Source organism: Perissodus microlepis, chromosome 17 (genome assembly GCF_051167445.1).
Source record: "Perissodus microlepis isolate ML-2025 ecotype Zambia chromosome 17, ASM5116744v1, whole genome shotgun sequence".
NCBI lineage: Eukaryota > Metazoa > Chordata > Actinopteri > Cichliformes > Cichlidae > Perissodus > Perissodus microlepis.
The window spans coordinates 5552165-5623102 of NC_140477.1; the positions used below are offsets into that span (position 1 = coordinate 5552165).

The window sequence follows — 70938 nt, forward strand, 5'->3', positions numbered from 1 at the left end:
CTGATTTCCCATGTTGTTTGGGCGAGAACAGCACGCGTCGGCTGTGGGGGACGCCCTAGCATTTCCCGAATTTTGACATTCCATTGCCATTTGATGCGACAATTTGAAGCTTCGATCAACTTGTCACACCGCCTGACATCGAAGACCATCACCATTGGTTGGTTATCCAGGAGGCACCGCGAGGAGGTGGTGATTGGATTTTGCCTCCCTTAATATGAGCTTTAGGCTAATGCAGAGAAATGTGGGGCTATACCTAGTTTGACCTTTTTTTGTGCCAAATTGCAGGTATTTAAAAAACACTCCAGGCTCCTAGAACTTTCTAGTTACATTGTTTACATGGAAATTCCAAAAGACCAATCAATGTATGTATGTATGTGTGTGTGTGTTTGCTATGCTGGGACGCAAACACAGATTAAAAACAGCTCATCACACTGTGCCTTCATACATGAGAATGGATAAAAGATGGCGCTTCAGCAGTGCCTCCACATGAAACCATTGTTTCTTTCTTTTTTTCCCCAGATGAAATAGTAGTCTGTCTTGTTCTGCATTTGCTTCCTCAGCCTCAGAAACAGATAAGAAGGGACACTATTGCAGTAATGTCAGTCTTCAGCCAAATGGATAAACCTGGATGGCAGGCTTTTTGCTGCAGATAAGGATGTTACCACCACAGATCTGCGGGAGACAAGAGTCAGCTATCTAAAAGCCGGGGAGAATGGGGCCCTGCTGGTTTGCTCACAGCTTCACAACACGGAGACTCATGAACTGATGCTACTATTGTGTATCTAAGCGGTATCACAGTGACAACAAGCCCGAGGTATCTTTATTCCCGCCGTCTTCTGGATTAATGATAGCTTGGTATAAAATGTAGATTATTTACACATATGCTGACAGCTAATGTGAATGTGGAGACAGTTCAGATGCCTCAGACTCAAGCATGGCTTTATTTCACATACGTGCTGCCTTTTATGGATATGATTAGGCCTTTAGGTATAAAGAGTAGGGAAAAGTTTTTGGCTGGTTATGCAACCAGTTGCCATGCCAACTCACCCTAGACAGAGTGGGAAGGTGTGGTGTTTCCGACAATCACGCCCCAAATCGACGCTTTTTTCCATTTCATCGGTGCTTTGAAGCACGATGCGCCAGCAGGGAAAGCACGATTATTCGGCTAAATTCTGCGAGGGAAATTACAGCTTTGTGGCAGCAGGTGCATCTACGATTCCCCCCACTCTTGTCCCCAAGCGTAAACAGGCATGCAAACGAGTACAGGGAGGCACATATTCTACAACACACACCTGTACATAAAATATATACGCAGGCGTCAAAACAAGCTCACAGAGTCACACCTGCTCTTTGTTTTCTTGCTTGCCTGTTTCCACACACAAATCCTCCCCTTCTCCTCCATTGTTGGGAAAAACACACAAAGCACTTGGCGACACAGATCCGTACATGATCTTGTCACAATGCAGCAATCGAACAGGCGGGAGCTCCAGAAGAGGCAATTCTGCTTCTGTTTGTTTGACACGGAAAAAGAGAGGGGGGAGATAGAAGTGTTTTGGGGGTGGGGGTGGGGAGTAAATCTAACATAGGGGGGCCTCGTGGCAGAGTCCCCAGGATCAAATCCAATTCTGGCAAGATACACATTAAGCCCTGTCTATCACAACAGTGTCCTTGGAATGTGGCAGGATGGTGATCCCAGCAGTGGGGGGCTCTGTTTTCCATAAGAGCCAGGATGAACCTGCTTAAATGTGTGCAGGCACATCCAAGATCCTGCATCACCTTTTAAGGGTTCTTATTTCTAAAGGGTTTGTAACACTCTGTGAAACAACGCTTGTGACCTTAACATTTCTTCTGATGGATAAAGAAAACCAAATGCTCTATTTAGACTCTTAATACAGTGGCTACAATAGTCAACTGGCTCCTTTAAAAGCATCAATAGAGCTGAGTAGGTAGCAGCCTAATTTTAGCAGAAAGTAATGTTTTGACAGCAGGAAAGTATAACAGGCTTTACCTCATCCACAGCACGAGCAGTGACACTAACAGTGTAATCCTGCCTGCTGGTAATTTACAAATGGCTACAGCACGTAGCTCGTCCAGCAGCAGGCTTTGACTCTGAATTTTACAATACCTTCAGCACATACTGCTTCATATGCAGCAGGCACAAAATCGCAGCCGAGAAGGTCGTGTGAATATTGGCCCATAAATCCATACCGCTTTTGTTTTACTCCCTAAAAATGGATGAAAATTTCACACACAAAAACTCAGCGTTGCTGTCCATACTTTGCATAGGGTGGAAAGCTAAGAAACAACACCCAAAAAGAGCAGAGCCTGTGATGCAGCTCGTGTATTGATACCAGTGAGATTATCGAGTCGGCTTAAAGGTCAGATTCATAGTCGATTCCCTTGTTGATTCCCAATCAATATTTCTGTTTGGGAGCAGAGGAGAAAAAAAGGCAACTTTTTTTTTAATCATCTCAAAGTTCGCACACAGGGTAGGAATACGGTTGAAAAAACATATGCACATGAATCCTGGGTGCAAAAGCTCCACTGATAGATTAGGGAAAAGCTGCTTTGCGATGAGCAAGTGTCATAATGGAGTAACAGCATTGATAAAGTAGCTCAGGAGCCTGGAGGGCGTAGAATTTCAATGGATTGGATGATCTGAAAACTGTTCTCGATCCTAATCCTGACATAGCGTCTTCTTTTTTTGTTGTTTATCCCTCAAATGTTAAAACACGGATAATACATGACCCACCCTGCAACCCTACTCCCCATATAACCATCAGATGTGCCAAGAATGGCCAACAATCATTTTGTTGAATTTACAGATTCTGCCCCAGCTGAGGTGACTCTAAATAACATCACCTTCTACAACTTTTATGCAGTTTCAAAGCACGCATCCAAAATGCAAATGCACACAATACACACCGCACAAAGTCCGAGTGCTCATTCCGAATCTTATTTCACTTTCAGCTGTGAGGAAAATCACACGCTGTTTGGCTCGCAGCTTGAGTTCATTCAGGCTAGAGTGGAAGCGACAGTTAGCCTATTTACTTTTATTCTGGACTTGTGCTAATTATCTTAACTACACAAGTAATTATCTTTCACATCAAAGGGCTGTGCTCCGAGGCCTGCTGATCCCCCACCTCCCACCTTCCCTCCCCCGCAACTCACCAACCAGCCAGCCCGCCCCAGACGCGCGCCATCATCGGCACGTTTCCGGAGCCAGCTGAATCATGACATTAGCAGATAATTAGACGATCGCCTGACTGCGTTTGATGGGGGCACATGTGACGAGCAGCCGTCTGCGAGCTGAATTATTGAACGGGATTCCAGAGAGATATTATCCCCCAGATTTAACCGTAGCTATTAGATCTCAGGTGTTAAGCTGCAGCCTCAGTGAAAAGCCTGCATAGCATTTTACAGATTAGCAGTAAATAAATGACATCCCAGAGGATCGTTGATTTTTTTCTTCTTTTCTTTTTTTTACTCTCTTTGGTTTATTCCGTGCTGAGCATCTCTTTCATCTCATCCATTAGCACTGCTGTTTCTGATCACAGTCCACTCTGATCAATGAATAATGCAGCTGCTGGTTTGACTGCTGCCCAGAAGCCATGACTTAATGGCATAACCTTATGGCTAGGAATGTACGGCGCATGTTTGTGTGCGCATGCTTTCATTAGCTTCATCTTCAGCAAACAGACAATAATCAGGTCATCTGGCATCAGGCGCAAAATCCTTCATTAACAATATAACGATAATCTTTGCAGAAACATGTGACTGTGGGAGAAAATTTACATGAACTGCATTTAAATTCCTTTGAAGTTGTTTGTTTTGCTCACCTTGGAAACACTATTTCTACTTCTCCTCTGTGGTAAGAAGTAAACGCACCCCATAAATATTTATCTACCTAGGGCCCGTGCTATTCTGGCCCAGTGTTTTGAACATAGCCACTGGAGACTGGGCCTATCAGGGACCTGCTGAGAGAGACCGAGAGAGAGAGAAGGAAAGAAGCAGGGAGGGAGCGGTGGAGGATAATATTTGTGTGTGTGTGTTCCAAAATGGAAAGTGGATAGTTTGCGCAATGTTTAATGCAGGAGGATCGGGGCACAGTTCATAGTGTTTCCTTTACGAGTCACCTCACACACCTCTGAACTTTCAGTCGCAAACAAGATGATTCTCATCTGCATTTTTGAGGCTTTTGTGCTGGTTGGAGAAATATTTTTGCCACAAATTCACAGTAAAACCCAAGATTTTTAACCTCTCCGGCATGTCTGGCAATGTGATTCAAAAGAACTTTAAAACATGACTTTTGAATCTAATGTCATTTTGAGCCAACACTGAAGCATGCCTGTGCTGACATATCCATTTTGGCAGGTATTTAGAGCAGACCAGAGCACTTATTAAACATCTTCTGTTTGAAAGAACAATCACAAAGCGCAGTTTAAGAAAAGGAATCTTATCAAAGATTCCTTTAAAGGGTAAATACGCATGGAATGAAGATCTGGAAACTAAAATCCCAGCAGAGGATTGGAAATCAGCTTGTGATGGGAGCACTATGTTGGGCAGCGCATAAACGCTATAACATTTTAGGAAGCGGTCAGAGTGACATGAAAACATCTCAAAAGAAAGTCACTCCTGCTTAGTTTCACAGCTACACAAATGTGATGAAAATGAACAACAGCTATTAAACTCAAAATTAAAATTTCATGCAAAGATACAATTATTACTACTTTTGCTGGAAATTAATCAGCTACTCTTCAAAAACTGCACTCAAAGAACTGCGTGACATGGGGCATGCTAGCTGGAACCTAACCAATTTATTGGCAGACTGATGGTATTGCCCGATATTAGCCATTTGTATCAGCATTCATAACTGCTGTTAAATGAAAACCTGAAAAGCAAATAAGAAATGGGCAAAACACCCTACACAATGTTATGAGTGTTGACATTGCACTTTATTCACTAGGGGGAACATCTGCGACTGCAACACGTTTGAAACGTCCCAAACAACAACCAGCTGATTGTACATACACATAACAAATGTTAGCTACACATAACAAATATTAGAGGTTTTTTTAAATGTTTCATTTGTATGAAAGGAAAAAGGATTTTTAAGTCACCAAATATCAATTTCAAAAAAGCTTAACTAGTAGAATTTACACTGGACCTCATCTTTGCTTAGTTTTTAGAGGAGTCACAGTAGTCATGGCTGTGCTTCTCCTTTTACTAAGTAGCATCTAACCTCACAGTATCACACATGCTTTAACACGCCACATCTGGTAGTTAGCAGTGAGCACTGCCGCCCTGTCCCAGTGGTTCAAATAAAGTACAGACTCAATCTCCATAGACTCCCATGTTATGTACCCCCATGTCTTGAATTCACAGAACTGAAAAGTATGTTTGTATCCTGGGGCAAAAACAGTATGGGCATCTATAGATAGTTTACTTTTTCATAACAACTCTGAGTAAGTTGAATTCTTTTTTAATACCTCAACACCTGGATTCTGGCATGGAAGGCATGGCTGCACTGATTGACCGGTGTCCTAACATTAGCAGCTGTAGCTTCTATGTGTCTGCCGTGCCTCACCTTTGCTAAACTAGATCATTCCATTGTGCTTGTGCCAGTGGTGCCAAATGAACTATGTTGGCTTCAGCAGCTTTTACTTGATAGGCAAACATTCACCATTTCTCCCATCATTTAGAATATAAAATATAAACAACAAACAAACAACAACTTCTCACAGATCAAGTTGATTAGGGGCCTCTGTGTTATGTTCTTTACTGTTATAAAAATACTCATGGCCACCAGTGATACCTCTCAGCATTCTAGCAGATGCAGCTAATTTGTAAGTCCTCGGTGACTTCCTTCTTGAGGTCACAATCAAGGTCACAGGTCAAGTTTTCTGAAAATCACCTAGGACTTTGAGGTCAAGGTCACTGAGGTTTGAACTCGTCAGAGGTTTTTAGTAGATGCCAATCTGAAAATCCCAGGTAACAGCTTTCCCAAGTAATCATGTTCACAAGATATACAGAAAGCTTGACCTTTGAGGTCATGGTCACCGGGATTTTAAGTCATCCAAAAATTTTTGCAGATGGGCCTATGGTATGAATTTGAAAATCCTACGTTGCCTCTTTCTCCAGTTACCGTGTTCACTACTCTTTGTATCCGCGCCGCACACCTGGGTGATCACAATGCCTCATCTGCTTTTTTTTTAAAACAATTAAAGTGTGAGTGAAGTGCAGACTTAAAGCTTTACAGCCAAGGGCTAAAATCTGATATGATTAGCCAATTATCAATTAGCCATTGTTTTTTTCTTTTTCCTCTGCTTGCTTTACCTTAACTTCATGAACAAAAAACAATAAAAATATCTTCAAAGCCATAAAAAGGCAAATGCCAAATAACATCTCTGCTGTGGGTTTGCTGACAGAGAACGTGCGACACCAGCTCAGATACAAGATGCATCTGCTTGACATTCTTCCTTCTTGATCTGGTGAAAGAAGTCAAAAATGCCAGGCGCCATATTTGTCTGTGAAGGTTCTCAGTCATCCAGGTCATCGTAGTCAAAGGAGCTTGCAAAGAAAAGCGTCTGGACTTCTTTAAGTTACTTGAAGACGTTTCACCTCTCATCCCTCATCTCTCTTCTTCAGTTCTTCTTCAGGCGCCATATTCTATCCCCCCTCCCCAAAACAATCTTGGCGACAGGGTGGGAAAAGTTAGTTGCCAGGTCTGACACCTGTGTGCAACGCAGGCAATTCTTGCTGTCACTTGCTGACATGGAGCCAGGAAAAAAGGGCAAAAGAAAAAAATAAATAAAGCTGGTGGCACAAGCTCATAACAATCGGCTGCATGACTACGGGATGCACATTTACACCTACGAACTTGTGCTGTTCCTCACGCCTTCATGCAGAGGAGCACGCCTATGTGGGGAATGTGACATTTCCTCCCTGAACTCTGTTGACACTTCTGTGAGGGCCGGGTTTGGGGAGGGGAGCTTGGATTATACATCCGCAGGCCTGTTACCTGGTGAGCTCTGCAGACTTCCAGAACATCAGAGCCCTACGCCTGGATGTTATTGCCACCCGCAGCACCCCTGCCTGAACCACATCTCTAATGAGGCCTGCCTTCAACTCAGTCAAAGTCATCTGATGACACTGATGTGGGGAGATTGATATTCACGCTTGACTCGGCGTCCTCTCCACTTGACTGCCGTGTTTACCTCCCCGCGCAATTAGTATCTGGTGAAGACAGACAGACAAAAGAGAGGAGCGAGGGATGGAGTCAGACTCTGCTGTGCGACTGCATTAGCTCCAATTGTTTATGAAGATGGGAGATGTCTTTCAACAGCGGCTTGAAGGTGGCCTTCTATATCACAGGGCCATTACTAGCTCATTTAATCCCCATAAAACTGCTTTACCTCTCTGAATGTCAGGAGCCTGAAATATCAGAAACTGTATTGGCTTAAGTAAAATGCATATTTCAACAGTTTTTCTGCTAAATTTGCATCGAAGACGTGCCTCGCTTTGGCCTTTTAAGATGCACTTATGAAAAAAGAACCCACAGAGCAAAACTCCACAAGCGTGACGGTGCAGGTTCAACTCCAGCCCACACAAAGCAGTTTACATGCCCCCCCCCCTTCTCTGTGAGCTAACTTCATCGCACTATTAGCATATGAACAAATAAAACACTTAAGATAGAAATTGTCTGCCCACTCGCTGTGGAAAAAAATGAAGAATGGAGTTAAGGGTAGAGATGGACAAGGATTGGCATTAGCAGACTTTTTATCTGAGCTGTTGGAGAGAAGCGCCAAACCCATGTCTTCGAAGTGATTTAGCGTTAATTGACAGTCTTCTAATCGGCCGCATTCACCATTTGAACACAGTAATAAAAAACTGTTTGTATGCTGAATACAGATGCCTACCCGAGAGGAGAAACGACCGGGGCTGAGCAAAGCAGGTGGACACTCGGCTACGCCGGGTGTTGTCACGGCGGAGGGTGTTCGGATGTGTGTGTGTGGAGCAACAGCGCCTCCCTGTGGAAAGTGGCTGCCTTAATCAGAACTGATGCAAAACTTGCATTTTAATACAAGTAATTTAACTTTTTTTAAATAGTACTTTCGTACGTTTCATAGGTAATTATATAACTTTTATTACATTTATTTATCTTGAGCGTTACTTTTATGTTATTTTTAAGTCCCATGTGTAACTCCACCAAGCAGAGGAGATACAGTGTGGGACTTTAAAAGAGACAAAAGCTAAAACAGGTAGCTTAGGATAGAGAATTGTGACACATTAAGGACGAGTACATAAGTGCGCTTGATTTTTAACTGTTGGGGCCATAATTTGTTAGAAGGCGACGCAGTTTTTGTAGTTTTTTCCTTTGTATATCACCACAATGTATTTTAAATCAGTTAAGGCGTGAGTGAAGTGCAGACTTTAAGCTTTAATTTATACATATATACATATATATATATACACATATTTAAATTAACTGCTTAGGACAGGTATATCAAACATAAGGCCCAATTGGCCCCTGGCCCCGAATCGATTCCAAGCTGGCCTACTGGACAGGTTTGCCAAATCTGACGGCATGTGGAAAATGGATTTTGAAATTTCATCTGTATTTTTGTAGGTTTCATTTGTGGCCGTTTGTAGTACACCAAAGTAAACAATTAAATGACAGAAAGCTTCCAAAAAGGACCTTTGTTGTGGATTAATGAAAATCTTTTGCTTTATAAATACAGGACAGTCTGCACAATCTTCTGTTTCTTATATTAAGACATCTCAGGGATAATACATTAGTTAAAGTTCTTTACACTGGCAGAAGAGGCAGCTTCCAGTCCACCCCACTTACACATGGCAATTATTGATGTGGAAATTATTTCTATGGTTAAGAAAAACACAACAGCTAACATTGTGTGGGGCATTATTATGGCATGGGCATGTATGTCTGCCAGTGAAATCGGGTCACTAGTGTTTATTAATGATTTGACTGCTGGTGGAAGCAGCAGGATGAATTGTACTGCAGAAGTAGTCCCAGTTTCTCATGGCAAAGAAATGGGATATTTTTCAATGCCCAAGTTAAGCCACAATTTCAATCCACCTGACGCAGTAAAGGCCTTAAAGAACAATTCAAAGGAAGAAACGCAACATTTGGTGAGGTTCAAGATCGGAAAATGCAAAAGGATTTCATTCAACAATTAAAAACAGCCATTATGAAATTATGCTAGTCTAAGCCTCCGATGTATTAAAAGGTTGTAATTAGTTGACAGTCAATACAAATTATTGTTAATCCCTTGAATTCAAGTCTTCAAAGTCTGCACATCAATCTTTGATTTAAAATCTACTACGGTGATTCACAGACGCAAAACTACAAAGATTGTGTCTTTATTCAGCAAATTATGGATCTAACAGTATAAATGCACTCCAAGAGAGCTGAGAGCTTCATGTGGACCAGCAGTAAAACACCACTTACACACTGATGTATTAGCAACAATCTAATAACCATATCCACGATGGGCAACATTTTTCACATGCACTTTAAGTGTAACAAATAATTAATTTTGCTAGAGAGAGCATAATAAAAGGCTTGTTCGAGTAGCTTTAGATTATTAAACAGTTTAATTACCTATATGACTGTACAGTATGTACTAATATACATCCAGAAGCTGCATAAAAATTAAATTGATAAAACTTCTTGAATGCAATTTTGTACAGCAACAGAATTTTTTTTCAGTTGCAGATTAATTAGAAAAAACTGAGGCTTTAAAAAAATAAATAAATGTGCACTAGCTTAACAGTATACGTAAAGAAAAGAAAAAAAAAGGCTAAATGAGTTCTTATTTGTATGTTTTATTTTTTGCTTTACTACAAAAAACAAACAAAAAAAAAAAAAACAGTCCCAGCAACATTTTTGCATCATCTGATTAAAAAAAACAAAAACAAAAAACTACTACAGTTAAATACAAAATGAAATATACCAAAACTACCCAATGCTACCCAGAAAGAAAGAAAGAAAAACAGGCAAGAGTATAAAATAAAATATCTGGAAGTCTACAGCTACAAAAAAAAGTTAGAAAAACGTTACTTAAAAAGAAGGCAAGTATCCACCACAAAATGTGCCACTTTACCACAATCAGCTTGCACATCTTTCCTCGAATATAAAGTAATGCAAATACTTTACAATAAGTTAACGCAGGCGCATCTCCCTATGACTACAGCAAAACCAAGTAACAGTCTAATGTATCACATGGAAATACACTTTTTTTTCTCCTTTTTTGTTTTGTTTTTGGCAACAGTTTCAACACATCACACAGAGAAATCAATCTAAGACTTCTGGGTAGCAATGTTTTTGTTTTATGTTATTTTCTTGTTTTTCTTTTCTTCTTTTGGTTTCTTGAGAACATATGTTGTGTCCACAACATCACACACTGCCTGTATGAGTTTCAGAGGCTTACAAACTGTATACTATGTATTCAAATCATATAAATATATAATATATATATATATATATATATGTGTGTGTATATATATGAACAAAAATATACTAAAACTATTTGTAATACAAAATGATTTAATGCCAAATGGAAGCTTACGATAGAAACTTCAATAACTTAAAAAAAAAAATGAATAGGTTGATACTTTTCAGAAACATGACAATTTAGCCCTAATCTCCTTAATACAAAGGCTTTTGCGTTTGTTTTACTTTTTAAATTCTTGTTCACACAGCACTGGCAAAACAGCACTCCCCCTAGTGCCAAGAATGCGTCAAGTATAAATACTAAGAAAACACCTGTACAGTACTGATTCCTGTCAAACCTACAAAATAAGTTAATGTCGGCCAACTGTACACAGTATTTACATTTACAATACAAATGGAGCTGACTTGAGAATGTAAAGATAACCATAACATCAACACAGGCTTTGGCCACAAATTTGATGCCAGTGAAAAGCCTCTGTGAAAGCATGAAATGTACGATCTTGACCACTTGAGAAGTTTTGCGGCCCACTTTTAGCATGAGGACGACTGTGGCTGGATGCCAAATTAACGGTTTAAAGTTTAAGTCAGTGCGACAGTTTTAATTTTACTCTGAGTCTTGACACCACAGACTGATTTGGTAAAAGGCTACCAAAAACGTATGAAATTAATCACTGACACTTTTTTTTTTTTGCCTTGAAATGATAAAACGGCAGTCATGGGTGACTAGAGTGAGGGTGGCAAGGTGGGATGACAAAAATAGCAGTCTCTAAGCATGGAGGTGGTGAGGAGAGATCGACACATTCATTTCAGCAGCAGCCGTATCCCGTCGGGACGTGGTAGGAGTGTGTACAGACAGGAATGGATAAGGAAGAGACACCACCTGTTACAGCAGGTGCCCAGTAAACATTTCAGTCTCCTGCAGAGACAGAGGGGGTCCGGGATGGGTGTGAGGGTGAGGGTAGTCACAAGCTATTTGGTACAGGAGAGGTACAAATCTGTGTGTGTGGCAGAGAGTCAGAGTCAGTCTACGTCGCTGAGGTCGCTGACTGGCTCGTCCTGCACTATGCTCAGGTGGTTCATGGCACGGCTGAAGGCGATCTGGACAGCCTTACGGATGCTGGATGTGCGTCCTTCCATCATTTTAATCTTGTCTATGGTCTTGTCTATCCCCAGAGGAACCATCTTGGATCTAGGAAGCCATTGCCTGAAGGGGAAAGCAACACTAGTGTCACATCATTGGAAAAGCAGCTAGAGGTCAATGTTTCCTATGATTCTTGACAGGAAAATAGCACCCTGCTCACAGGAAAAAGCAAGAGAAAAGCTAAAAACACAACCTTAACATGACAACAACCATATATATTCTGGGTTTTGTTTATTTATTTTAAAGTAACTGACCACAAAAAACTCTTTAAAAAAGTTTAATATTTATGGAATACAATAAGCATCTATAATTATTTTCCCCTTCACAAACAGCTTTAATTATGACCGTTTTATCATTATTAGAAATGTTAATGTCTACACTGGCCCTGCAACATATCAGCAAATATCTTGGTATTTACTAGCATCAGTGGAGACTAAGCTAAGCTGTGTCATATCAACTTTGTGCTTGGTTTAAAAAAAAAAAAAGAAAGAAAAAGATGTGATGAACAGCTGAAAGACTAACACAGGTCAGTTCTGTCTAATATAGAAAATGTTCTTGTAAGAAAGCACAAAAAAATAAATTTTGCAATCAGTGCATCCCAAGTGTACATACAGGAAAGCTAAAAGGTTTTCTGCACGGTAACGGGAGTCATGCCAAAATAAATGTGTGTGTTTAGGAAGGTGTGAGGTTTTGCAGGGTTTTTTGTACACTATTTAAATGATCCAACTACCCACTTTACTGACTGATAAATACAGACACTGGCACTCACCAACTGCGCTTGTTGTCGAAGAAGAGGACGAGGTAGAGTTTCTCTTCTGCTTTGTACTGCATCTGTTCTCCAATGCGCAGCACGTCCAGGGGAGGCATGGGGATGGAGACCCCATTGTGCTGGCAGCCCACACGTGGCATGTGGGGGTCGATGATCTATTTGCAGTAGGGGAGGTAAAAGGGGACGTTACAAACACACACACTTATAAAACAAATGCAAAGATATAACAGAGAGATGTTTGCAATTTACACACACATGCACCTCCACTACCAGCTTGTGCCACTAAAATTTTGCTTCCTCATTTGTCCCTTCATGCAAAGCTCAAATTGCTGGTTTACAGAGAAATGCTGCCACCTAGAGCAAAAACTGAATATTTTTACAAGCAGCAATCTAGCCACGTTGCTGCTGAAAACAACAGCTGTAGTGAAAGGATTTCTTCGTCCTGTGGATAAAAGTGTCATAAATTTGCTATCAGTGTGTCCTCAGACTGGGAAGGAGGCAAGAAAATGTCAGAATAAAAAGATTACAGTCAGCGACTGTCATGCTTTCTCTCCCACAAGCACTCACCAAGGCAGGGTAGGAAGGGTATCCACTACATTTGGCCCAAACTAGCTTTAGGGGTTCCAATGCAACAGTTGCAGCACTAGCAGGCATCCAAATATTGCTGTTGCCAACCTCTATGGAAGTGGGAACAACACCAGACAAATTATGTGTGAGAGTTTAAACACACACAGAAACACATTTCAAAAAAATAAAGCCATGCTGCAAGTGCAGGGGCACCAAATCAGGGTGGGAAATTAACTTTGGGAGCCACGGTGAGAGACAGATATTAAAATTTACCAGCCACCCTCAGCTGTTAATTAACCAAAAGGGAATTTCAGATGAGGGCCGAGTCTCCAGATGCTGACTGGTTAGATGCCACGGTGGCAGCAGCGTATAAAGACTAGCCAGTCAGTGTCAAAATTCACAAGAACTTGGCTGGTAGCTGCAGTTAATTTCCAACCCTGATTTTATATGTATGTATGAATACCAGGTGTCTGCTGGTTAAATCAAGTTAAACCTCTGAGAGTGCTTTGACACACAGTAGCACAAAAACACAGTTCAGTCACATTATTTAATTTCAGAGACGTTTTGAAACGTACGGGACCAGCAGACAACTGGGAGTATACATAATGATGTTACTTACTAGTCGTACCAATTCAAACAGACTACAATACATATTTTGTTAATGTTGTTAATATAATCCCATTTTCACATATTTACACTGGATTGTCACGATACACACTGTATATTTTGGTCAAGAAGAAATTGGAGCCTTTTAACCCTTTAATACTAAGTTAATCATATTTTATGCAGGAGTTTTTTTGTGAAACTTTGGGACATCTATATCATCAGGGTAATTTTTTTTCCTGAGAAGGCTGCAAATTCACACGTTCACATATAATCAACCATGTCAACGACTCATTTTGAATGCCTTTTGAAAAAGAAAAAGAAAATCTATTGTTATTCAGTATTTTTTTTTTTGCACTTGCCTTATTAAGAAACAGTTAATAGCCAGGAAGCATGGCCGACAAGAGCAAATATAAGAAATTCCCTAAATGTAGGCTGTCAAAATAACGTGGACAGTCAACCTGCCATTGTCTGTCATATGTTTAGTTAAGGGTAATGTTTTAATCTAATAAAAACAGGAATTTTATCGCCACTTTTTCAAAACCATGCTGATTCTCATCCAATTAGTTTTTTTTGCTTTAATCCCATCTGGTTGCAATTTAACAATAAAAGCTGTCTTTAATATTTGAAATGAATACTAGGATCCCCAAACACCAGCTTCGTCAAAAATAAACTTCTCTAAAGGGATCTTAGTTTCTGCTTTCAAGGTAAATGACCTGCTCGGCATTGTTTTCAGCATTATTAATCTTTGGCTCTATTCTAAAGTGTGTCTTTTTCCCCGTCTCCCTCCCCTCACCACCAACCGTTCACAGCAGCCTGGAGCTGCCAGAGGTTTCTTCCTGTTAAAAACAAGTTTTTTTTCTTCCCACTGTCACCAAGTGCTTTGCTCACAGGGGGCAGTCTGATTCTTGGAGCTTCTTTGTATAACTTAGAGCAGAGGTTGGGGAAATCCAGGCCTCAAGGGCTATTGTCCTGCAGGTTTTAGACGTGTCCTTGATCCAACACAGCTGATTAAAATGCCTACATTACCTCCTCAACATGTCTTGAAGTTCTCCAGAGGCCTGGTAATGACCTAATCATTTGATTCAGGTGTGTTGACCCAGGGCGATATCTAAAACCTGCGGGACACCGGCCCCTGAGGACTGGAGTTCCCGGCCCCTGAGGACTGGAGTTCCCCACCCCTGACTTAGAGGATATTTATCTTACAATAAAGCACCTTGAGGTGACTATTGCTGTGATTTTGGATATATAAATAAACTAACTGATAATAACCAAGTTTAAAGACTACTCGTAAAATCTGTTTACACCCTAAAGTTGTTTAAAAAAAAAAAAAAAAAAAAAAGTTTCCTCTCTGTTGTTAACCTTGCATTTACCTCAAAAACCCAGTTTCACTATGGTTTTAATCGATTTTGTTTGCAGGACTGAGTAAGTTAATAAAGTATATTACAATTTAAAATAGTTAATATTTGTATTTCTGTGAAAGATGTCTACCCACTCCCCACACATGCATTTAAATTCTTTTGACAATCTGGTCACGTTACCAGCAGCGATTCGTGCAGCTTTTGCAAAATTCCCAGTTTCGATGCAGGCGATTAATTCGCTCTTGTCATCCACAGTGTTTCTCCGGACTAAGGCGGGTTTTCCCTTCCCACATTTTGGAAGACTGAGAATGGTGCTAAAAGCAAAACACAAGAAAAACACAACACAAAGTCAACTTTCAAAAATATCTGGTGGCACGCATGCTTTGATAATAAAGATCAGATACACAGCTGCCTAAACAGGCAAACTGCCTGCAGCAGGCCTGTGTTACATTATCTGCTGCTTCTTCATTTGTATTCAGCTGCAGATTATCGATGTGGAGGGGAACAAAATTTTTACCTGGTGTTTCCCTGCAGACTGCTACATGAGGATATGGATGACTCAGAGGCGCAGCGTCTTCGAGGCTCCACAGGTCTACTAGTTCTGCTGGTTTCTTCTACTTTTTTCTGCTCCTCGACCTGAAGAGCACCACTTGGCAGGCCTAAAAGAAGCAGAGCAGCGAATTCCAAAAATATTAGACTGAGATCTAAAGGCCACAATCAAATGACAATGATCAAGCTACAGATTGTTAAGCCATTCTCTGATTAAAGCCAACAGATAAAAAGGAGTAAACAAGGGAAGTTAATTAGGACTGACTGAGATGACTTTTATGACAACTCTCTGCATTGTTTGTGATGATAGATTAAGAGGTTGGAGGTATAGCTCAATATTAATGTAGTAATTTAATCAGAACCTTTCTATTTCTTAAATACTAGAACACAAAAGCAGAATTTACCGCATGTAAGAACGTTAAAACAAGAGACCATATGCAGAATCAATCAATGTTTATTTAAAATCTTGTGTTTTCAGAGGACTTCCTCAGTAAACTTCTCACCAGTGTCGAGTCGTTTAACTGGAGACTCGCCTGACTCTTCACGCTCTTCTTCTCCTCCCTCCTCCTCTGCATCCCTGCTGCTGCTGTGCTTCCTCTTCTTGCCATGAAGAAGAGTCTCCAGCCTGGGTATGACCACTGACAGGAAGGACTTGGAACCTAGCTGTGCGTCATCTTCATCTTGCTCCTCCTCGCCCTCTTTTCCGTCAGTCCTGTCGGACTCTTCGTCTCCGCTCCTGGGTAGCTTCTGCGGGCTGGCTGCCTTCGACTTGCGGAAGAGAACGGCGGTTCTGCGGTTAACCGCGCCTGTGGGCTCTGCGAGGGTCGACGTTGCCACCACGCTCACATCACCTTCTAACAAAGGGTCCTGGAGGCTGTTGTGTGCGTGGCCATTGAGGCATGCGGGAGAGGAGAGCAGGTCTGGTATTTCCCCATCCAGCTTGGCTCGCTTGCCATGAACCTTGTCTTCACAGTCAGGGGCGGCATCTATTGGTTTTAGGGTTGGGGGTTCGGGATCTGTGTCTGAGTGGATGAGGGGAGGAATGGTATCCGATGGCTCCAGTTTTGGAGGAAGAGACTTATCTCCTGTGGGGCAGCGAACAGTGAAACAATAAACAGTGGTGAGCTTTATCATCACACAGGGTTCTAACAGTGTAGTGGTAGCTCAGTTGCCTGCCAGGCTTAAGTGAACCACTAAGCACAGTGGATATTTTTTAAAGACCAAAGCAACTACTATTTAGTTAGCTACTGTATAGGTCTCTCTGTGTCTCTCCTCCTGGGTGCAGGACTGTTCTGGCTGAGGCACTGCACAATTACCAATTAGCATTACAGTGATGGAGAGCTGCACATGAGTCAAATACAAAATTAAACTATATATGAACCACTAGCGCTTCCCAGTGCTGCAGCCGCAGACGGGTCTAACAGTATTCCTTGTGGGAAAATGATTTTAAACATCTAAGTTTTATACATTGTATTTAATGTAAAGGAATGTTAAATTACTAACCACTGACACAATGAGTTCAACATACAGTCCTTCGTGTATAAATACTGTTTGAAGCCCATACCATCTTATAAAAAAACAAAATGTAATCCTAAAGTGTCCATGACAGAGACCTTTCACTAACAATAATTTGCTGCAGTGCCCACACTTTCTCCTTGTGTTTGCACAAATGCTGATGTTGCACATTATTATATGACCTTTTGTTTATCATACAAGTAAAACAAGCAGTGATTAGCAAAAACAGGGTGATCTTTATAAAAAAATGAACAATGAATTTTTCCTTTGCACTAGCACATTGTAATGCCATCTTTGAATTGCAAACTCTTAATTTCAATAAGTGGCTTTAAGCTTGAGGAAGCCACTGCAGTCACACTCTGTGTGTGTGTGTGTGTGTGTGTGTGTGTGTGTGTGTGTGTGTGTGTGTGTGTGTGTGTGTGTGAGATCATGTCAAAAGATGCTGGAAGGTGATGGTGGAAGGTTATTTTTCCATAGATGTGGACAATGCCACTTCCTCAGACCCATTCAGGGATGAGTTCCAAGAGGGAACACACGCATGTTTTTGGGATTTAGCAATAACACCTTTTATCTGATGCTAAAGCACAACCACCACTGACAAGTAAACCTCGAGTTGTTCCGATTTGGTTCAGTGAGTCGGAATAAAGACTTCACAAATCGCTTTGTGTATCAGAAAGCTCTTTGAACAATTCTAGTTTTAAAGTTTAGCCATCCTTTACACTGTATAGATCAAAGCTAGCGAGTTTTGTTTTTCACACATCTACAGTTTTTTTAACCACCTGTGAAACTCTTCCTGAATAAAAATGAAACAATACTGTATTTTTATACATTTTGTTTCTACAGTCAGACTCGTGGGAGTCTGCAGTAACTATTTAGTGTTTTATTTCATATTATTTATTTATCAAAATATACACTCATGGTGTGCTTAAAGCAAGGAACATTTCTGTGACTGAAATTAGAGGGGAGAGGGTGCAAAGGTCTGAGCATCTTTTTTCTCTCCTTACATTCAGGTCAGTTTTTATGCACCAATTTGTGGCTTTTCTGCTGCAGTCTTTTTGGTCACATGTTCCAAAACCCTGGACTTTAATAGCTTGTATGGGTTTCTTCGAGATTGCTGCTCATGTTCAAAGACGTTTAGCATAGTAACAAAATCCTAATCACATGTTTCAGATATGTTAGTCAAACTATTATTTTACAATTAGTGAGCAAATAAGGAAGGAACCAATCCAAGTTTGAAAAATATCACCTAATAGATAGCTTTGTTGTATTTGAATGTTTTATTATGGATACCTATGATTGTACAAAGCACATACAAATGTTATTATTAAATGAGTAGGGAATATTGGTCTCCTGTGGCTGTAAACATACATAGTTAGCCATCATCTTGCTGGATGACAGACTGCTTTTGGGACCAAAATTCAGATAAATGCAACAACACGTGTGTTTTAGTATTATAGGTAGCAGCGTATGTATCGAGCCTGCAGTTCTCCTAGGAAATGACAGGGGCCACCTACACCTTTAAGGAGTCTAATCTAGCCTCACAAAATTAAGAGGGAGGGGGACACCCACAAATAGTGTAGATACCACAATAGCTCCACTCCAATTTGCTGATAACAAAGACAGTAAGAGTCGGGTATGAAAATATTTTTCTTGTTGTCCATTTTGTTTGTTATTGAGAAATCTGCTTTGTTCCATAGGCTAGAATGTTTGCAATGCCTAACAATAGTTTTTGTTGGGTTCTTTGCAGCCAAGTGACCGTGAGCCATGTGATGTTCAATTGTCTGCCATTTCGATGAGTGTGACAGTGTAGTGACAGAGAATAAAGTGTCTGTTACACAGAGTAGTCTGGTGCATGACCATCTGGCAGCCACTGGTCGCTAGGAAAAACATGTACTCTCTGACCAAATGGGAGAAAGCCTCCTTGGGATTGTTTTGCTCACTTACAGATATCTGCATTTACCTGCCACTAGCAGGAAATATGCAGACTTGTCTGAGAACGCTTGAGAAAGTTTGACTTCAAAGTAAAAGCTGTGTCTCAGGGCTGCAGCCAACATGTGCAACTTTTACTTTGTAACTGAGTTTTCTTCCTTTCTGGTTTGTGTGACATTTTTTAGTATCTCTCAGCTAGTAGTTAGAGAATGTTTGCAGACAAAGGCACATCTTCCTACAGGTGACTGGAACAAAGCAACTACATGGAGGATGACTGTATGTTTGGGGATGTGTAAACATTCTCCAATTTTACCCAGCAGCAGACAGCATCTTCCAGGAACCCACCAACCAGTCAGGGAATGCACGTTTTACCTTTGTGGTTGCATCACATCCAATATTAATTAAACAGTCTGTCACCAACATGTCAGTGATTTAACACGAGTAATTACTACTCATTTTGATACTGATTACTACACTCCTGTATTGTAACCTCTCTACTAGAAATATATCTATTTATCTGTCCATTTATGAATTTGAAAAAGCTTCCTGGGTGGAAAAATTACCAAATTTTACTCTAAACTTGTGTTAAAAATTAATATAAAGTAGCTACTTGTTAGAAAATAATATAATAATCAAAATGCTCTAAGAGTTTTCACCTCATCAACATAGTATACAATTTACAAACATCACCATATCTGAAAGAAATGCTCACTTCCATATAAACAGAGCAGGTTTCATAATCATTCTTAAAACTAAACTGTGATATTGTGAGTTTCCCGTCCTCCCGACATGCTTTATAGAGAGAACATCATGGGACTTTCTGGTTGTGGTTAGGCTAGGTTAAGACTTAGGTCTGACCTTTGACCTGTACTCGTGATTCTCTTTACAATCGCAGAGACTGTGACGACCAGTGGGTCAAGCAGAAAACCAACTTCAAAATAAAGCAGTCACACATACCGTCATCCTCGGAGAAATGCCCATTGGGCCTCAGTCTTTCTTCCTTAGCTGTAACCAGCTCTGGGAGGGAGAGTGCTGTTGAAGACGATGCTGAAGTTGTTGGAGATGACGAGGAAGAACAGTGGTGGTGAGAGGGTAGAACTCTCTTCAGGCTCATTTCGTTGCGCACATCATTGATGGTCTTTTTCAGCAACTTGAGCCGCTTGCTGCGGGAGGGGCTGGACTTCATGGCACAGGTGAGATCAAACTTCTCAAGTAGCTGCTGCAGCTGCTTGTCCAGAGGCAGCTGCTCCCGATTAGCTGGTACTAGTAAACGGTCCACTATGAAGAGAATTAAAACAAAAAACAAACAAGGAATCATTAGAAGATATAAAGTAGTTATGGTTAATCTAACTAGTTATTCAGAGAGGCGTGCTCTTCCCTTACCATCCTCCCAAGAAAACGATGGTGGTGCTTTGACTTCCGGAGCATCTGCAAAATGCATGCCGCTCTCCGTGTCAAAGCCGATTTTCTCTGCATCTCGACGGGCCTTTCTGAGCAAGGCCCCACCCTGGTCTCGGAGTCGCACAGCAGCCCGATAGAAGTAGGTGTCCTTTGAGTTATATTTCATACAATTTTCAATAATGAGGTTAAAGTCATCCTCAAATTGATCAAAGTTGTTGTAGCCTTGGGCATCGATGCGTTTCCGCATGGTGGAAAAGTCCATCGGGTGTTTGATGTGGTCGAGATAATCAGGCACCTACGAGAAAGCATCAGAAATATGAATATTTTGTAAATTACTTTTAATAATGTTTTTTAAAAAATTAAGCAATGTTTGAACTTGGCTTTTTAAATTAAAGATTCTTGACAGCAATTCAACCATATAGAAATTCCACCCACTCAATAACAGAGTCTATTCCAAGAATCAGGAACCTACTCAAACAGATTCAAGATCAAAAGCTGCGCCCAACGTGGGGCTCGAACCCACGACCCTGAGATTAAGAGTCTCATGCTCTACCGACTGAGCTAGCCGGGCTTATGAGGAAGAGCACCCTTCACCTCGAAGGCCTCCCGACCATGCAGCAGACCATGAGCTCTTGTTACACATTCACCCTAACAGGAAGTCACATTGCTTAACACTTTTACAGGATGGGGGGTGGGGTGGAGTAATGTCTAACATGAGTCACAGAGATCAGAACATGTGACTGGAGCAAGCAGTTGAGCGCTGGTTGCTTGCGTGAAGCTTCTAACAAATGTTTGAGAAAATACAGAATAGAAAATTCTTTAGTAATTTTAAAAAGTCTTATTTTGTGTGCCAATGATTTATAGTCAAGATGTTCACAGACATAAAATGTACTTTACCAGAGTACAAAAGTGATCTAATTGACTTCCAAAATTAATTTATGTCAATGTACCATTTCTGGTACACTCATCTGACAGTCAGGAAAAGGAACTAAAGGCAAAACACAAGGGAAAGTGTAGAAATCTGAACAAATAAGCCCTCTTTATAGCCAAATTTTACAGTTCTTTAGACCAATAGTCTTCTGGCATCTTAACTCCCTCTGTTCTCTTTTTTCCCCTTCAGCTTCAACAAGTTGCAGCAGATGGCTGCCCCTCCCTGAGCCTGGTTCTGTCAGAGGTTTCTTCCTTTTAAAAAGGAGTTTTTCCTTCCCACTGTCACCAAGTGCTTGCTCATAGGGAGTTGTCAGATTGTTGTGGTTTCCCTCTGACATTGTAGGATCTTCATCCTACAATACAAAATGCCTTGAGGCAGCAGTTTTTGTGATTTCGTGCTATATAAATCCCAACCAGCACACACCTTAACTATCTATCTGTTGCCAGATATTACAGTTGTTCCTATAAGCATGTCAGCACTTTTTCTTATCCACTATTCTTCTTCAAGGAGCTGGCATAATGATACATGGCACATCCCATGTGTTATTCAGTGTTTGAATTGTATGTGTCATTAGTGAAAACACAGCAAGGAACTTGGCAGAAACAAGGCAGAGCCAGAAAGAAGCTTACAGTTTTAAACTTCTGCACAGAATAATTAACAGTACTACAGTGTGAATCAAAGTACAATCATGGATAGAATAGATGGAAAGTGTTTGAATATTTGCTGCAGATCACCTCAGTGACATCGACAGGCTGGGTGAAGATCCTGGCCTGATCTTTTGCCTGGAGCTGGTCCAAGAGGGCTCTGAGCAAAATGCTAAAGGGTGTTAACTGCATCTCTAGAAGCGTCTCCTGCAGTTTAATCTACAAGAAAACACAAAAGATAACAGTGAGCATCATCACATTTTTGTTTTGTTTGAACTTTTTCTTAAGATATTAAGACAAGCACAACTCTGTCCAACCATGCATCACTCCCCTGTCTTTACCTCTTCCCGCTTGAGCTTCTCCCTCTTGCGAATTAGTTCCAGCAGCAGTCTGGCTCTCTCTAGGTCATGTCGGAGGCGGTGCCATTCCTTCAGCTGTTCCTTAAGTGCCCTGCTTTCCTCTTCACTCTGCCTCTGGGGAACGCATGGAAATAAAAAAAAATATAAGGCACATAAAAGAACTGAACACCAGAAAATTATCAACTTGCACAAATTCTCAACAAACAAATGCAACAGCAACTTCTTTCATTTGGCACATAAGATGCCCATTTCACAGCAAACTGCTATTGATTCACACAGCATGGTCAAAAATCTCATTAACACAAGCAATAAAGTGTTGAACGAAAACATTAAATTGTAACAAAAGCATAATTTATGACTGTGCAAATAATGAGACAATATATTTGAAAACCTTGGGAAAAAGATAAATGAAGGCTACAAGTCTTGTGCGCTTAACTGACAGAGGAACAAACCGGTTGCACATTCTTCTGTGACTGCAGTCTTGTCTGAAGGCGTCTGATGAGGGGCAACCCATTCCTGGACTGCCTTTTCAGTCTCCAGTAACTGAGGACCAGTTCTACAAAGACTTTCTTCTTCTGTATTGATACTTGATTCAGAATGGTTTGTAACCTAGAGGGATGAAAATGAGGGATTTTAGAAAACCAAAGCCATTTCCCACTTAAGTAGAAGGTTGTAAAAAAAATATACCTGTGAGCAGGAAAAGTAGGCACAGTAGCAGGCGGTACAGCTTCACTTTCCACATCAGGCTCGGGCTTCTTGCTCTTACTCTTCCGTTTCTGTTTTCCTTTGGACTGTCCTTTGCCCTTGTCCCCTTTCTTACAAAGTCCATTTCTGAGTTTGGCTTCATCATACATGGCAAGAGGTCTCCTCACACACCCGTTAGGTGTGTGGGCGCCACAATAGGCCGTCTTTTTCACAGAGAAGGTGGGTTCTCCTGTTTCTGTCACCTCTTTGATCGGCTCCATCTTCATGAATAGACCAGCCTTTTGGGCACAGCTGACATGGAAGGCAGTGTAACAGTTGGCTTTGTGGCACTGGATGCAAGCACCGACCCCTTTCTCCTTGCAGAGGTAGCACGTGAGCTTCCAGCGTGCTGGAGGAATGTGGCTGATGCCGTCGATGGGCTCAATGAAGGTGGTATTGGAGAAGCCCACCTCTGGGACCCAGAGGGCACAGACTACATGGCCCCAGCGGTCATCATCAGTCTTTTTTACTGCTCCGCCCTTATTAGGGCAAAGGATGCACTCTGCTGGCTGAGTCGGCAACTGAAGGCAGTGTCTGCAGTGCCACTGACCCTCGGGAATGTAGGGTACTCCGTAACACTCTTGGTGTACGGCCACATTGCACATGTCACAAAACAGGATCGCGTTGCTGTTGTGACACTCTCCGTCCATGCAGATGCAGCAGACAGCATCATCATCGATAGGAGCTTGCCTTTCGCTCCCTTTGTCCAGACTCTCCAGGTACAATTCTTTCTCAAAGCGATCAATAAGGAACTCAAAAACATTGTGAGACACCTGACTAACCCCTTCGCTTCGTCGTTTTTCATTGACCAAATCCAGCCAGGCGTAATCTTCTTCATCCATGTCATACTCTGTTTCCTCATCTAGTTCTTCCTCCGTCTTATCTATATATTTATAAAAGGCAGATGGGCGTTTAGGAACAGCTGGAAGATTATATTCTACAGTTCGGAATTTAGGCTCTGGAAGTTTTGGGCTAGCGTGGCTACCAGCGTGGTGTCCACCTCCCTCTACATGGCCTGCGATGGCAAGTGCGGCATTCTTCTTCTCCTTGTTTTTCAGTCTCACTGACCTCAGGAGGACCTGCTGCTTCGATTTTTCCGCATTCTCCTTATTGCTGGTGCATTCCATTATCTCTTGCACCATGGGGTCATCATCCGAGATCACGTCCAGCTTGTCATATATGCTGAGCCGGTGGATGCGGCCATCGAGTTCGAACTCTACCATGCGCTGCGCCTGGGCATAGGTCAAGATCTGCTTGTTGGGCGAGGGCTTGATAGGAGACGGCGGCCTCTGCACCGCAACCCGGTGCTGCCGAGCCTTCTTCTTCATCTTGACGCTCCGTGTTGCTGTGGAGATACACCACAGGGATAGCGGTTAGACATGTGTATGGGATGCCTGGAAGCATCCCAGTTGAATTTTCAAATAAAGGTAATAACAGTTACATTAGAAAATTAGGTTATTTACCTAATCACAGTAAAATACAATAATTTCACTGCAAACTTAAAGACAGACTTAATTATCTGATACAGCTTCTTTTATGCTCAACATTGCAACGAAAATAAAGTGTAAACACGCAAATAAGATGCCTGGTAAAAATAAGTGTACCTGTTTAACTGACAAGCAACATCTTCTTATTTCTTATTCCAAGTTATGTCTTTTAAATGAGAAGGGGGGGGGGGGGGGAGTTCAACACTCTGTGGGTTAAATGTATTAGAAAGTAACAGAGTTTTGGTGACTAAGAGGGCAAAAGAAACTTACAGTTTTCACCGATGCCCCTGCCCCCCCAAAACACAGATTAGCTGTTGTAAATTAGAACATAGCAGCCAGTTTTTACGTTACAATTTTATCAATGAGCCCATGCATTTAAATGGGGGAGGGAGGCGGTTACACGGGGCAATATGGGAGCGCAGGAGTTAGCACTTACCCATTTGCTGCAGAGGTGTAACGCCTTTTTAGCAAGGACTCGCAGCCAAAGTGGCCAAGGTGCTAACAATAACATTAGCTAGCCAGCTAACTAGCAGACGGAGCTAACCGTCCGCTAAACGGAGCGAATCGCGTAAAAAACACAAAAACAAAAAAAACCAGTAGCCCTTAAAAGGCCGCACTATAGCTAGTTAAGCCTATACATATTTTTTTCTTTTTGCATTTGCACAGCATGTCCCCTTTTCGCCAACGCACCGACCACAGCATAGCAAATAAAACCCAGCACATACCTCAAATTCACGAGCAGTTTTGCTAGCCAGCAGTCCTACAAAGCAATGGCAATACGGCCTACTAAGTGGCGCTAATTCCGGGCACAATGTTCTCATCCAACGGGCGATACGGGGCTCTTTTCAGTTGCTAATAAAAGAGGAAGAGGCCGCTTTGTACCTTGAAGTTTCGATATTAAACTCTACACAAAGCACACAAGTATTTGCTGTGTGGGCCATTTACTGGCTAGAGTCACTCGTTAGCCACAGTCGAGCAGAGGCAAATAGCAGTAAGAGCAGCAGCCGCACGAACGGATCATCCCCCAACACAACAATGCGTTTCAGCAGACAACTCCCACCCGTACGCACCGGTCTACGTGTGACGCTGGAGGTCATGTCTGTGGTGAGTCGTAGATTTCACACAAAAGCCCATCTGTCACACAATCAGTGCGTTGCCTTTTGTAATAACCATACTAGCATTGCAAAGACAAAGCTGCAAACCTAACAAAGCGCGAATACGGACAGTAGCGCTATGTAAGGAAAGCTGAGACATGTCTGTTTTGACTCTGGGGGCCGTGGCTATCGAGTCATAAGAGCAGCGGATAAGAAGACTTTCAGAGTGTCATGCCTGTCTGTCATGCTCTAGCGTTATTATTTGCTCTTGTAGTAATAGAGGACAGGTTGGAGGACACAAGCAGAACAACATGCCACACCCCAGTGACCGGTCCACTGGGCCCAGACGTCTTTTTTAAGGGCAAGAACCCCCCACTCGGTTTAGCGCAGTTATAATTTGCATTGATTAAAATATTTTGCATTTACTTTTTTTTTGGACCCCAACGTGGCACTCCAGACCGTGAACGCAACACACGCGAAAAGTTATTAATTAACTGATTTATTATTTCGCAATAACAAATGGATGTGTTAGTTTTTTGTCCTGTTACACCTGCAGCATGCGTAAATTTCTAAAAAAAAATCTAATTATTTTAATTTCTGTGAAAATAGGTTATTAGGTGGTGTAAACGGGTCGACAAGTTAACTGAATATGCAAATGAAGTAATTGGATCTATCATTAGAACGGACTAGTTAAACATTTCTGTTTATAATTAGTGAAAAGTCAAAGTAAAACACCGTGTTATGCAACTTAATACTAAAATTTATTACCCCCTTCGCCATACTGGAGACCCAGTGCCCGGTGACATCATTAAAACCTGTTCCTTCCGTCCGTCGCTGTGTGGAGCTGCTTCGGCCGAACGCGAACTGCTAGCAAACCAGGAGACAAAAGCAACAAAAGTGAACCCCCCTCCGGATCAATCAAATGTGTCATATTTAACCGTTTAGGAACCGAAACCCAGTGAACAAGTCGCCGTACTCAACAGTAAGTATACCGAACTCGTATGTGTGTGTGAAAGGGGCTGAATGTGGCGAGGACGTCGCGGTGAGTCTAGGTCTGATTCGGATCCCGTGTGGTTCGTGTGTCGCCACGGCTGGGTTCTGCCTCGCCAGGTTAGCTAGTGTGTCCTGTGTGTGGCCTAGCTGGCAGCTAACCAGCTAGCAGTCATGGTGTGGTCCGAAATGTGCTGAACGTGTTCCTCGGGGTAATGCAAGGCTAATAAGATAATTGTAAATGCTGTTATTTTTTGTGATACAAATCCACGCCACACAAGTGTTGTGTCTGCGTGGTTTTTTGTCTGTTATTAGCCTTGCGGCTAAGACAGTTAGCACCAGGATAGCCACCGTGGTGTTTACTGATGATGTAGCTTAACTGCCAGTAATGTTTATTATAGAACGTATTGGCATATATTGGTGGTGCAAGTTTAATGGTAAGTGTGACTTTTTGTTCGTTAGGGGTCGAGTCGAAAGCCGGTGTGTAAATACCTATTCACAAGTTCTCTGCTAAGAGAAGATGCAGGCTAGTTAGCGTTGGCTATTTCTGCTGTCCTCTCGCATCTTCCTGACTAGCGCTTTAGCCAAACCCGGAAAACTGGTTTGCCACTGCTCAAGTAGAAAATTACTTGTTACATTTTGTTACATTTAAAAGCCCCATCTCGTAATAGTATTTCGTTTTAAAGTTGGTTGTTTTTGGACACATTTTAATGTGTGATTTATATCTAATCTAAATGTGAATTTTAGATATATTTTTCTCTTTTTTTGTTTGTTTTACTTTGTATTAGAAAGCTCATATTTAAAATAACCAGATTTACATTTGAGCGAGTACTTAAGCTAATGTTCTCAGAGCTGATGTATTTTTTTAGTTGCACACATTTGGGTGTTAACACTGAGTGAGTTTTGTAGTTAAGGAAAAATTGCTTCAGCACTGACCCTAGTTTCTTTTATTTGGTTTACACAGCATTCTCTCAGTTAGCTGGCACATAGAGGCACTATGTTATTATATGTTATTATAAATTTGGCAGTAAATATTACTGCCAAATTTTACCGAGGTAATGGAACAGAGGCATAACATTAATTTGTCATTCCTAATGGACCACATTAGACCTGACCCCATGGTCTATTATGTGTCTGCAGTTAGGTTGAATTATATATTTTTTTTTTAACACCTTTCAGAATGAAAATGCCTCCACCAATAAGGCTCAAGGGGCTCACAGGAATGATTTGAATATTGAAAGTATGAATGAATCCTATGCTATGGCTTTCCTAGTAACTGAATTTAACACTCGAGGGAGATTTTGTGCTGATGTGATAGAAAGCTACCGTTATGAAAACACCAAATGGCAGCACATATTGGACAAGACAATAATAAGAATTTTTGTTATATTTTTCCTTTAATTTTTCACTTGCTTGTTGCACCTGGGTATATAAAATTGTATTATATCAGATTATCATACTTTTATACCAAAAAAGGTTATTACATTGTAGGTTAGTACTCTCAAAAGTGTTTTTCTTGCAGTCGTACAGGTTTGTTTTTGCTGATAAACTGCTCAAAGATTTCAATACAATTTAATCTACATACTCAAGAATGTACTTGAGTAAAGTTTTAAACAGCTTGGCTGTTGTGCAGCATATTTTTAGTGGTACATAAATGTGATATGTTACTTAATACAATCAGACAAATGGTAAATGGCCTATATTTGTATAGCGCTTTACTTAGTCCCTAAGGACCCCAAAGCGCTTTACACTACATTCATTCACCCATTCACACACACATTTACACACTGGTGATGGCAAGCTACATTGTAGCCACTGACAGAGCCGAGGCTGCTGGACACTGGCGCCACCGGGCCCTCTGACCACCACCAGTAGGCAACGGGTGAAGTGTCTTGCTCAAGGACACATCGACTGAGACCGTCCGAGCCGGGGCTCAAACCGGCAACCTTCCGATTACAAGACGAACTGCCAACTCTTGAGCCACGACCGCCCCATATAAGTCAGATACGGGGCGACGATGAGGAAACTGTTCAAATCATTACATGTGTCAAAAGATTTTTATTAAGTCTTGCGCTGTGGAAGTACAGGATTTTGCAACTTGGAACAATGATCGCATGAAGCAGCAATTCAACGGAACGGTACACTTTGAGCAGTGCTCTGCTCATGAATTTCCTAGGTAGCCGAGTGCATTTAAAAGCTATGACGCAATACTTGAGCATCACAATGATCCTTAAAAGTGCAAGCTGCACCTGAATACTGCAAGACTAAGCCTCAACCCGTCTGTGTCTATTCCGACAGAATGGTTTACCCCTTACAAAATCAAAATTTCTATGTTTACTAAAACTGTGCTTGCAGAGTCAAATCAATTAGCAGTCCTTGTAAATTGTACGTGTAATGAAACCTGATTTTACAGAAGTGGTTTTGTTTTTTAATCTCTATACTTTCTTGTGGCTGTGTGTGGCTAAATGAAAGTACAATCTGCTGTTTATGGCACAACATGTTGTGTTACTGGTTTTTGGAGTCGTGTTTATTTTTAGAATACCCTTATCTGATCTATTTTCTCTCCCTTCCTATCTTTCTCTAGGTCTTGTAGGGAGGAGTGGAGCTACTCCAGTCATAAATGGAGAGGGACGAGCACGCGCTCTGTGTCCTGGACGGCAACACCCACATCCCAACACCTGCTTGAGAGCTGCTGTATCGATGACCACAGTTGAAAAAAGCGATTGCATTTGACACCGCAGACCTGACTATTCTACAGAAACGCTTGGGCTGCTGCCATGGATGGGGAGGAAGAGGTCCCACATATGGGCGAGGAAATGGTCAGTGAACCTAATGGCTCCATAGAACGCAGAAAAAGAGAGGCAAAAGGGACCTGCCTGAAAATTGAAGGGCAGGATGGCTATGTGTTCAAATCCTACAGCATTAGTCCCCGTGAAACTGCTGATGCAAAGTCACCTGCTTGCTCCTCAATAACACTGGATAAAGACTCTCTTCCTTGTTTCAACTTTTCTTCTCAGGGTGACGGACTGTTTGAGACAGACACGGCAAATAAGAGTGCTGCAGCTTCTCCCACTCTTTCAGACAAATGCCTAAACATTGACACCGAGGGAAATGGAGAGAGTGAAAAGTGTGAAAATGGCAGTGAATTGAGTGAACATGGCAAAGGGGAGATCCAGGATGCTAATGGAATGGAGGAAGAAACCCAGGATGATGACAGACTACCCTTTGGCAGCTCAGTTGGCCCTTTTGTAACTAAAGATGGCGATGACTATAGCAATTTACTAAGTGGATACACAAGCACCCTTTATGATGTCGCCATGGACGCTGTCACTCAGAGTCTTTTGTCATCTATGAGGAGTCAGACCAACCCACGGAAAAAATCTCCAGCATGGAATCATTTCTGCATATCACCACGAGACAGTACCAAAGCAATCTGTTTATACTGCATGAAAGAGTTCAGTCGGGGTAAGAACGAAAAAGACCTCAGCACGAGTTGTTTAATGAGGCACGTACGAAGGGCTCACCCCACTGTGCTTTTGCAAGACGGAGCCGACGCATCCTCAAATAATCTGACTAGCCCTCTTGCCTCATCTTTGATACCTCCCTCCCCAAATTCACCAAAAAACGGAGACTTGACAAATAGCATTGTTAGCTCTGCCTCAAAAAACACTTCACCGTCCACCTCCTCAGCTGAAAATTCAGACCTGTCATCCAAAGAAGTGTTACCCAAAGTCGAACCAAAACTAGAACCGTATGCCAATGCCGACGCTGTTTGCAGCACCCTCCCATCCTCACATTCCAATGAAAACAATGCCGAAGACATGTCAGACGGAGGGCCTGAGCGCCTTCCAGGGACCCCAAAAAGCTCTAGCTCCCGTCGCAGGTCAGCTGTATGGAAACATTTCTACCTGTCGCCTGCTGATAATTCCAAAGCAGTATGCATTCATTGCATGAATGAATTCAGTAGGGGTAAAAATGGAAAGGATCTGGGGACAAGCTGTCTTATCCGGCATATGTGGAGAGCCCACAAAGAGGTTGTAATTGAGGAGAATGGACAGGGAAATCACATTCCACCACCCTATACTAACCCGCCCTCGCTGCTGTCCCGCACTCAACTACAGGATCCACTGGAACTCAAAAAAGAATCACCCCTTCTTCCATCATCACCAGAAACCATATCAGATGAACTACCCCAAAGCATGGAGGAAAGCATGGATATAAAGGAAGAATCTGATGAGGTGATGCATCTCTCAGGGCAGGAGACCACACTCAACCTCTCCTTCAAAACTCATGGGGAGGACACACCCCTGACTTCATCACCATGTGACCTCTCTGAAGGCCCCAGCCTCAATCAGGATCATTCAGTTTTTCAGCAAAACAAAAAGATCATGAAACGGGTTAAATCAGAAGTGTGGCACCATTTCATAGTGTCACCTGTTGACCAGTTAAAAGCACTGTGCCGTTACTGTCCGTGTGTCATCAGTCGGGGGAAACGGGGCGATTTTGGTACAAGCTGCTTAATGAGACATCTAATGAGACGTCACCCAGATGTCCTCAAAAACCAAAAAAGCACAGATGATAAGGAATCTTCCCCTCATCCCTACACCAATCTCACTGCAACAGATCCAGTTTCAGCCAAAGAAACTGAGAGTCCCCTTAGTGAGAAAAAAACACAAACCCTGCCTGTTTTCAGTAAAAAGACGTCAAAACTGTGGAATCATTTTTCCATTTCGCCTGCTGACCCTACAAAGGTGGTTTGTTTGCACTGTAGCCGCACAATTAGCAGAGGCAAAAAGACTACAAACCTCGGCACAAGCTGCCTTTTCAGGCACATGCAGAGGTTTCATGGACATGTTCTTGAAAGTAACAATACTATCTCAGGTGATGTGCCGTCTGCTGAAATTCATGTTAAACAAGAGCTCATGGACACTTCTGTTTATGAAACGGAACAGAATCGTGAGAGATTTGATGAACACCACCCGGTTGCCAAAAAAATCACCAAACTTATTGCAGAAATGCTCGCACTGGATCTTCAGCCATCAGCTATGGTGGAGAATGCTGGACTGAATCGACTGCTAGAGTACCTCCAGCCTCAGTATTCTCTACCACCCTCTTCTTACTTTACCAGCACTGCCATACCAGATATGTACGAAAGGGTGAAGGAGGTTGTGTTGACCCACCTGAAAGAAGCTGAAGGTGGTGTTGTCCACTTCACAACTAGTATTTGGGTCAGTAGCCAGACAAGGGAATACCTAACCCTTACCGCCCACTGGGCGACATACGAGTCAAGTGTCAGACCCCAAGGTCAAGACTTTCACTGTTCTGCTCTCCTAAGTGTCTCACAAATAGACTCTGATCATGATATGCATGACATCCCAAAGCAGCTCGAGTATCTGTGGGATTCTTGGATCAACTCATCAGGGCTGAAAAAGGGGTTCACTGTAACAGACAACACCACCATCAAAAACACTTTGGAGGACCACGGTCACGTCACCATGCAGTGTTTTGGACACACCATCGACCTCATTGTTAGTGAAGCCATAAAGAGCCAGCGAATGGTTCAGAACCTTCTGAGTATTGCACGAAAGATCTGTGAGCGTGTGCACCGCTCAGCAAAGGCCAAGGAGAAGCTGGCTGAGCTCCAGAGGGTCCATCAGCTGCCAGAGAACCAGCTCATTCAGGACGTCCCTTCCAAATGGATGACCTCCTTTTTCATGCTGGAACGACTGGTTGAGCAAAAGAAAGCCATCGACGAGATGTCGATCGAGTGCAATTTCAGGGAAATGATCAGCTGCGATCAGTGGGAAGTAATGTTGTCAGTCTGCAATGCACTGAAACCTTTCGAAGTCGCCTGCAGGGAGATGAGCAACCGCACTGCCACTCTGGGACAAGTGATACCACTCATTCATATTCTCAACAGAAAAATAGACTTGCTGTTTGACGAGACCGTGGGAATAGACAACATGCTCAAGTCTCTAAAGGAAGCGATGGTGAGCAGGATGTCTGCAACTCTTCACGACCCTCAATACATCTGGGCAACCATGCTGGACCCACGATACAAAACGTCATTGTTCACAGAGGAAGAAGCTGAAAGATGTAAACAAGACCTGATCCGGGAGCTGGACATGTCCTGTTCTACCTCAGTTGCAGTCAAGCCTCTGCTGCACAACGGCTGCAATGAGGCCAACGTTTCATCCAGCACCGCAAATTCAAACAAGGACAACCTCTGGTCCTTGATGGCTGACATCAGGCAAAAGATAAAAAACGAGGAGAAGCCAAAGTCCTCAGAGCTGGCAGTGCTGGAGTATCTTGAGGAAGACATACTCGATCAAAGCTGTGACCCCCTTGACTACTGGAACCTGAAAAAGTTCCTATGGCCTGATCTTGCCAAAGTAGCCGCCCGCTACGTGGGTTGCCCTCCGAGCATCGTCCCAGCAGAGACACTGTTCAGCACAGCTAGTGTCAACTGTGCCCTGAATCAGCCCAGGCCTTTGCTAGAAAACATGGAGGGTCTGCTGTTCCTCAAGGTCAACCTCCCCTTGATTTATTTTCAGTACTGATCATAATTATTTTGTTGAGCATTAACTTGAAAACCCTTTATTTAAGGACCAAGTTGCATAGCTGTGAAATGGGGGGTGGGGTTCTGTCGGGCAAAATGTAAAATATCATTGAATACACTGATTTTCAATGCAAAGGCCAGATCGAGGCTTTATTGTATTCTCTGTACTACTGTTAAAACACTTTGGAGCTGTTGTGATGAAAAGTCTCAGAAGTGTATCAGGGAGGGAGGGTTTTTCTAGCTGTAGGGGTTGGTGATAATGTGTTTGCTTCTAAATCAATGTTTTTCCTTTGTCTACTCTCTCCTTGTGCCTTATCCAAAACTACTTCAGGTCAAAAACGCTGTAAATATTGTTGAAATTGCGCAGATCACGTCAGGATGCTTTTTTTTTAAATATTATGATTAAAGATAAGAGTTGTTTTCTGAATGAAAACACGGCCCCCAAAAAATAAATAAATGCTGTGACTGAAAGATATTTTAAGTTTATATTATTTAATTTCCATTGTGAATTTGTGGCTCATGGTACTGTCATTTAGAATTAGTTTTTTTTTTTTTTTTAACTTGCTGATATGTTTTTAATGAGATCATGTATAATATTGCTGTATTTTCTGAATAATGGGGTTTGTTTGGAATATACAATTTGTCTCTCAAGCACAATTTAAGTTTATGTCCAGGGGTTTAAATTATGGGTTTATTATTGAGTAAAACAATGTACTGTACATTTTTATATTAAATGACTTCTGAACCTAATTTCATAAATGTTTTAGCATTGAGACTGGAAACATGCAAATTTTAGTCATTTGTAAATAAAGGTTTTCCTTACACAATATCGTAGAGTCTTGTTCTTATCAATGAGACCGAAAAGCTGGTGTTTAGTGTGGAGCCTTAAGGCACACGAGTACAAGAATTCAATGTTTTCACTTCATTTTAAGCATCTCCAGTGTTCAGTGAACTTTATTTTTTTTTTGTTATCCTCTGAGCTAAAAAAAAATAATAATAATACAAAGATTTATTCAGAAGACAAAATAATTTCACGGAGAAAGTGTGGTAGCTCGTTTCCTTGCATGAGAGCAGATAAGATTTACAGATTCATGACTATGTTAATGCAACACTGATAATCTTTTGTAGTGGAAATGTGATACCTGGAGAGATACTTTTTATTATTCTGTAAAAGCACTGTTTTCACAGTAGTGGTCAGCAAATTTAAAGAAAAAAAATCCAACACTTGTTTAAGTCACTGTTTTGATGGCCTTTCTCTCCATCAGCACAGTTTTTCTCTCCAAGTGCACTCTGACAGGAGGGAAGTGAAACACACTGAAGGCAATGTTGCGGTAACCTTCTATGAAGGTCAGAGGCTGATGGGTGTCCTGGAGTAATTCTATGTTGGTCGCATTAGCCTCCATCAATAGGTGCGAGTACATCTGCATAGCTGGGCTCGTGGGGCTCAAGTCCTCACGTTTGTCATATCTGTTGAAAATGGGAAGTAAAGTGTTAAAAATGGTAAAAATAATATTTTAAGTTTACTTAAAAAGCTAAAATAAAAAAATAAATAAAGCTGTATTTATTTTTGTCACTTTGGTCACATTTGATAATGTAACCTGCTTCATAAGGCTTTCACAGACATGTTTATTGAGGTCCAGCATGTCTGACCTGCCTTTCCAAAGTATTTGTACTGCAGTACCTATTCTGAGATTGTAACAATTTCCCCATTTCCAAATGTTACCCATGTTATAATATTTGAAAAAAAACTAAAACTGACAATACAGATACTGAAAACTGAAGTGAGGCCAATTTTTTTCTGAATTCTAAGCTTAACTCAAAACACCCACAAAAAAAATAGAAAATTTAAAACTGTATATTTAAAAAAAAAAAAAAAAAAAAGATTGGTGGACATATTTCAGATCAAAATAAAACACCAACCTCCAGTTTTTGTTTAGTTGTAGGAAGCGTGAAACTCCAGTCTCAGCAGTGTAGGTGTCAATGTGAACAAATACATCTGAGGAAAGACAGCAACAATGAGAGTTCACTAGAAAACCACGATTCTTTATCTCCTGCATTTCTGACAGACTTTTAAATATGTAACTGTGTGAGCGCTCCCTTCAAGAAAGAAAAAAAAAAAAGCTTGATGTGATTCCAACCTGCTGAGGCTGGCAACAGCCGGTGTAGTTCCTGCATTCCTCTGCCTCCAGGGTAGTTGTGGTGAGAAACATAGAGGCAAATACCAGAGTATGCCGTGTTTGCCAACAGCTGGCCAACCACAAATGCAGAACCCAGTTTGTATATCCAGGATTTCTGGTAGTTACACAAACTAAATCACATGGAAGGAGGAAAAAACAAACAAACAAACAAACAAAACAGTAAAAAGCATGACAAACAGCTTCAGCTCTCCAAATTTCAATGTCAATTTTAAGAGAAAGGAAACTTTTTAGGATCATTCACTCTTCTTTCAATATAAGGACAGGTGCCGTACGTTTCAGCTTACATGAAAGAGCAACCACGCGCAGCCACCAAACTGAGCACGGGAAAAGTGTATATGATGAAACGCAGCTCTTTGTGGGGCAACAGTGAGTAGAGCAGAATGAAGCCCACTGTGGGCAGCAGCAGTGCTCTCATTCGCCTGTCAAGGAGGCCAAGGGGGACAAAGAACAGCGTGCAGCCCAGGGCGCGAGGTACAGCAGAGTAGAAGTACCAGAGAAATGGAGAGGTTTACTGGGGAGAACAGTCAAGGACTGCTATAACCAACCAAAAATAAACCAACAACAATGTCATAAAAATTTAATTCAGCAACATCCTTACCTGAGTTTTAACTGAGCTAGAATGCTAAAGGAGACTGGACTCATACAGGAATATTTTAACAAAGGGCATCAACATGCTGTTCATCAACACGCTTTTAAGATACCATGAAACTAAAACATTTATTAAATTAACAATTATAAACTAAGAAATCTGTTGCTGTGAAATTGTGCAATACAAATAAAATGACTGAAATATTCAGTCCAACAAGGAAAGTCATTTTTCCACAGTCAACAAAGTCAACAACTATTTCCATAAAGTGAAATGTCACATTTTCTAATACATTTCTGTGTTTTTCTTGTGGTCGTCATTTCCCCCCCATAGTTTCCCAACTATCAAACAGGATGTGCTGGAATAAATCAAAGGATATTCCCCAGTTGGAACTTTTGTTGAGAATGGTGTTGTACCACAAAACCTGGCCTTCAGGCCACAGGAGCTTCCTCCAGAAGAAGGTATCAACAGCCACTGTCAGAGCTGCAGGAGACAAAGGAAAGCAAACACAAACAGTGATCAGCATGTTTTTAATATTGTTAGACATACACTGTATTTATTATAGATGAACCACTAACCTAATGACAATATCCCAGCAGGAATAGTATATTTCAGCAGCTGCAGCAGCCCCAGCTTCCTGCTCAGGAGCGACATCAGTAACATGAGGCCCATAAAGATGCACAACTCTGACCGGAACACAATGATGACCAAAGCAGACAGGGAGATGAACCGGCCATATCTCTGAGCCATCCATGATGTGAATGCTATAAGAACTGGGCCGAGAATTTTACTCATCATTATAATGCTCGATTATTTAAGTTCCAAAAATAACAAAGAAAGAAACTAGAACTCAAATGAGAGCTGATGGGTTACCTAATGGCAGGGCGAATACATTGGGCAGTGTCCTTGTGCTGTAGAACATTAAATGAAACTGAGATGCACATATAAGGCAGAAAAGGTCTGCAACTGTGGAGCCAAACTGCCTCCTTGCTTCTCTCTGCATGTGCCACAGTGCACCGATGACACACATTCCTAGGGAAGCTCGGACTGTGCAGAAAGAACAGCACATTAAACATCTCTTTAGAGCTTTTAATTACCTTTACATCTCAGTGGTTTGGATACTAAACAACAAAACGTGAGATGGTACGCTACCTATAAGCTGTGTGTAGAACTTTGGAGCATCCAGCAGGGAAGACAGAAAAACAACAGGGGAGGAGAGCGTGGAGAGGAAGAGGGAGCCAAGGAAAGTCCGCGGCACCACACCGGGGAACTCATGATGGTCATACTGAAAAGAAAAAAAAATGGTACTTTCTAAGACTTATACAGCCACACTACCATACAGTGATTTAAAGGAGCTCAAAAACAAGAGTAGATAAAACAATCTAATCTCTCGCTTTCAATCACATCACATGACCCTAAGCAAGACCTGGAATTTACCCAGATGTCATGGATTTTTTTCTCCCTTTTTATCAGAACAAACAAGTAAACTGTCTAAAGCATCTCTGTTATGTTAAAGTCAGGACTCTCTTGGCTGTTCTAAAACATGGATTTCTTCTTTCTAATCATCCTGTAGTTGGTTTTTCATTGTCTCGACTCAGCTTCAAATCATGGAGTGATGCCCCAGTATTTTGCTGTAAATGTTTTTGACTGAATTTGGAATTTATTACTCTCTGCATGTCCAGATATCCAGACCATAAAAAAACAAAAATAAAAAGCCAAACCATGATCCTCCCTCCACCGTGCTTTACAATGTCTTCACAGCATTGTTTCACCCCCTACAATGTACAGTGCATGCTTCTTATAAAGGTAAACCTTAAGTCATTCTCACAGTTACTCTGTCATCTGTGGAAGGATACTACTGACAGCTCTGTGCCATGTAGTATAGTTCATCTTGTAGTGAACACCTAATTAAAAATGTTACAAGCTGTAAAGACTGCTGCAAATATTTTTGCTGTCTATTGGGTTCTTTTTTGTTTTTCCTTTTTGGGGGGGGTGTCTCTAAGTTTCAGGACTGCTTACTGTGCTCTTGACTTATTATTTTTCAGGACACCCTCATCACAGGGAACACAACAGTCCTGCATGTTATCAAGTTGTAATATATTGTGATAAGCAACATTGTAATAAACAATAAAATAGAACAAAAGCATTGATGCCACAACAGAACAGAATAAAGCCCAATAGATACTGATATTGAGTAATTTAAAAATTCCGATATATCAACTTATTGTTTTTCTTTCAGACACACAAAACATAATAAATGTCAGGGAAATCTGTTTATGTGTAGTTATTTATGAGTCTTTACGAAGGTAATAAGACATTTCTGTTTAAAAATGTTTTATTGTCATGACAAGATCAGCTGGTTGTTGAGTTTGTGGCATTTCAAACAGGTTTTACCGCATTTCAAACAGGTTTTACCAGGGTAGCTTCAGAGTGCCCTCTGGTGTACATGCAATGCAACATCAATACTCCGAAAGGTGATTCTCCAGTCTCTTCTTTGGATTTTTTAAATTTTAAATTTCTTATAAATCTTGATAGTGATATATCAGAGCACTACAATGAAGGCAGAAAAGAACTGCAAAACAATGTTAATGCTGAAAGCCAACACTGTAGGTCAAGTCTAGTCAGTTACAAAATTTAGTGACCCTATTATTAGTCCTCATTAGGACCACAGTTATTGGTGGACTCCATGGCATAAATTCAATAGGTCTCTCTTTGTTTGAGGCTTTGATTTTATCCCCAACCCTGGCATCAAAGCTAGTAGTTCCCAGTAGGGTCGAGTTACTCCCATGATGTGCTTATGTGTAGTGCGTTTTGCCTTAAAATAAATCAGGTTAAATAGGAACAGTATACCTATGTTCAGCCACCCTGTCCCTCAGTTTTGGTCACATTTTTTCCCATTTTTCAACAGAGCTCCTGTTATGTTCTCTTGTTTTATTGTGAATGAATGTATTTTTCTAATATTGTGACGTGAATGGGTGAGGATAAGACCACATTTATTTTTTTCTTGTAGCTATAGGTTTACGATGGAACAGTCCACACCGCAGTATAGCTGTCAAACTACTGGTGTGTATGATTTTTATAGCAAGCATCAATAGCAAGCAGAATGTTTGGGACGTAGCATTACATCAAAAGTAGGATTTAAACTGTACCCTCAGCTGTCACATTTTTTTTTTCATAATGTACTTTATATTTAACATCTTTAGGGCCGTAAGAATGATATTCTATTTTTTTAAATGACAAAAAGGGAAATTGAATATTACGAATGTTTTATTTACATCCACGGGTGCTTTCTGTGTCCACTTAGCTTATTAACACATCAAATGGCTGCATGCTTACCTTGTCAAAGTCAAGTCTGTGATACAGAAGGTCGTGTGCCGCCTGTAAGTTGAAGCTCTCCTCAACTTTAGTGAACGGGCAAATAAATAGATGCAAGAGAGCCACGGAAGCTAATAAAAACAACAGTGGTAGCCCCAAAACAGTCCTCTTTTCAGCCATGACAGCTGAAAAAAAAAGAGAAAAGGCTAGTTTTCACTTCCGGCAGTCACAGGAAGTGGACGATGCAGCTTTTACTTTGGCTAAGGCGTTGAGGGGTTTTTATTAGTAGGGCTTTTGAGAAATATTATTGAAACCTAATTTTAAAAAAATGAAAAAAAAAATTATTTTGAATTTACCTTCGAGCTTCCTGATTTTTCCACGTGGGGATGGGGGTTTTTTTTGTTTTTTTCTATTGTCCCGCGCGTGGCGACTCACGATTGGTTTTCCATTTTATTGACAGGCGGTTACAGCCAATCACCACAAGCCACAATTCGATTAAGACGCTGACGCGGAAAACTAGAACCGATTCAGGGTTTTTTTTTCCATGTAACCGGCATGTAAATACCATTTTGTCACGCTTTGCATAGATAACGCTATTTTTCATCTAATGTTAGGAACACCTCGCATAGATGTGTCCGACCACTGCAGCACTTTAACATCAGTGGAAAGCTTGCATGCTAGTGGCTGGAGCGCTCGTCTCCTGATATGAAATTGTGTGAATTGATCTGCTGAGATGCTGTCCACCGGTCCAGAGCTGCGGCTGCTGCGCCTTTTGTCTTGCTTAACTCTTGTCTTACTTTGTCAAGTTACTGACGCCAAGAAGGATTTAAAAAGCGCCTGCAACACCTGCCGGCAAATCACCGAGAACTTCAACAAGGTCAGTGAGCGTTTGCAGACCTTCTTCCTTTGTGTTGTTTTTCATTGTGTTGACGTGAACATACGTCAGTCTAATGTAAGATGCCTGGGTGCCCTTTACTCAGTGCAGGGTCCTTCCTATTTCTGGGCTCAAAAATTAAAATGTCTGCGTTGTATGTCAGGGCTTCGAGAGAACAGCAAACCAGAACTTTGGAGGAGGAAACACAGCCTGGGAGGAGAGGAAATTGTCTAAATATGAGACGAGGTGAGACAGCCAAGAGCCCAGCCTACAGGTCACCCTGCCACAGGTCCTGTGATCTGAGCTGTTTACTTTTCACCAGACCTGCAGGCTTTTGAGCTTCTGTGCTTTCCATAAAATGAAGTTGTTTTCTTTTCTTTTTCTTTGCACTTGTCTCGTCTGCTGCTTTCCTTCCACCCCAGCGAGATTCGGCTGATGGAGATCGTGGAGGGGCTGTGTGACAGCAGCAGCTTTGAGTGCAACCACATGGTTGAGGAGCACGAGGAGCATTTCGAGACTTGGTGGTTCCAGAGGTGGGTTGATGTAAATGACGTGGTTGGATTTTAAAGGGGACCTAATGAGTGATGGACACATGGTCAGGCAGGCTGGCAGATGCTGATCAGGGTTGTTTGCGTTGTTAACCTGCTGTTAAACCTCGTCTCTTCCTGCCTTGTTTTCCTGTTGCAACACAGGAAAACGAAACATCCCGATCTGCACAAGTGGTTCTGCATAGAGACCATCAAAGTGTGCTGTCCAAAGGGAACATTTGGACCCGACTGCAATGGTGAGAATTTACAGATACACCCCCCAGTGCTCCAGTTCCCCCCCCCCCCGTGTTTCATCTTAATTTCAGGGCCTCCAATGTTATTATGAAAACAGGTCGCTTGTGTCATACAAGTTTTGCATTTTTCCAATGCTGTCCCAAGTCGTCAGATCTATAAAACATCTACTTGCAAACAGTCCATTTCTAATTTGCGCCTCCTCTGTTCTCCCAACTGTCACTCAGAAATAAATGTCGGTGTGTGTGCAAGTGGCCCTAAACATGAGCTATGTCATGAGCAATGTTACACCTGACATCTTAAAGGCAGTTTAACAAAACAGTTTACGATGCATCTGTGGCACACATCTTATTATACTGACATCGCTTTAAAATGAGGCTCACTAAGATGTGAGATGAGGAGTCAGGGACAGTATAGAGTTGGGGGCCATATTTGCAACTTATCAGCCGTATTTGAACGCCTCCTTTCAAACCAAATTAACATGGACAACGACTACTTGGCAACCACCTACAGAAGTGCAACACATGAGGAAAAAGGATGTAATACAAATTTATGATTTCACACATTACCGATCTTCTCTTGGTTGTGCCACAGGACCTTTAAAGAAAGATGCTTTTATATTTAGTGAGAGTTTTTGACATAAACATTACCATTACTGAACCATAGTGTTCAAACATCAGTGGTCTCTATATTACTATGTATAGAAAAAACAGTGGCATTGAGTGTTTTTAAAAAAAAAAAAAAAAAAAATCTACCAAAAAAGATTACAGAAGCTACCGTGTACAGAAAAAGAGAGATCCCAAGAGCGAGTTGTAAAATTTGGTTTAAAAGCACAAAAATAATTTGTCTGTCTTCATTTTTAAGCCTGTGTGGGGGGTTCTGAGCGACCCTGTCACGGGAATGGTGCGTGCGATGGAGACGGGACCCGTGGGGGAAACGGGAAGTGCAGCTGCCACCACGGTTATACGGGCGAGTTCTGCGTAGACTGCATCGACGGCTACTTCAACGAAGTGAAGAATGACAGCTTTTCTCTGTGCACAGGTAAAAAAATAAATAATAAAAAACTCAGTTTACCTAAATAATAGAGTTGGGGATCACCATACATCCCACGATACGATATTATCACAATACTTAACGCACGATACGATATTATTGCAATTTTTTTAAAAATATTTTGCGATATTCAGATTCTGTACATAAAGGTAAACTTTATCGATATTCATTTTATCTAATATCAAAGTCTCACTCTCAGTCTTTCTCTCATTTCAGTCAGTTTTATTGTTGACAAACTGAACGGTTTGTATTACAGTCTAGTCCAACTTAACTGAATGCAACCATCTGGTACAATTATAGCTATTCTGAACTATGCAATTTATGAAAACTATGCAGCCCATTCAGCAACTGAAGAATTTGAAAGTAAATTAAAACAAAATATAATTTTACATTAAATAAAAAAGTTTTAAACTTAATTAAAATAAAACATGTCTTAAATTAAAATAAGTAAACTGTCATGTTTATTGCTGCCAAAAAAAAGTTAAACACATTTGGACAGTGAAGGAATGTCAGGATTCTTGCTCAGAAAAAGGAGCTGATCAACATGCTCTGACTTCAGAGCATGTTCTAGTCCACAAAAACTTTTTTGTAACAAAATATCGATTTCTGCTGTCCCTGTATCGATACATTATTAGCAAACAAAATATCACGATACTACACAGTATCGATTTTTTTCCCACCACCCCTACTAAATATGTTACCTGCTGTTGCACCAGAAACTCATCACCAACATGAACATACTGATGGAAATTTGGTCTTCACTTCTGCAGAATGTCACTTCTCTTGCAAGACCTGCACTGGAGCAACCAATCAGGACTGTGATGAGTGCAAGGAAGGCTGGGAGGAAGACGACCAGGAAACTTGTGTAGGTAAGACAACTTGTACTAGCTCTCCATGCTACATGACATTCTCTTAACAAAAGTACTCTGATAAAGAGGTCATCTGAGCTATTGTTCCAACTTTGATTATTATACCACTGGTTGGATAAACCTGCAAATCTCCGATCTTTTTGCTGTTTCATAACAATTTATTGACTACACAAATTGTTGCGAAATCAACCAATAATGGACCAGTTAGTTATATTTTAAACTCAGAACAGTACCAGACCTCGTAAATTCTTGAAAATGTTATTTTTTAAGTACATTTATGTTCATTTTAAAACTTGACGCTAGTAGCACAATTCAGAATGCTAGCACAGGTTCGTCCAATTTAGCCTCAGTTTTCTGTTCTTGGCTCAGGGCTCGCAAAATCGCTAGCCCGACGTCCCGGGGCTAGCGATTTTTCCAGTCGGGCTACCAAAATCTGTCTCTGCCCTGCCTGTCGGGCTATCATAGGAAAATATATTTCAATGCTTTTGCATTCTTTCGGAAATGTAGCTGGGTAATTATGTCATTGGCATCGGTGAGCCACTGTCAATATGTGACATATTGAAATCGTGTTTGAATTTGCGCTTGTTTTTTGCTTTCACTTTGCAATCGCGCGAACTGTTTTATAGAGAGCGACAGCACTGATTGGTGAGTGATGATAATTTGCGCACCAATTCCTCTGACATCGTCTTATCAATCGTTAGCTTACTATGCAAACATGACAAGTGAAATCTCCCGCAGCAAACTTAAACATGTGAGAGGTTGATCGCGCAGAGAATCGCTGAGCGTTATGTGAGTGCGTGTGTAAAAGCAGCAGGATATATATTTTAGTTCTGCTGAGTCAAATAAAACAGGTCAGGGTGAAGAAGTGACAGCCAACGAAAAGCTTACCACAAAACGGAAAGGTTATGACAAATCAGACTATAAGGCAAAAATAAAGTGCAGCTTTATGGTTTCATGGACAAAAGAATTTCTGTGGCTGCGATATGATGAGCTATATAACCAGGGCTGCACATAAGTGGTCCGCAGGTGCGCATTCGCTGTCAAAATAAAAAACGCGCACAAGATAAGAAGTTGCACTGCGTGTTTGCGTACATAAGATTTTCTGGAGGAGGACAGACATTTGTTTAGAACTCTTAAAGATGTCGAAGAAGCAAGCTCCTTTAAGCAATTACTTCGGTGTTCCTCCACATCCAAAGAAATGTCAGAAGGAGTCCGAACCACAAAAGAAGCACGTATTCTCGGAAAAGTGTTTGCAGGAGGTGAGCTGGCTTCAAACAAATGATGAACGCACAGAGATGTGGTGCAGAATGTGCCGTGAAAATCCCACTCTAGCGGACAAAAACAGTGCCTTTTATATGGACGCAAACGCGTGTTGCAACTTCTTATCTGGTGCGCGTCTTTTATTTTGACAGCGAATGCGCACATGCGGACCACTTATGTGCACCCGTGTAAATAACATAATGTTCTGCCGGGTGTGTTGTTGGTTTTCCCTCGATTTCTGAGTCGACAAGCGCCTTTGTTACTGGGACCAGTCATTTTAAGAAAGGCCCCCATTAGAACCCATGAGAAATGCAAGAAATGCATTATTGCTCAGTCTGCAATATCTTTCCCAGAACAAACACCAATTGCAAATAACATACTAAAAATAAACCTGAAAATCAGTTTAGAACAGCGTACTATGTTGCAAAGAGTGAACTACCACTGGCACAATTTAGCAGTCTTTGCAAACTTCAAAAAGCAAATGGCCTCGATCTTGGTTCCACTTGCCTCTTTCCCGTGACTTCAGTGGAAATTTCAAATTCAGGATCTGACACAGACTGATTCATGTTCTACACAGTTCTTACAAATTCATAGAAATTTCTGTTCAATTAGAACCAAGTATTTGAGTTGATGATTGTAATTTTTATACAATGTTGTAATTTGTGTTTAAACAATTTTTTGATTAATGTTTTGTTTCCGTTACAATATTATACTTTAATGTATAATATTGTAACGGAAACAAAACATCAATCAAAAAATTGCTCTCTTTTTTATTCGGGCTACTTAAATTTATTTTGGGCTACCAAAAACTGAAGAGTCCCTGCCCGAAGGACTACCAGGGATTTTGAAATTTTGCGAGCCCTGTGGCTGATACCCGGTGTGGTCTTCTGCTTCTCCAAGGTTTGATCTGCTGTTTATTTAGAGATGCTCTTCTGCATACCTTGGTTGTTTGTTTGAGTTAATCTTGCCTTCTTGAAGGCTTGAAGCAGTCTGAGGGGTATATTATGAAGTGAGATTAATGGCCATGTCAAGCTTAAAGTGGACTAAAAGGCTACATGTATAAAGGCCAATTTATACACCATGGAGTCCTACTTTAAAGAACTGTCATAGGTTTAACACTGTCTATTAGGCTGGATTTAAGAATTAAGAGTTTAAAATCATAACTCAGTGGAAAAATGAGACTAAAACTAAAGCGTGATGTTTCATGTCTACTTTAAAGCAGGCTGACGATCCTTCACCCGTACCTCTGCCAACCCCTGCTTGATTCGTTCCTTTATGTACATTTTCCAGTGTCTCACACACACTCTTTTGGCTGTGTACACAAATTATGGGGGGTACGCCATAATAAGTAGGTTTGGTTGAGCACAAGAATGACAACATCACAGAGCGCAAGTTTGATAACATCATGGAGAAGCTAACGGCTCTCCAACGGGAGATTGAGAGACCAGTGTTGGACTGTTAGAACTGCTTTGAAATTCATATGAGCTGTTCGCACTAAAGTAAAAAGCACCGTCACTTCATGCGGATACCCTTTCAGTGCCAGCTGTGGTCGCAAGGCTGGAGCCGAACAAAAACACCCTGATAACGACTGTGTTTAGACCGTTCTTCCCATTCCACGCAAGGCCACCTGGGTTGGCTGGAAGACTGTTTATTTAGCCTAGCAGGGCGAAGGACACTGTCTCAGCTGAGCTCTGGACACGCACACACATACATATGCACTGATATGCACACACTCATCCCCCCTCCCTTTCCAAACGCCTTCAATGCTTGTTCCCTCCTGGGGAACACGGTGGGTCTGAGCCCGCGCTGGAATGGTAGCGCTGGGCAGGATGGCTGCTGTGTTTGCCTAGGATTACTCCTCACCCCCCACCCAACCCTGTGGCTTGTCACGTGTTCCATAATGTTGTGCTGTGGACATTTATGTGCTTTTTTTTTTTTTTTTTTGTGCAGAGGTCCCCAACCCACGGACCTGTAGTGGGTCGCGAGAGGTCAGGGTGTGAAATTTACCGCTGCTATGTGTGGTGTGAAAATGAATGTTGACCTTTTGGCTGGGGTCAAAGAAAGCATGCCCAAGAACATCCAAGGGTTCGATCCGCCGGTTAGCATCCAAGTCCAGCATTTGTTTAATCAGGCTCACCAACAAATGCTGATCACTGTGGCATCCTGTTCTCATTTTCAATCAGGTCAACAAGACACTTAAGCTTTAAGTGTCGGGTTTCTTGTGGGTGAGCCCTGTCCGACATTCAAATTATTCTTTTGTTTTAAATATATTCAGCAGTGAACACTGCAGCTTTCTTCTTTTTCTCAAGGATAGCCTGGTGGCTGGCCCTGAGTGTGTATGATGAACCGGATTACCCGGGTAAAGCAGCAGCCTCGTTGCACGCTCCAAAGCTATTTAGCCCAGAGACCACGTTTCAATAATTAAATGGAATCTGAAGCATAACCTCTGGTGGCCTGTACCAAAGAGCCTGTGCACAGACACGAGGAACTACTGCAGACACATGACATGATAGGCCAAAGTCCATAACTTTGACTTTGATGGGACACTGATAGTGGTCCACAACCATTATGTTATGCAGGCAGCACGTATGATTCTCATAGAACTCATGGGATAGGTCAAACAGGTTTTATTCCAGGAGTTCATAATTTAAGAATATACATTGCTCAATGTCAAAGGAAAAAGCCGTCCCACTTTACAACATTGGAAGTGTCTGGATCCAAGCGTTTCAACTTCTCCAGGATGGAAATGTCACATTTTACCTGTTTACAAAGTTTCATGGTGGTTCTTGCTGTATTTGATAGTCACACATTGTGTTGTGGCATTTGGTTACAAAACAAAGTTGCCTTCTGTAAGGAAAGCCTCCACCAAAACAGGGCCTTGACACTGTCAGGAGAATGACTGATGTCCATTTGATCAGGTTCTCCTGGAGACGGGCACCAACTGCTCTTTGAATGGTCACAGGTGAATCTTGAGGCAGTGTAATAGTCAAACATTTTTGCTTTCACCCTCATTCTGCACCCACAATAGATAAAGCCAGAAGAAAAATGTTTTTGAACACAATTAAAATATAATGATCTATATCATATCTATGATGCATATAAGATTAATCCCACAAACTCTTTGAGGTTTACAGGCAGGGATAGCTCAGTAGGTAGAGTGGTGGCCCCATGATCGGAAGGTCGGGGGTTCGACTCCACTGAACGGCTACCCTGAGGTACCCCTGAGCAAGGTACCGTCCTTACACACTGCTCCCCGGGCGCTGCATTGGTGGCTGCCCACTGCTTCACTGGGTGAATGGGTTAAATGCAGAGGAACTATTTCCCTATGGGGACATACACACACACTTTACACTTTTACACTTACACAGAGAACGGTCTGAAACATAGAAAATGTCCAGTGAGCGGCAGTTCTCTTGATGAAAATGCCAAAGTTCAGAAGAGAATGGCCAGACTGCTTTGAGCGAGTAGAAAGGCAACAGTAACTCAAATAACCGCTTGTTATAACCAAGATATGCATAAGAGCATTTCTGAATGCACAACACATTGAAGTTTGAAGCAGATGGGCTACAGCAGCAGAAGACCACACCGTGTGCTACCCCTGTGACCTAAGAACAGGAATCTGAGTTCTCACCGGCTCACCAGAAGTTGGAAACTAGGAGTTCGGAAAGATGTTTCCTGGTCTGACAAGTCTCGATTTCTGCTGCAACATTCAGATGTTGAGGTCATAACTTGGTGTCGTAAAATGATAAGTCCTCAGAATCCACAATGTTCAGAAAACCTTGGAAAATACTGATACTGAATATGATTGCAATTTCATATTGGCACTCATGGGCTGCCCCAAACACACCCATGTGGTGACTACTGAAGACTTAGCATTATCTATTGACTGTGATGAGCATCAGTTCATCATTATTAATAGGTGGATTTAATGCTAGTTTAGTCCCTCTAAGTGTTATATAGGAAGCATTTCCTATAAACAAAACTCAGGTCGGTCAAAATGAAAACCTACGTGACAGTTTTATAAACTACCATAGATTTTGAAAGAATGATCAGCAGATGGCGCTGTGTGGTTGCCAGCCTGTTTGATGGCTCTCTGTCTGTGTTGCAGATGTAAATGAGTGTTCCAAAGACCCTGTTCCATGCAAAGAAGATCAGTACTGCCTCAACACAGAAGGTTCCTACTCTTGCAAGGGTAAGAGGTCATATGCCAAACAGTAGCTTTTGGAGCAGTGTGGAAATTTGCTTCCAGTGAACTTATCGCTGTTAGATGTTTCATATTACAATGTCTGATTGTTATCCATTTACTGACAGTTTTGTGAGACCTATCTAACTTTATTCTGTATGATTGTTCCTCAAAGCCTGTGATAAAGTGTGCTCCGGCTGCACTGGAGCCGGTCCCGATAACTGCCAGGCTTGTGCCAGTGGGTACCAAGACACAGAGGGAACCTGCACAGGTATTATTCACTATTTGAAAGATTTCTGACACTACGTTAAAGTGTCAGTCTCCACTTTGAGTTTAATACAAATGAAGCCAAAAGAAGCAGTCCTTGGAAGTAAATTCTTATTGCTTCCATGCTGGCGACCTGTCCAGGGTGGACCCTGCCTCCCGCCCTATGACATGTCATTAATGTGCATACTGTAAGCATGAGTCTCTCATCACAGTTGGATGCAGGCTTAACTTTAGATCACTTTATATTTGCATATTTACATCTTCCCTTTATGTGTCTTTAATTGTTGTAATAAGAAAGGATATTGTGAGTTCCAGACTGCTGTGGATGGACAGAACCTCTTAATTCTACCCTTGGAAAGTCTGTTTTAGTTCCCCTTAACTGATGTCACATTTGTAAGGATAATGCATTTTTGGGTTGCACCCATGAAAAACTTCTCTATACATTTTATCTATATATTCGATTTTTTTAAAATGTATTTATTTAAATCTTTGCCAGATGTGGATGAGTGTTCGCAGTCAGAGCCAGTGTGCACAAAAGAGCACCAGGAGTGTGTCAACAATCAAGGCAGCTACACGTGCATCTGCTCTGAAGGCTACGAGGAGCGAGATGGGGAGTGTGTGCAAACACAACAGCCAGGTGAGGATGAGTGTTGGCATGAGGTAGCACAATACCCATTCTAACAAGTTTTCAGTAGTAATTTAGGATGTGAGGATGTTATTTAAGCAACATGTTTACTTTGTGTGCTTCACTGACTGCAGTGTGATTAATTCTATACGTTTTCCTATGTTAGGTACAGCCGAGGAGTCGGAAGCATCTGAGGCAACCGCGAGTCCACACGGAGAGCTTTGATGTCACAAACGGGGACCAGGAAGAACAAACTGTTGACATTGCTGCACATTCGAAGCCACTCCGTCATAAAACTGTCAACCACATGCACTTAATGAAACAACGAGAGCCGAGAGGACGTCGATTTCCAGCGGAGGATGATGAACAGAGAAAAAAACAAACAAAGACCTTTTACGCTCTCACCATGCTGGGTGTTGCTTTTCTCCAGTGTGCTCAGACTTGTTGTCTTTGTCTTATATGGTTTTAAAAAGCAACGATGTTTCAATAAAGATTCATTATGTGAAGTTTATCAAAAACTGACCGATGTCATCGGAATGTGGATGCTTTCAGCTTTGGGAGTTTTTGTGTATGTTGCAGCAATCATGCATTACCACAGGATGGCAGTATAGTCTTATGAAATAAAGATGCTCCAGCTTTAAACCATCTGGACAGGACTAGACGGTGCTTCTCTTGCCCTGATATCTCATAAATATTTTGAAGCTAGGCCAGATTACAGCTGCGTATTGTCCATTATATTCAATATCAACATCATTCTTATTTCCACCAACATTAACCCTCACTTATACCACACGGCCTGATTCTACATGACGTCTGCTTGGTCTTGCAAACCCGAACCATCACCTACCCTTGATTGGCATGCTTTTTGGAAAGGCCCTTCCTCTGGCCCTGTGGGGATCAAAACACATTTTTCTAACCTAAGTCTCACCTTGCGGTAAATCTTCCCAGCTTCCTCTGTGATGATGTCAGCTGTTTTGACTGCAAGGCCCTCTAAGACATAAGAAAGGGCAAGTAAAGGCCTGTCTAATCTAGCAGTGAGGCAGCAGAGAGCCCACCTCTCTGCCTACTGTTAACTCCACCATATGGAAATGGGTTTTCTGGAGGCATAGGAATATGGAGTATATATATATATATATATATATATATATATATATATAATTGCCAAAGCAGAAAATTAGTAGAAGGAAAAAAATGAGCAAACTTGTCCTTCTTTAAAATTCATGACTTATAGCTCTAGCAAGACTGTTTTTTCTTTAGGAGAGCACCAGTATGAGTCAGCGTACTGACTAATACATGAGTCAGTGTACCTATTATTGATGCTACAACACCCATCTAGGTGAGTTTAGCTGTTATGAGATGTACACTGTATTTGTTATGATGCTTCCACCGCCGCCTCAGCCGCAGACCAGCTCAAGCGGGGATCATCATGTCGCGGCGAGCTGATGCAGAGTGACCAGGCACCATGAGTAATCACTGTAAATTCACCTGGTTTTTTTTCTCTGACGCACAGGGCTTTTCTTATTTATTGCACTCCGAGGCAGTGGCGCAGCAGAGATTTTGTGATTCACTCACAGCGCCCGTCTTATCAGGCCGCGGCACAAAGTGGGATTAATTTCACTTATCTAAGATGCACAGTCACTCTGTTTGGACTGCTGACTTTCTGGAGTCGGGGGGTATTTCTTGAAGCTGAATGCCAAAATGTGAGATAATTTTCTGCGATTATCAATGTGGTTCTTGTTGTCACAGTTTGTGAATGTTCTGTGGTTCATGCTCACTTTACTTCCCTGGAAGTTAATCATCAGTGTCTCAACAAAGTCAGAGAAGCAAGTTTCACAGGTCTGAGGCTATCTTGTATTACATCTGTAGACTCATTTCAGATTCTTAGTACACTTTCCTGCAGTAGGTTTTACATGTCATGTTAAATACTGTGCAAAAGTCTCAACCCGCTTATCATTTCTTAAAATATTTTGTTTCCAAAGAGCCAGACCTTCTTGTCACTTTAAAAGTGGCTTTGAGCAATAGCTCTCCAAAGGTGTCTGAAGGTCTTTCAAAGTTTTCTTTGTCCATTGGTTAGTTTTTCACTCATGTTCAGGAACTTCGCGCTTTTAGGGCTTTGGAAATTGAAGTGAGTGACGTTAGGTTGAGGGTCTGAGGACACCTGAGGAATGGAGAAGAAGTGTACTGGTGTGTGAGCATCATTCTTGTCTCAGGAACAAGAGTGATTTGAAAAGCTGTAGTGACTACAGAAGGTTTTGATGAGCTGTACCATGAAGACATGGGAAAGAGTTTTCCAGGTTAAGAAGAGAGGTGACGAGTTGCACTGTGTCTTTCTGGATCTGTAGTACTGTAGTGCAGGGCATTTTTGAGGACAGTGGTAAGGTGTGCAGTAGGAGTGATGGATGGATTCGAGTTGGGGGTGGGACTATATCAGGGATCGGCTTTGTAAGAGAGTGCCAGGAGGGTGGTGACTGCTTGAAGGATAGCAGATTTACAAAGACGGTAGTGAGAGCTGCTATGATGCAAGGTTTTGAGATGTTGGTCAGATTGAAAGACTGAGGTGGCAGAATTGAAGATGTTATGGTTTTAGTTAGGAGTGGGCATGACAGACAGGATGAGAAATGAGTACATCAGAGGGTCAGCTCAGGTCGAGCAATTTGGAGACAAAGTTGCAGAGACAAGGATGAGATGGTTTGGAATGAGAAGAGAGATAGTGGATATGTTGGACAAAGGATGCTGAAGATGGAGATGCCAGGCAAAGGGAAGACCACAGAGAAAGTTAATGGATGTAGTGGGATGATCTGATATCATCGTGTTGGTGTTGTTCCCAGATCATCATGAAAATGTTGTTCCAGGTTCAACATTGCAAGTGACCAATCACATTGTTGTGACGTTATTCTTTTGCGCGCCAAGCTATTCGTGCATTTATGAAATTCCAATGTTGCAAGGACAATATCAATTCTGCTTACCGTTTATTAAAGGGTTAGGGTTAGGGTCAGGGTCCGTTGATCGGCGAACAGAGGCGGTTCCTCGCAGCTTAAGTACAGTTTTTTTGTTTTACGGTGGTTTTTCTCGAAGTTGCAAAAGTCTGACGTCACAACATTCTGATTGGTCACTTGCAATGTTGATCCTGGAACAACATTTAGTATGATGATCTGGGAACAACACCAACACGATGATATCAGGTCGTGCGATGTAGTGAAGGGGGATTGGCATGATACAGGAGGATATTGGGGATAAGGTGAGGCAGATATATCGATATGGCGACCCCTAAAGGGAGCAGGTGGAAGAAGTGTCTCTAGGCACTTTATTACTAGCAACCTGTTACAAAAAATCATTGTTTTCTTGTCACTTCTTTAGTTGAATCTATGAAAAGGTTTGTACACTAGTACAGTAATAGAACATTAGTTCAGTTGATAAATCTACTGTTCACCGAAGCCTCATCAGAAATAGTTTCGGTGAAAGGGAAGAGAAACAGGGAGAAAACACTGAGGAACACTGCCTCAGTGTTACAGTGACAACAGGTCTTATGGAGTAAGACCTGTTGTCACTGCCAAATTGTCACCAGTATGTATGTAGGAGGTCCAGAGTGATGTAGAACAGTGTCTATGGCCATCTGTAAAGCACAGTGAAGGCTTGTGATAGTTTGGTACTGCAGTTCAGCCTGTGGTGTTGGGATTTGTCAAAATTGATGGAATTCTAAACACAGAAAAACACCTGATTGGCAGTGGCTTCATTTTTCAGCGTGACAATGCTGTCAAACACACTGCCAATGTGGTAAAAGCATAGAAAACCATAAAATGAACTACTATCAGTCATGGATTGGCCTCCCCAGAGCCCTGAAGTCAACATTATTGAATCAGTGTGTGATCATCTTGATGGAGAACAGAACAAAAGTCAGACAACATCAAAAAGAACTTTGAATGTCCTTCAAGAAGCCTGCTCACGACTACTTAAAGAAATGCAAAAAGAGAGTTCAGACTGTGTTGAAGAATAAAGGTGATCCTGCCTCTGATAATACATAACACTTTAGGTCTTGATGCATGCTCAATCATCCAGGTAAGTAAATCTATATCTTTTTCAGTGGGAGAAACGTTTCGTCACTCATCCAAGTGACTTCTTCAGTCTCAGCTGACTAAGCCAGACATTAAGAAGTGTGCAGAATCTCACACTCAACTTTTACCTGGTACCTGGTGGCAGGAGCACCTGTTCCAAACACTTTTTGATTGGAGCAACATTTCAGTGTTTTGCACTTGTGATCTTTCAGATACAGGCCTTCTGATCACAGGACTCGCCCACTTGTCTGCTGTTTAAATGAGGGTATTGTTTATTCCTGATGCTGGCCTCCATTGTCGTGCAGTGTAGTGAATCCCTGGTCAGTCTCCACACACACACGCAAGAAAAAAAAGAACTAAAATGTGCATCAAGATGTGTTTATGTGTCTACTCATGCATGTGGACCAATCCTCTGTGGTTGGAGGGGCACCCTGCTCAATTTTCTCTCGACTTTGTGGTGGTTTTTTCTCCTGCCAGTAAACTCAGCTGTGAAACACATGGTCCGGCTGTAGCGGGGTGACTGCGAGGACGCTGACGGGGTTACCGAGAAAGCCTAGCATCAAGCAGAGCAGGAAAATACACTGACAGTAAGCTGATGGCACCAGGATCTTCTACACTCAGAAATGCCTTTTCGTTTTCTTTTTTTGTTTTAGCCTGCCAGGACACTGTGCCCTCTATTTCCTGGCATCTCTGATTCTCCTCCTCCGGCTCATTCATCAGCGGTTAGATCGCAGGGCTGCTGTTTCTAAAAGCTATCCTTAGACAACAATCTTCATTGTTCCATTGTAAGGCAGTGGGACAGCGATAATCACAGTCCTGAGGTACACTGAGGGAAACTGCATGCTTAACTAGAAGCCAGATGTGGCACCATGTGTTTTTGTTGTCTGTTAGTGGTCTGCGCCGCCTCTGATGTGAGGCACTCCTTAAACTTGGTTCCCTCTCTGATGTGGTTGGGTTTGCCTTCCTTTTACCCAGCTGGATGCTCAGCCGCCAACAATTAAGCCTGACAAAGTGGAAACTCTGCAGGGCTGACCCAAACTGGATGCAGGACTCCTCAAGGTGCCGCTTGGTTGGTCACTTTGAGGACCCTTCAAAAGATGTTCAATGAGCCTGAGTGAAAGAAACCAGCACTCCTGCTTTAGTATGCTTCATAAAATGTAGGCTTTGGAGAGAAGTGAAAGCATCGGATAGATTACAGAGAAGCAGCTGGGGCCTAGCTATAGCTGTTTGCTTCAGGTGAAGGAGGGGGAAATTAGAAATTTGGTCTGTGTGAAACAGAGAAATAACGCACTGACTTGCAGTCTGTATGACCCTTAAAACACAAATGACCAAAAATCCAGTTTGGCAGTTTATTATAAAGTCTGTATCTGAGGCTCCAAACAGGGAAGTGTGTGCACTTTTGTAACCAAATAAAGGCTTTAGATGAGAAGCCAGATGGTTTAAAGTATATTGGTGATCTAAACTGCAATGTGAAAGACTCCTGGGATAGCTCATCTGATATGAAATATATAAATCTGAAATTAACTTAGTTTTCACTCATATGTACTTAATTGTAGGGAGCAGACTATCATATTACACAACAATACCAATCCAGCTCACAGTGATATTTAGCAGTCAGTTTAAACAGCTCCCATTTGAATATGTTTATTTGTTTCATATACTTTGGTTAATCTCCCCTTCAAGTTTGCCTTTTTTGTTCACCTTGATGATTGGATTTTCACTGTGGGCCTAAACTAGAGCCTGATGAATATATGGTTTGTAAGACCAACACCCGATATTTGTTCTTTTCCAATGTTCTAATATATTGGCCAATTTTTATTTCTAGGCATATGAACTGTAAAAATATTTACCTAACCTTTGTTTTATTGACTCATGTACACTGTGTGACTGTGCTCTGATCAGCTGCTTGGTGTGTTTGTGTTGTTCCAAATATGTGTTGTCATCAGGGAAGAACTAGACAACATCAACACTTGTAACATGGCTGAAGCGTGTTTCTTCTTTACTCTTTAAAATTTTCATTTATCAACTGTTAGAAATGCTGATATCAGTACATCAGTACATAGTTGACGTCTGTCCATAACATGAGTGTGCCGATAAATCAGTTAGACTCTAGCCTCAGCTTCTGTGTCACACTAATCGCACTGCTCATGGGAGCAATTTTGGTAAAGAATTCAAAGCATCCAAACATGAATGTGGTGCATCAGGTAAGAAACAACCTCGTCTTAATCCTCAAAATGCAATTAAAACACCCACCATTTTGAGAATGGATGACTTCCAATGAGATTCATCTTAGATGCACCAGTGCAAATGCTCAGTGGGCTTTGTAACTGCATATCCTATGCCATCCATAGCATCTACTACAACTGCCTGTTAAGAGGAGCCTGTGTGGAAGTGTAAAGTTGTGTCGTTACACAAAAACACTAAACTGGAAGACGCTAAAATGCTGATGATAAAAATGTAAAATCTGTTTAAATCAGGGAGAAAAAGTGGGAAATTACCACTAAATTTATTTTAGTGGTACGTTTGCAGCCCAGTCTGAAGATGAATGTTGAAATGTCACCCCCAAAATACTTGTGTACCAAAACGCCATCCTTTCATTTCCTGCTTTTCCAATTCAGGATTTCGGGGTTGCTGGGGCGTGTCCCAGCTCCCATAGGGAAAAAGGGGTCAACCTTGGACAGGTTATCTGTTTCTTGTAGGGTTTATACGTGTGCATGGACATGAATCATCCCATCCATCTGTACATCCATTTTTTTCCCACTTATCCAATTCTGGGGCTGGAGCCTATCCCAGCTGTCGTACAGCAAGAGGCATGGTACCCTCTGGACAGATCGCCAATCTGCTGCAGGGCACGGCCATGAATGAATCATCCCTACCATCACGAATCATCAGTTTTTGTTTTTTGTTTTTATTTTAACAGACAGCTCAGCTTTGAAGTGAATGTTTCAGTTGGCAGGATGTTTCATGTTCGTGTGGTGATGGATGTTCTTCAGACTCCTTATAGCGCTGTCACACTAGTATGAAAATGCCCTGTAATGAGGAAAGATTAGTGTTTGACTTTGAATGCATTGCAATTTTTCATATTTAGAAACCTAATTTATAAACGCAGACAGATTTCCAACATGTTACAATCAATATGAGTCAGTCTGGACAGATGAGTGCGTACCTCCTTGCAACTCAGTTGGTTGCCACCCAGGTTTCTTCTAGTTAAAATAGTATAAAACCAAGGTTGAAGAGCATGTGAATCTTTCCGCAGTTGAATATCAACCAAGTCAATATTTGTGAAGGAATTTCAGAATTTCTCTTTCAAATCTATCAGGTTCTGTCTGGTCTCCAAATGTAAGTAGTTAAAATAAATTTCTTCGAATGTAGCTGACAGCAGATTTGCAGCAGACGGCAACAGATTTGCGATTTTCACTGATTTATCACAGTTAATTGCTTTATTATCACAGATTACATATAACTGTCATTTTGACCCCATGCTCTTCTAGACTGATTCCATTCTTTCTCTGTTTTTTGCAATAAAATGCCAAAAAGACAAACAAAAGTTGGTCTGAAGACAGTAACTGACGGTGAGCGGTCAACCAATGGGACTTCAGCATTACTGGGGCCTTGCTGTCCTGGCAACCAAGAAAACATGAAATAAGTGGCAACTCTCATTTTTTAATCTAAAACGCTGTCTTTTTCTAACCCAAGCCATGTAGTTTTATTTCTTAAACCTAAACAAACAAACAATTACAAAGTAATTGGAGATGAAGTATCTGAATTTCAGGAGTGGGACCACGCCTCCAAACAAGCTCCTTCCGGTTCTCATCTATATATGTTCCCCCAGTTCTACAAGCTGTTTGCTTTCATTTACGTGCCCCACCGTCCCTCCCCTTTTCAATTCTTTACTTCTGTTTAGTACGTGGGGATCTGCCAGGCCCAAGAGCTGCCGCCAGTCCCCTTCGAGGCCTTCCCCAAACCGCAGCTCAATTCATGTCCAAGCCATTCACCTTTATCTGCTATAACCAGGGGTGCACATAAGTGGTCCACAGGTGCGCATTCGCTGCCAAAATAAAAGACGCGCACCAGATAAGAAGTTACAACGCGCGTTTGCGTACATAAGATTTTCTGGAGGAGGACAGACATTTGTTTAGAACTCTTAAAGATGTCGAAGAAGCAAGCTCCTTTAAGCAATTACTTTGGTTTTCCTCCACCTCCACAGAAATGTCAGAAGGAGTCCGAACCGCAAAAGAAGCATGTATTCTCGGAAAAGTGGTTGCAGGAGGTGAGCTGGCGTCAAACAAATGATGAACGCACAGAGATGTGGTGCAGAATATGCCGTGAAAATCCCACTCTAGCTGACAAAAACAGTGCCTTTTATATGTCTTTTATTTTGACAGCGAATGCGCACCTGCAGACCACTTATGTGCACCCCTGACTATAATGCTGTCAAAACTAAAATGAGGACTGTTAGAAATACTGTTAGTATTTCAGTTTTTTATATGAATCAAATGAAAATCTAAGTGATCAAAGGTTAGTTTTGCTTAGAATATTCAGCTGCTGATGCTAAAAGTTAATATGTAAGACATCTGGAATCAAGCACAGCTGCACAGTCTGCTGACTTCTGCGTTTTTGGACTGATAAACATGTTTTTCTTTAGCAGATTCAGTTCACTTCTGATGAAAACAAACAGGGAAACAAGATGTAAATCTGAATTATTTAGGTTGATGACTTTTTTTTTCTTTCCCCCACAACATGTGCCGATATCTGATGCATTAGCCAAGCATTCAATAACACTGCACTTTTCCTTTTATGTGTAAAAACAATACTCTACCTGGGACTGCTTGGTTCAATAAGAGAAATCCAAACATTTTTAATTATTCAGCATGTTATTTGGCTGTGTTGGTTCATCGGGCTGGGAACAGGAAGTCAGTGAGAAAATGGTCACTTTTGTATTTTTCTTTTTTTAAATGTAACCCCGGCTTCTTTTTTACCTGCTGATATAGAGTATGAGTAGTAAAAGTGACACTAGGTGTTTTGCTGTTTTCTTTTATTATAAGCACAATGATAGCACGAGTTTAGGACTCATCATTTTCTCACTACATCTCAGAGTTGCGTTTATCAGCCGAGCAGGAGGAGGATGAGGAGGAGGGGAGGGTGGGAGAAGACAGGGAGTGGAGCTGCAGTAGCAGGAACACTCTGTGCCGTGCAGAGATTTCACAGACAGGTTGAACAGACTGACACTACCCACCTTTGTTTGATCTTGAAGCCAGCGCCCATGTCTGTTTGTGTCTTTGTGCGCATGCAGGTATCTGTGTGTATTCTGCGCCTGCATATAGCAGTATGATGAGATTTGGCTTGTGTGCGTATGTGCGCAGCACCACCGTGCGACTCGGTCGTCTGGCCTCTGATCTCTCGCGCCCGTCAGGAATGAGAGGAGACAGAAGGGCGACTTTGATCTCGTTTTAAAGAGATCGCTGAGACGGAGAAGTCAAGAGAGAACGAGCACTTGAATGAATCTCCTCCCTGCAGTGTGTTGTCTCGTTTCTCACACTGACTCAAATCAAACATTCAGATTAGTGGCTGGCCAGATGTGCACGTGCGACACATTCTCGCTCCCACCTTGCCACATTCTGATGCTTGGTCTGAAACTGCTGCTTTGTTTCATTTTAAAGTGTCACTTAATATTATGTTTTTGAGGAGCAGGCAAAACAAAGCCTTAAAACACTCAATTCCTATCATGTACCAATGTTTTCTTTGCACTTCCACTCGTCACTCACTCAATTATGCATGTAGGCTATAACAATAGAAACACAGTGGTGCAGTAGCACCATAACCTCATGCCCAGAAGAGTCTGGGTTCAAATCCAGGTGTGACCATTGTTGTCTTCCACACTTCAAAGATATGCATGGGATTAGGTTATGTGATGGCTAGATTTAAGAGGGAACTCACAGTTTTGGTTCAAATATGTACTTTCACTTCATTAAAGACGAATGGCTAAAAGATAAACATGTCCTGTTTGAAGCATTCATTGGTTATCACAGTGATAACCACGGGTCTCGCTGCATCCATTTTAGATTTCCTATCAGGATTGTCCAGCATTTCTTATCTGATTAAATACTGTTGTTTTGTTACATGCCACATGATACCTTGACCCATCAGAGGTGGAAATATTGGGCACCAAAACGTTACAGTCCCAGTTTACAGACCTACAATGCACACATCAATAAGCTGGAAGAGCGGTAGTTTATCATCCAGGAGACCGCAGTGAAGAATCTAATGTTATAATGCTGTGTTTAGATCTGTTATTTTAAAAATTAAATACTTAGCATGCAAATATAGCAAATTAAAATGTAACGACATCGTGCATTTGCTGAGGCATGTGGCCCCTCTGTTGAAGTCCACCGTATCACTTCATAACTAATCGAACAGATTTTGATGCTGAAAAGATGACTCGTGCTTGGATATCTCCAGAGCCTAACAAAAAGCTCACATAAGTAAACCCAGCTGACAGTTCCAAGCAGATGTTCAGCACCTGGTTGGTTAGATAAACGCAGGACTCCACAGTGAGGCATGTGCTTATTGCTGGGAGCTGCATACCATTTGAATGCTCTTTCCCCGTTGGTTGATCAAAATGATCAGTTTAAATGTAAAACCTAAGCCTGACAATAGACATGTCACTCACCTGCGATAGCACGACCTGCTTCACACCGAGGTTGTAAAACTTTTTGCTATGAGTGGGCAGAATTTTGCACTGTTAACCTATTTTAACACCTGCAGTAACATAAAACATGAGCTAGCAAGCCACATCAAAGGCATTTTTCTCTCTTGCTGTTGGACCTGACTTCAAAGTTGTTTCTTTTTTTTTTCTTTTTTTTAACCGGCGGAGGCTGGTGTTCCTTTCTCCTCACACTGGTGTGTGTTGCCATGGTGCTGAGCCGGTGTTGACACTGGAGGGTGTAAACAGGGAGGAGAAGGAACAAGGTGGTGGTGTGTAAGGAAGCGTCAAAAAGACGATACAGTCTGGGCGCTAAGGTGGAGGGGCGAGGCTGGAAGGTCACAGGTTTGATTCTGTGTTTATCTTCAAGCATTTTTTTTCTTATGTAACTGATTTATGGTTAAACTCTAACTGCATGCACAGTGAATACTTCTGTGCTTTAATAATCGGTGAGCATGTATACAAAAGATGGCCATCATTGAAATACCTTATTTTCTTTCTAATGACCAACAGAGAGCAACACCTCTGGTTTCAAAAATGAGTTATGACCTCTGTAAACATTTTGCTGATGAGTTTATAGACGAATCATCTTAGTCACCAGTTCCAGCTTTTATTTAGTACACCAAGCATTAAACACAATATTCAGCTCATAAAATTACTCAACTGGGCCATTTCTGCTGGTTCCTTTTCCAGCATTGACTTAAATGTCCACATTTGCGGATCATTAAATCAGGATCAGCAACAGCATGGCTTGAATCTCCGCCATGTGGACTTATTAAACTGGAGCAATCTGTTGTATAGTTGCATGATGACAGTTTCGTGGGTCTTTTAGATCCTTGCAAAAAGTCCTTTTTACAAAGATTTCTTGGTACTTTTGGGTAAAAACGTGGCTCGATAAAACAACTAACATACAGTGTGCTTTTAATTATGTTGTTATCTCCACCATTTCCATAGAGAGTTATGTTGCATTTTAAGCTAAATGTTTTACTTTTTGAACCATTCACTTGTGTGTATTGGCTACTGTGTATCACAATCAAGTTGTGAGTCTGGCTAATAAACCATATGATAACAACTAACAGCTTTATCAACTATTTTTTGCTTGAACATCATGTTTTGCTAAATGAGTTTTAGACCATAACTAAGGTCATAAATCCAGTGGGCACGCCCCATTATACTACAATACTAAGGAGATAGACCCCTGTTGAGGTTTTGGAAACATGTGACTGAAAAGGTGACATTAACATGTCTGTCATTTGGACGTGGAAGAGTGTGCTTCACCATTATTCCAATCCCAACATCACCAAATACATCTGCAACCATCTATTATCTACAAAGGAAAAATATACCACAATGACATCTAAAAAAAGAAAACAAACAAACATCACATGAACCCAAAGACCCCAAGCAGCTTTAACCTACAGTGAAGATCGAGATCTAGTTGCAATGGAGACCATCGTCTAGAACCAGAAATCGTGCAGAAAAGCCTCCCCAAGAGCCAAACACATACCTACCAAGATCTAGCAGAGGCGAGACAGCTCATCCTGGACCCATACTGGCAGCACAGACAACCAGGAAACGGATCCCACAGCACCAGAACCCAGGAAGGACACCAGTTGGCATAACCCTGGTGGCACCACAGGGCATCCACCCAGCCCCCGATGAAGCAGAAAGGACACACTCAACCTACAGGGGCCAGGCAGTAGGACCTTAGGCACGCACTGCCAGGCCATCACAACTCAAGGTGGAAGAACAAGGGAAGTGAAGAGACAGGGAAAAGGAGAGTTGGCAGGAAGCTGGGAACAAGGAGGATGGGACCAGTGCAACTGACCCAGAACCTCCACCAATGAGCAACCCATCTCACAGCATATGCAGCTGTTTGATTGATTTACTCAAAAATATTTAGATTCATGCAGCTTTGACATTTGTGTCATTTAAAGAAATCAGATAAGGGTGAGAAAACACCCTTGGCTCCTTGTTGCAAACTGTGATGGACTTGCATGTTGATCTGGAGGCAGGCTTTTTGGCTGATGAATAGGTTGCTGAATGACCGTATGTATATATAACTTCACTTATAAGTCTAATTAGTGGAGTTTTTTTAAATGTTAGAAATGGACTCAATTCCCCAGACAGCTGCAGAGTCAAAATATGGCCTCCTGCTGCTGGTCGGTCCCCAAATCATTGTCACATCTTCATCCAGCTTCCTAAACGTGACTCAAGTTGATCCATGTTTTATTGGTCAGTTTAGTGGATTTGTCTCATTGCGACATAATAAGAGAGGACAAGAGTCTCTTATGAATCTTCAAAGCCACGTGGCCACATGAAAGCAAGCAGCAGCCTTTTGCAACAGCCATCAATTCCATTTTCCCCTTATTATAATCGCCTGGATATGAAACAGGCCCGGCTTCTGTGTCGTTCTGTATGAAACTCATTTCCTGGCTGTTATCGGTTCATATGGCTTTGTTTTTTCTGGATGGGAACCCTAGAAAAGAGAGAGCAGCGATCACAGGAGGGCTAGGCAGCTTAGCCACGCTGACCACCCCACTGATGGCAGTTATGCAACCGGCAGGGCTACTTTCGGTCAGCGCAATGGGTGATTCACGTTCAGGTCAACAACCTCAGGGTAAAAGCAAAAATCCTCGCTTTGTGACTACTGCTCTTGTGAAGGAAACGGTGCCTGCTTTAGGCTGAAGGTTTGATGGTTTATTAATACCAATCACACTCAGTCTTTTTTTTTTATTATGAAGTGTGGCTCAGACAGTTTGCAGGAAACCTAACTTTTGTGCATTCTGTATTGAGGGCTATGCTTGATGAGTCTGCAGTCAGACAGAGTGAGGCGGAGACAGGGCAGCACTGCTGGGTCAGCTAAGCGCTGGCTGTCACCTCTCTGTCAGCTCAGCACTTTTAGACATATATCTGCCACATAGAGCCGCAGGTCCAGCGACATGCCACTCATTCCCCACTTAGGCCTGCTCTGCTAAAGCCTCTTACTTCCTGCATCGCTCTGATGATAACTCCGCTATCTCTACAGTTTTTCTTTATTATGGAGGGCAATGTTACTTATTGGACATAGAACGATGCTAATTGGGTACTGACTAGAGAAGAAGACAAGACACTTTAACTTTAAATCAGCTGAAGCACCTACTTCACTTAAATGAATTATTTGTTTCTTTTTCGTTATTTCTTTTAAAAAATATTACAGAAAAAATATTGAAATTATGCAGTTACTTATAAAATCTAACAAAGTGTGTCCACTTCCCATGGTAGGTATGTTAACTGCCTCATTTTTATCTCTTGATTGCTGATATTGTACATTTGGACCAAACCCCTGATGATTTCTGGGAAAGCTGCTCTTCCACCTAAGCCACAGCAGCTTTAAATGTTCCAAGTGTAATGATCTTATACTTCAGAATCACAAAACACGTGATTTGAGTGTACACTGAGCAAAATTAAGTTTATGTGCAAAATCAGGGGAGCGCTGCTTTAATGGAGAATGGCAGATTTTCCTCAGGGTGTTTTCCGAATACCCCTGTCTTTGTAGAGCTGACCACTAGGGGGCAACCTTTTTATAAGACGCAGACTGTCCGCTGTCCCACCGTGGCCCAGAATTAATAGCTGGGAACATCTGGACACGTGCAATTCAAAGGCTGGACACAGCTGTAGACAGAAATCATCCAGCTTTACTGCTCTGTGTTGCTGCCTGCACGAGCTTCTTTGCCTGAGGACCTGAATTTTTTAGTTTACAACACGCTGGTAAAGGACACCAAGAACACCATGACTTCCTGTTATGTTCTCTTGTGTTAGAACATGCCCTTGGGGTAATGATCTTGAGTTGGATAAGCCTTGAGTTTGTGCTCGTTTAAAGAGGCACACGTAAGGAGTCTGATGTGGCCTAACTGAAGCAATGACTGGATCCTTGCATAAAACGTTGTGCATACAAGGTGCCGCTTTGGGTGAAAGGTCTTCAGTGTTATCTGGTAACAGAGGAAAAATGTGTATTCTGCAACCAGTTGGTTAGTGGTTGCTGGCTGTTGCTAGATGACATCAGTCAGAAAGTGGGTGCTGCATCAAAACACTCCTTGTGATTTCCAAGGTCACTAGAAGATTGCTGCAAACCATTTCTGCAAACACTTGCCTTATAACGACTGATCAATAATGAAACTGGAAATGGAGAATGTTTATTTTCAAAGTCAAAGCTCCACCTTACCAGCATGTTGCAAAAAGTGGCTTTTACTTTGAAGGGGAACGATATCTGCTTCTGTTTTTTGTGTGATTCTTAGCAAGGAGTTGGCGAATGTTTGCAGAGAAGTCAGCATCTTCCATAAAAACCTCCTGGCTACCAAAGCAATGGTCACTGGGCGGTTCAATGCTGCACTGTATACCTCTTTGCAAGCAATTTCAGCCAACAATGGGCAAGCAACTTCCGACAACCACTTGCCATTTAGCTGGAGAATACACATTTTTCCCTAGCAACCTGTGTTTGGTGGCAATAACTGGTCTCTAGACCAACACGATTAGGGCCTTAACAGTCAATTTCACAGCGAATGCCAGCAACCACTTCAGGGAATACACAGTTTGTTCCTGGCAACTGGTGGTTTCAAGGAGCGTTCAACTGGTCTCTTGTGAGATGAGTTTGTCACCACTGGATTGAGCTGTTAATGAAGCTGTAAGATGAACTGAGCATGTGCAATTGAATTATACCTTGTGAAAAAGAAAGCTTTTTTTCATTAGGTTTGATTGGTGATACTATATGTGCACTTTTGACAACTAAAGTTTAGAAAATTTTAGATGGGAGCTTCTAAATACCTGCCCAGATACATTGCCAACATGGAGTGTGGTACTGCCTAGAGGAAGTACTTCTAGAAGGAAGTTCACTGATTAAAAAAATAAACAAAGAAAAAACGATTAAATTAGGTGTGTGACTACAAAGCTTTAGCTGGCAGGTTTACGTAATGCTAGAATCTAAGCTGGCTCCTGCGGCCAATAGCAGCTCCTGTTTGGCCTACATCCTGTTTCTGAGGCTCTTTAGTGATAGCTGTGAATGGCTTTGGTAGAAAACGCAGTGGAAGTGATTGTGGAGAGAATGGAAGGCAGTGAACAGCCCACTCACCAGCCTGCTGCTGCCCCCGCACACAGAAGCGCACACACAAACATAAAAAATACATACACGCGTATGATGGAGTATTTGCATGCTGGCAACAAGGATGACGCTGATGCGTGGCCATTCAAATCGTCAGGTGGAAAATTAGAATTAACTAAATTCGATTCTGAAGTGAATTTGATTTAATCGATTGGACTCAAAGCAGAAGGGAGCTGCATTGTGCGCACACACATACACAGAAGCACTCTAAAAACACACACATTCACTCACTTGACTCTTTCCATCTTGCCATCGCCCACACACTGACACACTCTTGCACATGTTTGTACGTGCCAATACAATAGTCCCAGATGGACTACTACCAGAGCAGGGATTACATAACAAGAGCCTGTTTCAAACGGCAAACTTTAAACTTAAACAGCGAGAAGCAGTAAGAAGATTTTCTTCCACGTGAAGAAACATTTATCATTGACAGCTGACACTGAGCACCTGAGAAATGTACTCTATTTGTAGTTCAAGGAGTAGTGACTTATTTATTTTTAGCCAACTTTGATTGGATGGAGGTAAACAGTCCATATGGAAATGCATTAGGCAAAATGCAATTGCATTTGATGATGGTGATGATGATGATGATGATGGTTGGAGGGGAAATGCTTTTGCGCAGTCTGTCCAGCTACAAAGATGAATTGATTTAAATTTGCAGTCTCACAAAACAAGGGTTTGGCTGTAACATACCAAATCATACACTAGAGAAAAAAAGTTCACCAATAAAAATATTAACACAATAAACAATAAACCGATGACATCATGAAATTGTGTAACCATGCAGTCAATTTCCATGTGACGTCTCGATGTTCGAAAACGTTTCTCTGGCCGTTATTGAACTCGGGAACAGAAGGGAACATTGTGACCATATTTGTTTTGTTTCATTAATCTCAGCTAACTCCCTCTAAGTCTTCTACTACATACTGGATATTATATGAGTCTAGACAATCAGTGGTGAAACCTGCAACTTGAGTGGTTGGCAGAGGCGTATAACTACAGATAATCCGTCTGGCTCTCAAACTGGGTGGAAGCAATTTATCTGGCTAGTTTGGCCTACTTTTCATTGAATTAAGGTGATTTGTGCCTCCATAAGGGTTACCTACATTCTGCCAGGAGCAGTAGCAATGAAGTACACAGTCAACAGTGCTGCAGTTTGCAGTATTCACCAAATAAAAGTCTTACACAGGTACACAATGCCTGTGCAAAACATCATAAGAAACGATATACATGCCTGGATTTCTAATTTTGGGCTTTTAGCCTTTTTTGAAAGCAAATGGAAAAAAAACCCATACAGTGTTAAAGTCCTGGGATGGAATTTAACCCAGCTCCCTGACATAGCCTTTCAGCACATTAGGCACTTGCAGGTGGCAGTGGGTAATAGCTGCGGGCCCAGCTCTCTGAGAGAAGACCAATTTTAATTTAGGTACGTTTTTGGATTTTTATAGGCCTGTTAGTAGAACCTTTTTAATCACATCACATACACATACAGCACATACAGCTTGTCCCTTGTTCTTTGGATATAAGTATCTGTGATGTCAACTAACAAAATATACATAAACCCACTTATAGATCATGTATCAAAAAAGATGCTTCATACACTGCTTGCCCAAAACTCCCTGCATAATTATTTTTTAGCATTCAAATAATATATATATGGTTGTAAAGATGCCGCATAACAAACAGAAACTGGTAATAGCAAAGCATTTGCACCACTTTCGAGCTATCACCCTAGCGACAATTTGGTTACATAACTAGCAGTTGTTAGAAATCAAGATTTCCCTCCAAATTGGACGCATCTTGCCACATCTCACCCCAAGCAGCAAGGCCCTTGTCCCACACAGTGCAATTTAAGATATTGAGGAAAAAGGTGACTGAGAGCAGAGGTAGCTTAAGCCTCACACAAACACACACACATACAAGAATGCTCAGGCCTTTGAATCCTGCTCACTCTCGCTCACGTTTCCTCACAGCATTATATCAATATCATCTGCATCTGTTTCCATTTTTGTTTGTTTTTTAAATTCAGAGCCTTCTTTCCTGGTAACATCAAGTGTCACCTTCCTCCTCCACTGGACATACAGTTGACTTTATGTGAAAGAGAACCAAAGAATAAATCTTGGGAGGTGCAGGCGAAATTTAGATGATATTTCTGCTTTATCCTTTTTTGGCATCTCCACTGTAACACACCTTCACTCAAGCACCTGTTGAACAATGTCCATGCTGTCAAGGGCGTAACACTGGAAGGTGTTGTTTGAAGGGGAATTTTCCCTCCCTGTCTCTTCCTTCTCTTTCCTGGGATATGTTACATAAAGAGTAAGACAATAACCTTGTTGTTAACTCACTCTGGAGGGAAATGCAAGGTTTCTGGCTGTTATTCAAGCCTAATGCAAACTATAATCTGAACAGTTGTTCTTTTATGAAACCTGTAATTTACTACAGCTGTATGCAGATCATGGGGATCATATTTGGTCTTTTGGTACTAAATGAAATACATCCTGCTTGTTCTTTTGAAATGTTGGTTTGGCCTTAAAGACATTTTGCCACTCTGATGAATCTCACATGAGTGCCATCTGACCTCAGTTGCTCTCATGTGACATCAAAGCTTTGGCAGTGCATAGAGGTTAAAATGCCTGAGATTGTGTTACAGTCAGCAGAGGAAACCTCTCAGATAAGTGAAAAATAAGAGCCATACTTCAAGTCTAGTTGTGCTGGACCTGCTGATACTCCTCATTGATTTCAATTAAATGTATGCTAATCCTAAGTGAAGACATCAAATGAAGTGAAGTAAGGTTAAAAGGGGATTTGTATGATTAAATGATTAAGCCATTTAATTTGTGCAGAAGTTGCAGCAGTAAAAGGTTTTGTTGACTAATTTCTCTGTTTTGTAATAGTATTGTCACTTAAAAAGACTCAATTTCTCCATATCATGCAGGACTGTGTCAAAGTCTTGAGCCAACCCTCATTTTTTTATATCTTGCTTCCAAAGAGCCAGGCTTTCTTGTCATTTTCTTAACGTCATCTTAAGCAATAGTTCTCAAGGCTTTCTGTAGGTCTATTAAAGGTTTTCTTTGGACATCAGCTGGTGCTTCATGTAGTTACAGTCCACAGCTTGCAGCTGAATATTTTCAGAAAATCTTTATTTCATTTTTTTGATAAGTCACTTAACACTGACCTATGACTCATTTAAGCATAAAAACAGCACCTTAATCAAGGGATGAACCAGTGTTGTGTCTACATTTAAAAACAACTTAACAATTAATAAATTTCAACATAAGACAGTTTAATATTCATTACATTAGTATTAGTATTTTTGCACCAACAAAGTGATTCCCAAAGAGCTGCTAGCTGAAAGTGTAACAGCACTCTGGCGAGTAAGGAGCGGCTAGCAGGTCCAGCGGGCATGTGGTGTGGAGGTTAGCCGGATAACTCGAAGCCAGTCAGTTAAATCGAACAACAGACTTTTATTTGATGTTAGCAACATAAGACCATACAAGCCAGGTATCCACGGCTCTACTCCGTCCGTGCATACATGTGCGGGGATGTGTAGTTGCGGGCGCCAGCCCGTTACAACGGTAAGGTCTCTCTGAACAGACACACAAGCAGCATGTAATGGCTGCCACTATACTCACACACACTAGGAGACTCCCCTCAACTACTACAATAGTAGGGCAACACCCCCTAGCAGTGCTATCCCACAATAATAAGCGACCTTGTTATATGCAACCTTAAAAATTTTGAGGAAACTGGACAAGCAGAGGACAAAAAAGGTGGTAAAAACATGAAAGAAAGGATGTGAAAACAAGCGACATATGTATAGCTTCTTTCAGCCCATCGCTCTGATGAACACTAAAGACTCTAGTATGCTGTATATGACAATACTGTAAAGTGTACTGTATCTACTGTTTTGTTCTATTATACATATCTCTATATCTATATATTGCTATTGCCAGCATTGCCTAGAAGTAACAGGTGCCCAGTTGCTTGTATGTGTACTCAAGTTTGATTGGTGCAGATACTGAGGCAGCAGACTGGTTAGTGTTTATCAGCAAAAGGAGTAAAAGTGAGAAGAGTCACTTTGCTGTACGCCTGCACGTATGTGACTTCGACTGACAGCTGTGAATGAGCCATTCATTGTGAACTGTGAATGAAACAGCTGATGCTAATCAGCTAACACATGCACAAACCTTCAAAACTGTGTAATTTTAAAACTGTATATACTGTATATTCTGTGTATTTATTATTTCACTCTTATTGCCTGTTCTTATTGTCCTTATCTTCAATGTTATGCTGCTCTGTTGTTTGTTAATTGCACCTTGGGGATAAATAAAGTCTTTCTGATTCTGATGACAGCTTCAGTCCGCTGCTAATGCTTTGTTTGTCACCAGGGACAATTTTGAAAACATTTTTTGCTAGGATGTTCACAGTGAAGATTTAACAGGCGAGACACCAACCACTTACAGCAGCTAAAAATACTTCTTAACAAAGCTTTTTGTATTACTTTTCCCCAACAAACTAGCCTGTGAATGCAATGGTATTTGACAGCTGATGCTGAAATCATAAAGATGCACATTGTTAAAACCACTGACAGATACTCATAGACACACTTTGAGTATCTTGTTATAATGGATTGTTTTGTTTGGAAACCTTTGGGTCCTGACACTCATTAAGCTGTTACTTTGACATGCACCTAAACATTATTACCGACCAAGAAAACCTTCCTTATAGCAACAACACTTCCCGGAGGGAGCAGTTTCCAGCATCTCGAGAACACAACAAAGATCTAGAGGCTTTGCCTCAAAATCCCCAGGTGGCAATCCAATTGAGCACCTATGGGATGAACCTGAAGAAGACAGGTACATGAAGGCCCCACACTGCAACCCACAGGACCCAAAGGATTCCCTTCTAGCAACATCACAGGGTCCACTCAGGGCTACATGCCTAGATGAGCTGGAGTTATTGAATCTGTAGTATTTGGTTTTTATATGGCTGATGACTCTGTAAGGCAGATTTTTTTTCTCCTGAATTTAAACTTCCATCAGGGCAAGAAAAGGGATTTTTCACTGATTTTATTTCCCTTGCCGATGGACTACAGAGGCCTGGACGGAAAAGAGAAGCCATGACAGCTAAAAAAAATGAGGGCCCTCTTCTGCTCCCCGCTCTCTCTGGTATTACATCAGGTGACAGGCGCTTCCATGCTACAAGAATGCATCCTGCACTCCCTGATGAAAAAAGCAGGATGTTGCTGATGCTCATAGGTTCTTTCAGCCATCAGGCCCCACCCAGTGCCCCAGCTAATAACAAAAGACTCTGCTGCCTGCTCTAACCGATTAACCAAACAAATGCTCCCGGTGGCACAAAAAACATGTCTGTAAATGCACGTGGGCATTCCAAACATGCCTGCCTGTTTATGTGGCAGAGGTTCAGGGGGGTTCAATCATTTGTGTGCGTGTCTGTGTGACTGAGGGCAAACGTGCTGGATGGATGCTGCCAGTGAACGGCCCGAGTGAACTCTCTGGCTGAATTCTGCTTTTCTCTTGACCTCCTGTTGTAACTACTGTATTTGTGCCAGCTACAGTGTCCTGTAGCTGGCCAACAGGGAGCAGATTGAAGAGAGCATCTTCTACTGATGGTAATAATAGCTGTGTGGATACTCACAATCAGCATGAATCAATATGGAGTCATGGTAAAAAATAAATAAATAATAAAAGTGAATGCTCTTTAAATTCTAAAGCAAAAATAAAAATAATCTGGACCTTATCAGGACTTAAAATTAGATAAATACAACCTCAGATAACCTACAAAACATGACATATTACACCATGTGATTATTTATTTAACCCTCTGGAGTCTGGGGTCTAATTGGCCCTTTTTTGACTACTTTTGAGTTTACCTTTATACTTCATTTGAAAAA

General features: G+C 41.6%; 4 protein-coding genes and 1 non-coding gene across 11 annotated transcripts; 2 read left to right on the forward strand and 3 right to left on the reverse strand.

Moving 5' to 3' along the window:
* Positions 1–9368: 9368 nt before the first annotated feature.
* On the reverse strand, positions 9369–26455 carry brd1a (bromodomain containing 1a). Of its 5 annotated transcripts, none has more exons than XM_084909606.1 (13): positions 26340–26455; positions 22934–24335; positions 22687–22855; positions 22229–22360; positions 21978–22106; positions 20295–20607; positions 19869–20189; positions 15971–16552; positions 15436–15577; positions 15099–15232; positions 12955–13064; positions 12388–12542; positions 9369–11681 (listed from the first exon to the last, which is right to left on the reverse strand). In XM_084909606.1, the coding sequence occupies exons 2-13, from the start codon at positions 24316–24318 to the stop codon at positions 11498–11500; spliced, it is 3756 nt and encodes a 1251-aa protein (XP_084765732.1). In that variant the 5' UTR covers positions 24319–24335; positions 26340–26455; the 3' UTR covers positions 9369–11497. The 5 variants fall into 5 exon arrangements, with proteins under 5 accessions (XP_084765732.1, XP_084765730.1, XP_084765733.1 ...); XM_084909604.1 differs by lacking the exon at positions 26340–26455 and adding an exon at positions 25548–25867; XM_084909607.1 differs by lacking the exon at positions 26340–26455 and adding an exon at positions 25203–25320 and having other exon boundaries at positions 22699–22855.
* Positions 20811–20883, reverse strand: trnak-cuu (transfer RNA lysine (anticodon CUU)). The gene has a single exon. It is a non-coding gene; the product is annotated as a tRNA-Lys (tRNA).
* zbed4 (zinc finger, BED-type containing 4) lies at positions 25477–33921 on the forward strand. Of its 3 annotated transcripts, XM_084909602.1 has the most exons (3): positions 26440–26553; positions 29146–29380; positions 29579–33921. In XM_084909602.1, exons 2-3 carry the CDS (start codon positions 29339–29341, stop codon positions 33119–33121), a joined length of 3585 nt encoding a protein of 1194 aa, XP_084765728.1. In that variant the 5' UTR covers positions 26440–26553; positions 29146–29338; the 3' UTR covers positions 33122–33921. The 3 variants fall into 3 exon arrangements, with proteins under 3 accessions (XP_084765727.1, XP_084765728.1, XP_084765726.1); XM_084909601.1 differs by lacking the exon at positions 26440–26553 and adding an exon at positions 25477–25581 and having other exon boundaries at positions 29146–33920; XM_084909600.1 differs by having other exon boundaries at positions 29146–33920.
* A 124-nt stretch (positions 33922–34045) lies between these two features.
* alg12 (ALG12 alpha-1,6-mannosyltransferase) lies at positions 34046–39434 on the reverse strand. The gene is made up of 9 exons (XM_084909608.1): positions 39241–39434; positions 37057–37189; positions 36778–36951; positions 36483–36677; positions 36283–36387; positions 35603–35825; positions 35259–35428; positions 35041–35116; positions 34046–34587 (listed from the first exon to the last, which is right to left on the reverse strand). Exons 1-9 carry the CDS (start codon positions 39397–39399, stop codon positions 34350–34352), a joined length of 1473 nt encoding a protein of 490 aa, XP_084765734.1. The 5' UTR covers positions 39400–39434; the 3' UTR covers positions 34046–34349.
* A 274-nt stretch (positions 39435–39708) lies between these two features.
* Positions 39709–49774, forward strand: creld2 (CRELD disulfide isomerase 2). Its single transcript, XM_084910779.1, has 10 exons — positions 39709–40096; positions 40257–40339; positions 40516–40626; positions 40786–40877; positions 41737–41913; positions 42696–42794; positions 48163–48246; positions 48413–48508; positions 49001–49141; positions 49296–49774. Exons 1-10 carry the CDS (start codon positions 39953–39955, stop codon positions 49352–49354), a joined length of 1086 nt encoding a protein of 361 aa, XP_084766905.1. The 5' UTR covers positions 39709–39952; the 3' UTR covers positions 49355–49774.
* The last annotated feature ends 21164 nt before the right edge of the window (positions 49775–70938 follow it).

Bases quoted from the DNA above. Each gene is read 5' to 3' on its own strand.
- brd1a (XM_084909606.1), bottom strand. From the start codon at position 24,318: ATGAAGAAGAAGGCTCGGCAGCACCGGGTTGCGGTGCAGAGGCCGCCG. The intron at 16,553-19,868 runs GTATGTGTGACT...GCTGCCCCACAG, and splicing joins GCATTTCTCCGAGGATGACG to GAGATAAGTCTCTTCCTCCA. The intron at 15,578-15,970 runs GTGAGAAGTTTA...TGCTTCTTTTAG, and splicing joins AGTTAAACGACTCGACACTG to GCCTGCCAAGTGGTGCTCTT.
- zbed4 (XM_084909601.1), top strand. From the start codon at position 29,339: ATGGATGGGGAGGAAGAGGTCCCACATATGGGCGAGGAAATGGTCAGT.
- alg12 (XM_084909608.1), bottom strand. From the start codon at position 39,399: ATGGCTGAAAAGAGGACTGTTTTGGGGCTACCACTGTTGTTTTTATTA. The intron at 35,429-35,602 runs GTAAGCTGAAAC...CATGTGATTTAG, and splicing joins GCGCGTGGTTGCTCTTTCAT to TTTGTGTAACTACCAGAAAT. The intron at 34,588-35,040 runs GTTGGTGTTTTA...CATTTTCAACAG, and splicing joins CAACTAAACAAAAACTGGAG to ATATGACAAACGTGAGGACT.
- creld2 (XM_084910779.1), top strand. From the start codon at position 39,953: ATGCTGTCCACCGGTCCAGAGCTGCGGCTGCTGCGCCTTTTGTCTTGC. The intron at 40,097-40,256 runs GTCAGTGAGCGT...GTTGTATGTCAG, and splicing joins TCACCGAGAACTTCAACAAG to GGCTTCGAGAGAACAGCAAA. The intron at 40,627-40,785 runs GTGGGTTGATGT...GTTGCAACACAG, and splicing joins GAGACTTGGTGGTTCCAGAG to GAAAACGAAACATCCCGATC.